Genomic DNA, 71,434 nt, shown 5'->3' on the forward strand with positions numbered 1-71,434 from the left:
GGGCTCAGCCAATTGCGGCCATTGCGGGCATTTACTCAGCGGCGGCGCACCCCGACCCGGCCCGGGACATTACGACGCTCAGTGGCTGGGCGGCTTGCCTTGTCCGTTTCGTTTCTGGCAGCACGGAGACAGCAGAGCCCAAGGGTGACATGGCGGAGACAGCAGAGCCCCGGGTGACAGGGCGGAGACAGCAGAGCCCCGGGTGACAGGGCGAACAGCAGAGCCCCGGTGACAGGGCGGAGACCGCAGAGCCCGTGACAGGGCGAGACAGCACAGCTCCGTACGACAGGACGGAGACAGCAGAGATCCCGTATGACAGGGCGGAGACAGCAGCTCCGTACGACAGGGCGGAGACAACAGAGATCCGTATGACAGGGCGGAGACAGCGAGCTCCGTATGACAGGGCGGACAGACAACAGCTCCGTACACGGCGGAGACCGCAGCTCCGTACGACAGGCGGAGACAGCAGAGCTCCGTATGACAGGGCGGAGACAGCAGAGCTCCGTGCGACAGGGCGGAAACAACAGAGCTCCGTACGACAGGGCGGAGACAGTAGAGCTCCGTATGACAGGGCGGAGACAGCAGAGCTCCGTACGACAGGGCGGAGACAGCAGAGCTCCATATGGCAGGGCGGAGACAGCAGAGCTCCGTATGACAGGGCGGAGACAGCAGAGCTCTTGGTGACAGGGCGCTGCATCGGATAGCGTCACGGAAACGTGCTGCTCCGTCGTCTCACCGGACTGCCATCTGTCCAAGGTCTGCAGATGTGCCTCAGCCCACCCGCGCTGAGTGCAACGCGGCGGTGGTTATGACTATATTGATTTTGCAGCGAGGGGTCAATCTGCCTGGACCCAATCGCATTTGACAGTGATGCCGGCGACTGAGAGTATTTGACATCATTTGTTCAATAAGCTGTTAGTTATTGGGACCATCCGATATTACAGGAACCTTCCATAATTTTGACCAAATTCGTACAGACAGTTCGTCGAGACCGAACATACGCGAATCAAACATCTTATTGCGACACTCATGCAAGGTTACGTGAGGTAGTAAGAAGCGACCGCAACCTGTTACGTTTGCACGCACGGCGATAGGCCAGAGCTGCCATCCTGTTGTGACGCGCCAAGTAGAGTAGCACACTAATGCTAGCAGCACACGCACGCGGCTACGCCTCCCTGGGCTGCGCAGCGGCCGGTCCGGACAGACCGCTGCAAGGCCACGCTTTGCGGCGCTGGCTGCTGCGCCAGTAAGCGATGGCGTCAGTTTGGGGGGGGGGGGGGCACCAAACATCTGCCAGCCGGGCCTCGCGGCCCCCGGCGGCCAACGAGGCGAGGAGGCGAGGTTTTGCTTACGGCTTGTACGACAGTTGGGTACACTGGGCGGCCTCGGACGCACTAATGCCCGACAGGCCCGGACGGCGCCGGAGAGCATCGACCGCTTGAGCACGCTGTCCTTGTCGGCATCAGCGGGCACACAGTGGGCTGCCGGCCCACCTCGCCAGTCCTTTAAAAACGTTCACAGTCGGCCAGTCGTTCACTCAGCCGTCCAACCGCGCATCGTTTCACACTGCAGGCGCGGCGTCACGCTGGTCGTTTGACGACTGTCGCACAAAGACGAAGCGCCACAGTCCGGTTGGTTGCCATCCACACTGCAGTCCTCCTGAGACAGTCATGTGAGGTACGGGCTGGGCCTGGGTGTGGCTGCACCTTGCTGCACCACTCCACGCCATCGCCTGCCGTTTTGGAGGCACGAGCGGACACACACTGGACCCTCAGTCGGGTGTTTCCGTTGTGACGAAACACCTGACCATTACGGCCGAGCCGCCCCGAACTGCGGGTCATCAGATACACATCGGACAGCGACAATGGTGTGCTATCACTGACAGCTCACCGGTCGCGGCATCGAGCAGCTCTTCGACAAGTCCGCTGGAGTCTGGGGTGAGGCCCATCGTCAGAGCCGTGGTGACCTGCTGCCCCGCCCCGTCTGTCCGGCTGCGCACCGATCGCTGGCTCCAGCTCCGCACATGATGCATGACACCGGATGTCACCAGAGTAGGAAGAAGCGCGGGTTGAGCCGGCGCGGGATTCGCACATTGCTATGACATCCAGCCGCTGCTCATGCACCCATGACCTGGTTTGATGCAACCTACCGTACATCGCATATTGCAATCCACTGCGTCTAAAAAAAAGACATGACCAAGCGCGCTCTTTACTTGGTCAAACCTGCAAGCGAAAGGCACACCTTACTGCCAAGAACAGATACGCCGTAGAGCTCGGCGTGTCGTTTACATCATGACCGCGGGCGTCGAAGGAGCGCTGCTGGCGACCGATCGTGTCGTGCGGCCCGCCGTCGTTTTTATCGCGTGGCGGACCGAGGCCCTACCGCTATCAGTCCATCAGCGTCGCCCGACCAATGTGACTTACGTGCATACCGCAATGGTGCAAGCGCCGCGACGACCGGCCCGCGGCTGAAGCGCCGCCGCGAGCGTTACACACTCAAGGAGGTTGTGATGACGCATGAGGTTAATCACCACCTGATTGGGTGAGCGGCGCTCGCGGAGGACCCGGGCGGGAGGACGGCCGCCGTCCCGCCGGAGGAGGCGGGCCGTCGGACGGCCGGCGGCGGCGCGCGCCGCCCCCGACTGACCCGGCTGCGGCCCGACGGTTTGCAGAGCGCCGTCGCTGCACCCCGGCGCCACTCGGTCCGTGTTTATATGGCGTGGAACTCGGCCGCGGCTGCTCCCCTCGGCGGCGCCAGGGGACGGGTCCCAGCCCTGCACGCGTGCGTCCGCGTGTCGCGCGAGCGGTGGGCACGGCGGGGGCGCGAGGGGGTCCGCGGAAGGGTCAGGAGTCGCACGCGCAGACCTGGGAGACAGCAGTGACTACAACTACCGGACGATTTTGAGGTCGGAGGAAATGACACCTCTGAAGTGCGTCATAGGCTCCAGTTCGTGCCCGACCCTCTCATTCAGGGCTCTCCGTCCGACCGCCGTCAGCTGGCCTCGCCCGTGTGCGGCCGCGGTGAGTTTGACCAGGCCCGTCACCCGATCCCGTGGCGTCGACAGCGCCGTACCGCAGCCGTTCCCCTTTCAGCCGCAGCGCTCATGTTTCTGCTAGATATCGAAGGAGCCTTCGACACCTGCCGGCGTGCGACGACCGACGCCACCGCGGCCGCAGGCAGCGCGGTCTTGCGCGGCCGGTCGCGTTACCTGTTATGGGGAACGGAGGCGTGGCGGCGGGTCACGCTCGTCGTGTCACTCTGACGCAGAGCGGTTGGGTCCGGGGCGCTGGTTAAGGCTGGGTGTCGCAAATGTTCGCCGCGAGCCGTGGGCTTTTCGCGTGCGATGTGTGAATCCCTTGCATCTTCCTTTCCGTTGAATCAAGAATCCGTGGAGTCTGGATATTTGACTGCGTAACCCGGCCGGGCCAGCCCGCCTGATCGGGGTTTCTTGAGGGCAACGAAATAGATCAAACAGGTGTGTCCGGCAGTTTCGTGCAGGAAACATTTACTTGCTTCACGGAAATTCGAGTAGCTGTTTGCAGCAAATACAACAATGTGCGACAGACGAACACGACTACACCCTCAAATACCAACATTTCCGGTGAGGCCATTCAAAGAAACAGACGAATCGGGCCTAGGGGGTGGCTTGCAATGCACTGTAGTCGAGTTAAGTCTGGGTTGACCGTAACGAATGTGACCTCGTGATTTGATGAACCCGCAGGATTCCATTAGTGACCTTGCGGCTGCTGATAGGACGTCGTGTCCCGCACGTGTGGCACGTGCAGAGGCTGAAACGTTCATATGCAGCGTTGGTAGTGCACACGGCATGTTAAGGCACGCCCTACCAGCTCGGGTGCAACGACCCCGCAGGTTTCTCTGGAGGCACCCGCCTTCCAGCGAAATATTCCGTGTATTCTTTCAACTAATGCAAGAGGTTCGTGTAACCCAGGAACAGAATGTTTAGATTGCGACCAAGAAACGTCGCGTCTGAGAAGAGCTACGTGCTGACCGTGGCTTCTTTCGCTTTGTCTGATACCCGAGGAAGGATATATGACGACGTGTAAGAGTTGGATATGATTACAGCAGTTGCACACCTTGTTGAGCGTTGAAAGACTGGTGTTTCCGGAAACCATTCTTGCAAGCGTTGTGCCACCTATACTGACCCAAAGGGCGGAAACCGGTGCCCGCTCGCTCCAATTTTATTGTCGGTTTTCTCCGACATTTTCCATAAGCGGGCATTTAAGATCATACCGCTTTGCATTGAACGGCATAACCTATAGACAGTTTAAACATACTAATACTCAAAGCACTTGTTTCACGCGAATGAAGGCTACAACAGCAACAGTACAAGTGGCCAGTTTGCAGTAAGCGGAGTAGCGTAACTATCGCTCCATGTGATGCCGGGCAGTGGTAGGGCCATGGGATGGGCTTTCGCTCGACGGGAGAGAAGACCTGGAAATTTGAGGTGGTCCCTCGAAGGCGGTGATGCGTCGAGCACGTCCCGATGGACGTCGTCAAATGGTCAGCAGCCATGATGTCCCTAGATGGCCAGACCATGACCAACAAGTCATGCGATGATTCAGAGGAGGCCACAGCTGCGAAAGGATCGGGGAAAGTTCGAGAGTGGTTGTCCTGCAGGAGGCCCTGCTTATGAGAGGAAGCCTCAGAAAGGTAAGGATCTTGAGGTTGACAACCAAAGTAGCGCAGGAGGCCCATGCTAGGTCCGGGAGGGCGCCCCAACCCATTACAGTAGACAGCATTGCCGTACGAATCAGTCGGATGGTTTCGAGTCACTGCAAGACAGGAGGCCACTGGTACGACTGAGAGGAAGCCTCACCGTCTTCCAAAGGAAGGCCCGGTCGTGAACGAGAGGAAGTCCCAGCGACGCACGGATCTGGTGTGATGGAAAACCAAGATGCGACAGAAAGCCTCTGTCAAGACTCGTAGAAGGCCTTGCTCAGGGCTGCAGAGCTTGAATGGTGGAGATTTGTGGTCGGTGAAAGGTCCTCGCCGTGACAGGTGTGATCATGGTGTGGTAAGACTAAGAGGACGTTCCTTCGGGGACTAGGAGCAGACCTATGGGCAGCTGGGAGGAGGCCTCAGTAATATAGGGGTAATGTTGCAGACGTGCTGGTTGACTTGAATGGAACTATATCGACAGCGGAATTGCATGAAAATCGCGGGATTTGTTGCATACGTCGCTATTTCTACGTTTATTTCACATAAGTCGTTCATATGTTTGTTTAGTGTAGCACAGTATATTGCATTCGAGTAAACGTACTTAACTTTCCCATCGTAGGCGTTCCAAGGATATATATATATATATATATATATATATATATATATATATAGCATTAGCAAGCATGTCATCAAAAACAATTACAGGAATACCAAGACCGTCATGCACTAGGAGGTCCCCGGTAGCCCGGGGAAGCCCTCTTACAGTGACCGTCCATACTGAATGTTGGGCTGCCCACCCCTCAAGAGCTGGTGGCGTAGCTGACGATACCGGTAAGCAGCCATCTGTCTCAGTATGATGGAGCCGTTAAGCGGAACGAGGTTGTAGTTTGCACTGTCCAACTGTGTGTTCTCACATAAGTTTACTGGACACAAATGAAAATATACGCTGGCTCATCCATGTTTGCTTAAATTTTGTGTGACGAGTGCTTCCGGTAAAAGCTCACGAGCCAGTATAAGACGAGAAAGAGAGGAAAGAAAGTCCCCAAATAGGCTTCAAATCACATAGTATAGGCACGTAGTCTGTGTCTCGGCTCCAAACGGCTGTCAATACGATCGCAAATGTAATCCAATCGGGGTATTTACCAAATTTATTTCGCTCGGTAACGGGAACACAAAATTGAACGTGCGTATAAACAGCTTTTAAAGAATGTAAAGACGATCTCTGGAAAAATGTAGCACCTCCAAATCAATCTAACGATGTGTCATCCGAGCCTTACTGCTCTGCGTTGAACATCTATACACAAAAAAACATGCGCTCCATGTGGACAGAAGTCTTATTGGTTGCCGGTATTGCTAGCTCCCTCCCATTAAATGCTGCCCCGCTCTCTGGTTCGAAGGAAGCCTGTGCCAAAATCATTGAGAAGTCGGCCAGCTGTCAGATCACCTACGCCGGCTGGCAGCTGCTGACCGACTGTTCCCGCGGCGAAGAGGTCAGTCTCTCGGACATCCAGCGGGCGGTGAACTGCGGGAATAGCCACCACGACTGTCCCGTGCGACAGGCGGTGGCGGTGCCGCCCTCCGGACCGGTGGTGGCGCCCGTCCCACCCCCGGGCCATACCTTCTCCGTCGTCCAGGCGCGGGTTGAACACTCTCTGGCCGAAGCCGACAGCGATTCCGATGCCGGCGCTGATGTCGGCAACGATGACCACCCAGACGTCGAGCCGGCCACCGTCCAGCCCCCGCCCGCTGCTGCCGAGGACAGTGGCAACAGTGACCAGATGGATGGCGGCGACTGGGGCAAGAAGCGACGTCGGGTTCCGGGCGCCCTGATCGCCGGCGTCGTCCTTCTCGCCATGCTTGGCGTTATCTTGGTGTGTATCGTGTGTCTGGTGTGCTACTGCCGCGGACGCTGCCGCAGCGGCAAAGGCAAGAGACACGCCAAGAAGAACGCAGGCCACGCCGCGGAGAACGATGACCAGGAGGGCACGGCGGTGAACGGGGCGGTGATGACCGAGTCAGCTGAAGGTAACTAGCTGCCATGGTGATGGCCATCGCTCACCACCACTAAACCTTCCTTGGCCGCCCGGGGGAACCTTTGTGTTACCGGAACCACGCTGCAGGGATCTGTCTTGGTGAAGTCTGGTCTGTCGGTGCATTGAAGCGTTGCAGGCCGCTCCCTGGATGGGAGAGTACATGGTTGTCCGAGTGAGATCAGGCCGTCAGACTGTGACTTGGGACGTGGTAATGAAGATAACGATGTCTCAGAGTCGCCAGAGGGCGCCATTGTCTGGTTACGGCTGGCATGGAGAGGCTGAATGAGCTGGCGCTCCTGGCGCCGCCTCCAACACAGAGAAAATCGAGGGGAAAACTACACCGGCTTGCAAGCTGTGACGAGGAGCCAAACGCAGTTGATAGCGGCGGGCAGACGTGGCATGGTGCTACAGTCCATATATCCGATGATACAATCGCGAATGGTGGCGTTGTGTGCAATCCATACGATTGGCTACGGCGTTTCGGACCTGGGCATATGGTTCTTGACTTCAGTTATTTTCGCCTTTCCGAAAGAATCGTCGCATCGATAGGGTAACTTGAGTAAATCCAGGACTATCTTAATCAGACTGATGGCACGATAGCTGATATGCACAACTATTTTGAAAGGCATCGGCAGAAAAATAGTAGTTTACTCCACATAAATACAAGTGCATACAAGTACTGCGCGTTGGAACTGACAGATGGAACGCTAAGAGCGCAACCCGAAATCATTGCCGTCACATCGCTCTAAAACAGAATCGTGGCTTTGCTTGCTTAAGCGAAAGGATTCCACAGAGGTAAAAAGGCTGGCTAAGGGCCATAGATGTCTACGGAACAGCGGGCGTATTTTTTTCCCGGATTTAGTTGCGGATAATATCCGCAGTTTAGAAGCCGTGCGAAGGTATCTTGCATCCCATATATTTGCCTACGGCCTTTGCAGATGCAGCTGCGGGAATCTGTTGCACACTTCCTTCGCCAATTATTTCGCGACGATATTGTCATACCACGCCTGTAAAGCTCATAAAATATTCGGCACCGTCAAAGCCGCCAACATTCGGAGCGTTCCTGGCTGCAATCCAAAAGCGCCACTAATCGTCATCGTCACCCACTGACTCCCAACACCGATCCCTTTGAACACAAGCCGTCCAACAAAGTTCGGAGATAGGCCACAACACGACTCCCCGGGGTCGTCTATCTCCAGCGCCAGCACGGCCAGCAAACTTGGCAGCCCCCCACCACCGATTGTGCTTCCATGCGGTTTGCAAGTCGGCGCTAGCTCCGACAGTGTGATGAACTGGTCATCTCTCCTCCGTATCCAGGACGCGGGAGTTCGTCCGTCCAAGGCTATCCTTCTTCCGCACCCAGGGCGTGGAGGTTCGCCCGTCCAGGGTCAGTTCGCCGGCGATTCAGCTTCAGCCTCAGTTTTAGCCTCAGCCTCGTCCTGTTTCGCCCCGTCCTCCGCTGCTTCCTCCCCACCCTCTGTCGCGCCGCCCTCGTCCTCCTCCGCTCCGTTCTCCGCTCCCGCCTCCTCCTCCTGCTCGCCCTCGGCAGCGGCGGCGCGGCGCGAGCGCCACATCCAGAACACCACCGCCAGGAGTCCAAGCACGAGCACAGCGAGCACGACGGCGGCCGCGGGCGCGGTGCTGCCCGGTGGCGCCGCGCCGTGGCTCGCCATCGCCACGCTGCCGTCCGGCGCTTCGTAGTCCGTGCTGAGGCCGCGGCCGGCTGGCTCGACATCCGGGTGGTCGTCGTACCCCACGTCAGAGGAGGAAAGGTCGCCTCGCCCTCGGACGGCGGGGAAGATGCGGCCTGGGGGTGAGACCTGCGCCACCACCGGTCCGGAGGGTGGTACCATCACCACCTGCTGCACGGGACAGGCGCCGCGGCCTCTCCCACAGTCCACCGCCCGCTGGATGTCCGAGAGACTGACCTCTTCGCCGCGGGAGCAGTCGTTGAGCAGCTGCCAGCCGGCGTAGGTGATCTGACAGCTGGCCGACTTCTCGATGATTCTGTCACAGGCCCGCTTTGTGGCCAAAATTGAAGATGCGCATCCCAAGATGTTGATTGTGGTGCAAGCAACGAAGAGCAAATGCATCCACATGACGGACATTGGTCACGGTTTCTAGTGGTTATGTTTTAGATACTTTGTTATGAACGCCTTGAGGGTTACGTCGCCTCCATACGAAGGCTCCAGTCGCTTTGGATGACTGGTTCAGGTCGTTTTTAGTGCACGCATCCCGCACAACTAATCTTCGAGTAATGTAGAACAATCTTAGCGATCAGTTTCCGGCTTTCCTGGGAATCCTCATGGTTGGTTTCCGAGAGCAAACACAATCTTTTCAAATCCCATGTTGATTTGCTACGCATGTCACTTCATTTGACCTGTCTGCGCCTATATTCTTGTTTTGCATGCTGGTAGTGCTCTTTGGTCCTAGGTCTTCCACTCCTCTACTCCTTCCGCTCTTGGCTCTCGCTCCGTGGCTTGCTCCCACTTTTCAGACGTGCTGGCGTTTTGTCATTGACATGAAGCCTCGTGAGTTTATGGTAGTAATGCTTGTGTTTTGAGAATGCTGAAAACCTGTACCATGCAACTGATCCCACACGAAGACAACACCAGGTGCCCATTCCAACCGGTCTGACAGCGGTTTTGGTTTAGTTGAAGTAGAGGGAGCACAATGCACGTTGTTTTGATCATTTTGTAAGAAACGCCAGCTTCTACGAAAGACATCTTTTCATCCAGAGGCCACGGTCACTTTTCAAATGTGAAGCTGTATGGGCTTAGTTTAGCTGCCAGAACACCATGGACCGATACACATCGATAAGAATTGGAGCACCTGGCACTAGCACTAAATCTGCCCGGAATATTTGGAGGTCAGGACGTCCTGGGTAAGTGCAACAATGGCCTGCTTTATTCTTGTTGTCTGTTGTCCTTAAAAGACGCATCAGTCAGCCTCGACTATTTGAGTAAGGCGCAAAAACATGCGATCAAATATTCAGCCCCCAAAAAAATGAGTCACGGAGCCCCGGCCACGCAGCGCCTTGTACGAAGATACGAGAAGGAATCAACAGTCTCGTAACACGCGCCTCTCAGACTGCTAGTAGCCTACTGGAACGGAAGATTAACAGACCAATGCTCACTCAGGAGCTCAACCTCCTGGAAGGGCATGAGTTATCAGTGATATCACCAAGCTAGTTTTGTCTCTCTCTCTCGTGAGCAATTCTTTGTGACAAGTCCTGGTCGTTTCCGACCCGCCAGTTACTTGTGCTACTACCGGTTAGAGTTGAGCTCATATCGGCACAGCCACCGATATCATGGATTGAATTTAAGATGATAAAGGCGAACTTTTATTGTTGCCAGCCCCGAATGGATCTCGCATTGCTGTCAAAAAACATAGCTGGGGTCAAATATCCGCTGAACTACCTAAAACCGGAAAGACTAGACAAACTCCTTTTTTAGTATTCGAACCCAGGTAGTTGATGTGTGAGGCCGGGGTCCCAACCACTAAACCACTACACTCCCTAGCTAAGTTGCATGGTGCATACGGTGTCCTCGTGATTATAAGCACTACTTAAAACGTCGACTTTTCTTAGCAAATCCAATGGCTGATCGATATCTTCATTAAATCTGGTACCACATGGTGTAATGAATGCCAGTTGCTCTCAACAAAAGAACCCTTACTGCTACAAAAAAGGCAGGAGCTACAGGCCTTTCTTGCTGGCACGAAGCAGTTGACACCTGCCGGCTTACGCAATGATGCGGCACGCAGATGGCGAGTTTGCACTGTTGGTGACGGATGAGCCGTGGGGCAGTGTGCATTGCCGCACAGCGGGCGCTGTGCCGGCAGTCCGGCCCGACCCAGCCGGCACATCGCACGTGACTCATCCGCACACTGTAGGTCGTCCTGCGCATGGCGCAGCGCAACCGTGTGACGGTGCACGTGGACGGGACAACGGACGTACGTGCCCGTGAATGCGCATCCGTACATCGCATACCGAAGCATCGGTGAGTGCACGCTCGGGATGATGCAAGTCACCACATCATGTGTGATGTACATCAGCCACGCAACATATATGAGGTTCGATGATTAGCGTGTCTGTGATCATGCATGTAGTTTACTACCACAAGCCTTCATGCTAAGGCATACGGAATGTCCACAGCAAATAGCAGCCGACAAAAGTAACAACGCGCGCACGAGCCTTTAGAATAATTTGTTATAAACTATCAACAGGTAATCTGCAGCATAAATTAACACCAGTAAATACTTCGCGCTGTGACGGCTGCCATATGAAGTTAAACGTCCAAGTTCAAGATTCAAGACTGCACCACGTCCAAGCTCAAGATTCAAGACTGCACCACGTCCAAGATCAAGTTCAGGACTGCACCACGCACTGCAGAAAACTGCTTCTCTGCATCACGCACAGCAGGGTACAATGGCGGATTAAGGAGGGGCGGGACGGCCTGCTCCAAATAAAGGATGTTCCGTCGCTTTCTTGCAACCACGATTTCCCTGCCTCCGTTCATGTAGGTATGATTCACTCATCTCACTGGTTTGTGAAAGAATCAGGCTGCTACATTAATTTCTTGTTTTTAGAGGCATGCTTGATTCGAAGTCTCGACTGTGGAAAGTGGAAAGACTGTGGAAAGAAAGAAGTCTCCACTCGATTGTGGAAAGTGGCTTGCGTTTGATGATCTTTTACTCCACGTGACGTCCAGTGAATGATTCCAGAGGCCAACGAGCTCATTTTTAAAATCTTCTGGTTTTGCTCAGTAAGGCTGGGGGCTTTGAACGATGGGATGTAAGACCTGATTGCTACACCGGTTATGCTAAAAACTGACGCTCAAACCTGCCGGATTGACTCAGCGTTCCAGGCGTCCTGACACTAAGGTACGAGCCTCGCGCTGATGGGGTATGCATACTCCGCCGCGCAGTGTCCGGCTTGAGGAAATGCAGGCGGTCGCGTGTCGAGTATGGGCGTCGCTCCGTCAACCGTGTCGCTGGGCGGCGATCCTTACCCACGCAGCCGGATCTCGACTTGGGCGGCTGGAGCGTGGCTAGTCAGGCCAGGTCGCTTGCTTTGCGGCGGGGAAAGATGCGGTGCTGCTTCAGAGTATTTCTAAGGGTACAAGCACTAGTATGGCAGCTTCGCTTCTCGTCTAATTCGTCAGACGCTTGCAATGGCTCAGAGAGCTTCGGCAACGTACGAAAGGGTAGCAACGATGCTAGTGTAATGCTCAGCATGCAACAACGTAAATATACGATATCAACTGAGGCAAGGCTGTAACACCTGTCTTTGAGTTACTGGGAGGTGTGTTGTGCCCCCTGCCTCACATGCGTGGTTTGCGAGATGCATAACATGACAAACACAAACCCGTCACATAGATGGGTTTTATTATTTCGGGAACAAAAATCGTTTGAAAAATGTTCGTGAGGCAAAAGATCTTGCGCAAAAGGCCACGACAAAATGACGCGCGGAAAACAGAATGCATTTGTAAGATTGCCTGTTTCAAGCATGGCATCGGCAAATATATTGTGACAACATATCGCGTGGGGTAGATATCGTAAGAGACAAAGATAGCAACGGAAAAAGATGGCAAGGGACAAATAACGCATGGGATGAAGATTGCGTGCTACAATATCGAACGGGATAAAAACCATGCCGGATAAAGGTCGTGATCGAAAAATATCCCAGGTTATAGATATATTCTGGGGCGAAAATATCATTATAAAAGATCGCACGGGATAAAGACCGTATGGAGCAAAGATCGCAGCGACAAAAGTTATTACGGGACCACGATCGTGCGCGTTAAATGCCGAATAAAAGACTATGTTTTGGGTGCGACTATGTGTCACCAAGCCAGCGCTGTGATCATGTGACGAGCATGTTACCCCGCGCACGTTACCCACATGCAGCAAACCCTTTAAGCTGGGTATTGCGGTCTGCCGGTATGTTTCAACACACGCCAATGACACATCGGCACGTGACTGCCCTTCGATGGTCTGACAACGTGAGGCATTATGCATGATAAAGACACGGAACCAAAACACCGACCTATGGGGACCTACAAGAGTAATTGTGGTACGAAGTCGGACAGGTTAATTGCTCTCTAAATATCTCTTGTAATGAATCAAACCCTTGCGTATGGTCAACTTACACCGGCTAGCCAGACAGACGAATGACCTGTTAAGTTGGTACTCAGATCTTAGGTGACCGTTTGTTATTTTGGCATGATCTAGTGTGGCCCCGCGGCCAAATTTAATCATCTGATTCAGATTAAGTGGTACCTGTCTTCAGTCATCACAGGCGTCAAGATTCAGCAGGATGGCACCACTCGCTCCAAACAAATGTGAAAAATCAAGGAAAGGGGCAACACGGTTCCCAGCACTTTGCACATACAGTCTGCTGTCTTGTATGCACTTGTGTGCGTGGGAATGAACATTAGGCATGCAAACCCAAGCCCAACATCAAGACAAATGTTGCAAGCCCAGCATTGTATTACGACAACGCCGGCTCAAGACGTGCAAAATGGAAATGTTTTTATTATTCAACCGAACTCCAGTCCTTCATCCTGTGCAGCACGACCACTTTCAACGCAACGTAACTTCAGAACACAATGAACCAAAAAGCACTGACCGGCCCGCCCCGCGGCGTTGAAGCGCGACTTGTCCACCCGGGCGGCGCGCGCTGAAGCGTGACCTGTCTACCCCGGTCAGCGTTGGAGCGTGACCTGCCTACCCGGATCAGCGTTGGAGCGTGACCTGCCTGCCCGGGTCAGCTTTGGAGCGTGACCTGACTGCCCGGGTCAGCTTTGGAGCATGACCTGACTGCCCGGGTCAGCGTTGGAGCGTGACCTGCCTGCCCGGGTCAGCGCGGGTCGCCGTCGACTGCGTCGCAGCGCGCCGACCGCTGCCGCCTCCCACCCTTCACAGTCCCCTCACGGCCTTACACTACAGGTGCCGAGTGCGAAGCTGAGGCTGGCGATACAGCCCGGGGCCAGATCCGATGGCAGGTGGCGGACAAGTCGGCTCGCCAGGAGCGGGCGGGCCACACAGACATCGTGCGACCCCCGCCAGGACTCTGCGGCAGCCACTGCCGTCTGTGCGAAACATACCTTGTGCGTAACACTTGTGTAAAACGACCACAAGCCACATCGGAACAAGAATGAGAGAGCGCTGGTGCCATGGAGCCGACTAGTGCCCGTATCGGGCATGTCACACAATTAGTGGGGATGGTGCGGGGTGCTGTCTCACCAAGCTCCAGGACGGCCTACCTAATCGATAGATAAAATCATTCGCCTCACTACGCAATGGGTTTTCTCCACACTTCAAAACACGACATACAAGTGTCCACCTCCACGTGATCCAGCACATTTGACATCTGTGCGTAATGTAACACGACGCGTGCTATATTGCTCCAAGTCACAGAGAGCACTCCGGAAGCCAGTGTGCTTAGACTCTGGCAGTGGGAGGCAACGAGCACACAAAACACATGACTAGTTCACTCGAAAGCGGCTCGCAGTGACTAGATGCCGCATGAACAGCATACTGGGGCTGCAAGGCGGTCACAACACAAAACGGTCGTCAGGCGACGAATGACTAGAAACCCTGGAGAGCGACGCGAAGCACAGATCGGGCGTTGTACGTGGTCGATTCCTCAACAAAATCCATCTTCCGTCAACAGCGGTCGATGTAAAGAACGCAGGGGTACCGTAGTGGGTGACCCACAAATAGAACAGCCGATTACCGCGTGCATCGAAGAACGTCCACACAGTGATAAACTCTGGTCACCCACGAGTAGCACCGCGCTAGCGCCGCACTGGCGCGGCAGCCAGCCACACCAGCGCGCGCGCCTGAAGCAGAGAGAGAGCGGAACAAAACCAGGCTAACCCACCACAAGCCGCGGCGGCAACACCGCCGGCGACGGCGGCCGGGCTCCGCCGTCCGCAGCGGGACACCCTCGCAGTGCTGAGACGACAGACGTGAGCTCCACTGAGCGAGTACTGCGGTCGCTGCTGTGCGTGGCCCCTCACAGACACGGCACGACGGCGGCCAGGGCGGCACGACGTGAGCGCGCGGCAGCAGGCGGCTCGCAGCAGTCCCGCGCTCTGGACGCCCCGGTCCGACGGCCGCTCGCAGCGTGGCGTACTTGGCGCGTCGCGGCCCACTAGGCGTCGTACGCGTAATCGGCCTTGTTGTGCATGATCAGCGTGTTGTCGACGAAGTAGAAACTGTCGGAACGCGTCTCGTACGGGCAGCGCACCATCTCGGCCACTGGCGGACGGGGAGAGGGCGTGTCAGCCGCTGTACCGGATCATCTCACGGGTACGGGGCGGCACGGACGGTTGGTGACGTAGGGGGGGGGGGGGGGGGTGGCAGTCGCCGTACCGGGTCATCTCAGGGGCGGTGCGGACGAGTGGTGACCGAGAGGGCGTTTCAGTCCCTGTACCGGGTCATGTCAGGGGCGGTAAGGACCGGTGATGACGTAGAGGGTGTGAGTCGCTGTACCGGGTCATGTCATGGGCGGTACGAACGGGTGATGACGTAGAGGGCGTGAGTCGCTGTACCGGGTCATGTCAAGGGCGGTGAGGACGGTTGGTGACGTAGAGGGCGCGAGTCGCTGTACCGGGTCATGTCAGGGGCGGTAAGGACGGTTGGTGGCGTAGAGGGCGTGGGTCGCTGTACCGGGTCATGTCAGGGGCGGTAAGGACGGTTGGTGACGTAGAGGGGCGTGAGTCGCTGTACCGGGTCATGTCAGGGGCGGTAAGGACGGTTGGTGACGTAGAGGGCGTGAGTCGCTGTACCGGGTCCATGTCAGGGGCGGTAAGGACGGTTGGTGGCGTAGAGGGCATGAGTCGCTGTAACGGGTCATGTCAGGGGCGGTACGGACGGTTGGTGATGCAGAGGACGTGTCAGTCGCTGTACCGGGTCATGTCGGGGACGGTGCGGACCGGTGGTGATGTAGAGGGCGTGTCAGAGCGGCGCCGCAGTTCGTTGCAGGTGGCGGGTCTGGCTTAACGACTTCCACCGGCGATGGCAACCACGCGTGGATGGCATGCAGAGAGGTAAAAGGAAAGAAACCACAGTAATGCAGTGTGTTGTGAACACATAACATCGTACACATAATGGCAAAACATGACGAACAATATCGCATTGCAGCGAGGCAGCCTCGCAGCCTGAGATGACAATGCAATGGTTTCAGATACCCACGATGTCTTGTTTAACGTTTTGAAGTTCAGAACACACCAACGGTCTCCACACAGGTGCTGCATAAACCAAAGGGTCCTATGGCGACGTGGTATAAAAAAATGCTCACTCACCTGTGTCCGGGTGTATGCTGGGGAACTCGTAGATGTGTTCGCAAGTGTTTTTGGAGTTGGGTATGCAGAACCCGAACTCAAAGTCGAACGTCTTCAGGAGCTTGTTGCGGAAGAAGTGGCGCTCGATCATGCGGAAGTTGTTGACAGGTTCGGGTCCGATCGTAAACTCCACACTGCAACGAAACCGGCATTTACTTCACAGATAGACGATGCCAGGCAGACGTTACTAGCACTTCAACTGACATCTGGTACATACCGGACATCAGCATATGTCGTCCAAAAGCAGTTGGTAAGGCGACAACGTCAAGGTTTTACATCCATGTGTCCTACATGACACCACTCTCAAGCACCATGACCACAGACTTACACCGCATTTGGCACCGCAAACCGGTCTCACATCCCCGGTGAGTGGGACGGCGGGCAGTACATCCCAGCCGACAGATAGCGGTGCTCAAGATGCGGCTCCAGCCATTCGAAGCAGCTGACGCCGCGGTAATTCCTGGGAGACCCCGACGACGGTCGACGCCAAATGCATCACGTCGTGACCCCCTGGCGCGACGCCGCCGCAATAACGTGCCCCGGCGCACCAGCGGGATTAAGTGCAAGAACGCCGGGGGCACAGCGCGGTCACCCAAGGTCACAGAAGTGGAAAAGTGTCACGACGCGACCACACCAGCTCACAATGCGCGCAGCGGGTCCCTACAATGCCGGAGTCGAGACCCAAGCCCATTGATGACCTGCCGATTGTACCCGAAGGCGGCGAGCACGAGCAAAACGCAACCGCTGTCACAAAGTTCTCAAAATAAACCCAGTCCAAAGGCTCTAAACATCGTCGTGGGTTCCTCCCATAGCAGCCATTCAGGAGCCGGCGGGCTCACGCCCACATCTCCGCGTGGAGCGCGCGCCGAACACGCCGCCGAGCCGCCGGAGTGTCGGCATTGATCTGTGTGGTGGCGCGGGCCGGCGCGGCCGGTGGCGGCCGTGTTGACAAGACGTCGCCCCGGGGACGGCGGCACCGACCGGCACACGTCCCGGCGCCGGCTGACGGCCGCGGCCCGGCGGCCGCATGCGACACCTCGCACCGGCCGGACGACATGCCGGGTGTTCTCCGTGGACAGGTTATAGCAACGGTGAAGCGGAGGGCAGACGGCTAAAAAGAGCGGACGAATTTTTGCAAGCCACGAGAGTATTGAAATAAGGAGAAGATGAAGGGCAGTAAAAAGCGTGTGAGGGGACGGCAAACAAGCTGGGAGAGCAGGGGAGAATGAAGAGCAAACCATCGAGATGGGACAGAATCAGAGGTGCCAAAAAATGGCGACGCCGACGCCGACTTACGTAGCTCCGACCATCTTCAGCTTGAGGAACTTGGGCGTGAAGTGGTATCTCACCAGCCGCCCGGCGTTTGGGCCGGGGTCCCGCGACTCGGGAGTCTCCTCTGGTCCCTCCTCTGCGGACGAGAACCGCGATGTTACTTCTACTACAGACCCACCACCTCACACTCTGTGAACTGCCTTCAGCGGACGAAAACCGCGATGTTACCTCTACTACAGACCCACCACCTCACACTCTGTAAACTGCCTTCAACGGACGAAAACCGCGATGTTACTTCTACGACATACCCACCACCTCACATTCTGTGAAGTGCGACTGATCGTCGACCTATCACTTCACATGGGCCGTCGTATGTTATCCGAACGGGCACCGCGCGCACATCTCCCCCTCCCCCCACCACCTCATCATTTGCCACCAGGGATGACTAGCTCATCATGAGTCGCGTCCTCTCACATCCTACAAATGCTGCAACACGGCGACCCAGTTCTATGGTCACTAAACAGCAGCCAGCACCATGTTCACGGGCCGCATAACAGCAACACCCCCAATCTTGAACGCTAACACATTTGTTGCGGTATCGTCGACGAAACCTGCTCTTTCAGATAACTAATCAAATACTAAAGGGCGTATATCGCTTCCACATGGTATGTACGACTGAAATCATCACTTCGCGGGCGCGATATTATTCCGTTTCTTTTAGCCAGGCTGATCGCAACATTGAATCAACACCAGGGTACGTCATGTCGTTCAGCAGTTTGTCCTCGCACTCACGCAGCGGGAACAACACGGGGGGGGGGGGCGTCACGGAATCCCAGGTATGGTACCCGCGGACCCTGACGCAGGCTTGGTTACTGACTGGTCACACGTGGTCAAACTCGCCACCCACCTCCTGCCGGCTTCACGATCTCGAACAGCACGGCGCCAGATTCCAGGTCGCGGATCTTGAACCGGGTGAAGTCGATGTTGTACACATTTGCCTCCGGACTGCACAGGTAATCTGGAAATCAGGTGTAGGATTGGAAGCGAGCAGAAAATGAAGCCGGGCTGAACGGCACACTGTGATTCTTGCATCAGACTTGTGCTAGAATGAGGTCAAAACATCAGGCAGTGATTCTGCATGTTGCAAATGTGCATAAATTTAACTACAGCTGTCTATGCCCTAGCCTATTTTAGATGAAGACTCGTCAGTCCAGACACCCTCCTGTTCCAAATGTGGATGCAAAAAGTCTGGGGATGGGTGGGCTCACTTTTTGTTGCCTTCTCCAGGCGAAGGACATCCTCCGGGGTGATGATCGGCTTGCCCAGCAGCGAGTCCTCGCTCACCGCATCTGAACATGGGGAAGAACAAGTCAGAGGCAAAGTTCAGCAGAGAATCTCAGCTGACTCTGAGCATAGCGGTGGGCCAACAAACCTAGAATGTTTAGTACCATTACGCCATCTGCGTGTGTGGCATAATTGGCCAGTCAGCTGTGGACAGCTGCTGTCCACAGCTGGCTCTGGAGCCAGAAGTCAGCTGAGGCTTATTTCCATGAGTCTCATATTGCCTTGCTCAGGACATGTTAAAATTCACAGGCAGCAAAGCACATATCTGACTGGACTGCGTGCAATATGAGGCATGGAAAACTTATTTGGTGAATTAGACATGTTCCAATGACAACAGAAACTTCAGAGAGTGACACAATTTTATGGTAACACTCTGAATTACATCACATCTCATACACAAATGATATCAGCAAGTAGTGTTTGAAGAGGACCCCATCACATTTGTACAGCCAAACATACCTAGTGTCATATGGCTAAGCATTTACAATATCATTTTATGTTAACTATATGAAAACAAAAATAGCCTTTTATTGCTCACAATGCCAAAGGTTTTTCCCTTTGGCATTTCACTGGTGCACACATATTTACTCAATGCTTCTGTTTGAAGAAACATTAAGTACGCTATTGTTGAAGTTGTTGAGCCTACCAAGACAAAGGCAGCATGAATGAGTGAACTGTCTCTCACTTCAGTATGTAACACTTCTCCAGAGATCAGCTGTCTGCTCAGTCCAATGTAAAATATTGTGGCTATTTTGCATCCTTACCTTGAGAAAGCTTTGATGAAGTGGTTTTGCCAGCACCTGAAAGTATTCCAGTTCCTTTTTCTTTTGTGGCTCCACTCTTAACACTCATGCTGATCCCTGGTAAACCTGTGGAAACCACACTGTCAATGCCTATGGAAATACCAATGTCAATGCCCCACAAGCTCAAAAAGTAAGTCTAACTTTGCGGGCCTCAAGGTCTTAGGTAAATATGTTCCTATCATTGCAACAGCATGCATGTGATCGCCAGAGCAGCTACATTGCTTAGTTCAGCTGACAAGGAAATGTTAGCTGGCAACTAGACATGGAGTATTGATCCCCAACACAACCTAATATGCCCGGCCTGGGGCAGACACATCATGGCATGTAAACCTGTCAGCTGGCACTATTCACAAAATGGTTAGAATGACTCAATAAATGAGCAACTGGATCAGTCTGTTCAGTGCATATGCACTATGCTTTGCTAAATAAATGCTCTGCTCCGAGCCCAAAGCTATCTATACATGCCACTTGAGCTAAATTCAAAAAAAGAAGACATGTTCACCGTACTGCGTCATTTGACCTTCTTGGACCCAGCTGGATATGTGGGGGAGGGGGGGGGGGGGGAGGGAGGAAGGGGATAAGCAGAGAGTAATGCCCACACTTGCATGCAACATAGGGGAAGCAGCAAGACAGGGAAAATATCTAAACTTTCTCCCCAATTTACCTCCCAAAATGGTTTCTCCTAATACTTGGCTCACTTTCTCTTCAAAATTGGGACTTGTAGCTCTTACCCCTCCTTACTTAAGAAGTAAACATTACTTCACTGAAGTCCAGTGAATTTAAGGATTTGGGGGTGTAGTTTTACAAAATGAGTTGGAGCAATAAACAGTGTTTATCCCCAGATTCTGCCTACTTTCTTCCCAAGGCTGGGGGGGGGGAGGAGAGTGGGGGGAATGCTCGTAACTCAATAGGAAACTATACACCCCTGCAAAGACTCCTGGATTGTGAGGACTGCCAGAGCTTTTTACCCAAAATCCTCTGACCCAAGGGAGACCTAATAGCACCTCATGGAGATTTGGAACATATCATTAAGCAAAATGTCCCATAAATCAGAATATTTTTGACAACCGGGTTTTGTCTATTTTTGGCCTAGAATCAACAGTTCAATACATAAAGACAGCTCAACAAATATATGTGCTGTGTTTTCAGGTGCTTTGACTTTGGGTTACATGAATCATTTGATTTCAGGATTTTTATCATTTGGTTGGCACACATATTATTTGGGGTGACGGATATACGTAGCCTATACAACTATTAGGAGGAAACATCTACAATGCTCAACACTGGCAACTAAGGGCACAAAGAACTAGTGTTCATAGATACATAGCAGCAATTACACATGAACTGCATTGAAATTAAATATGTATTCAACTTGTTTCATTTGAAAACAGGCATCCATACATGGAAGTAAAACAGATATCCACACATACTTCATACCTCACTGATCATACACAAAACCACTTACCTAGCTTATAAGTGCATATATATATATATATATATATATATATATATATATATATATATATATATATATATATATATATATATATATATATATATATCCATATATGACCTGATTTCTCATCACATAAATATAACAAAGCTTGTTTGTACGAGTACAGGTCCACTAGACTACGTCCATCCATTGTAATCTAGAACCGTGGGGAAAAGACTCCGAAGCAATCCTTACCAAACAGCCGATAAGTACTAAGACGCCTCTTGGGTGCTTCCGTACGCCCTCACACACGCATGGTTACGCTAGCGCATTGATCGTGCAGGGTAATATTGATCCCTATGCACGAGCACCACCTACGTATCGCAACTGTCGCATAGAGCAATAAACGCCGCGCTTGATCAAAACAACATAACTCCGTTCCCACGCAACCGCTTGACGTCATAAAATAATGCTCGGGCCCGGTTCGAAATCTGAAGGCTTCACACTGGCGGAGAGTCGTCCCGTTCTTCCAAAATATTTAGGAGGCTCGTAAGCGCCGGTGATCAGGGGTGTAGCTTCCTTCTCATTTGGGCACCGCAGCCCCCAGCTTGGGCTTCAGTGCTCCAACTTTGGAATGGAAGTGGGCAAAACCCGGGAAGAAACCTGTTTGTTGACAGATTTGGGGGGGAGGTTGGGTCACTTTTACTGCACCCCCCCCCCCCTATCCCCGACTCCCGACCCTTTTCGTGAACTACACCCTTGACAGTGCATACGGGGATCTTTCTGTCTGACAGTGATGCTGGCCTGCTATTTATATAGTAGGCATTTAAAGGGCATGTTGCACATTTAAAGGCATTGAAACAAGCATCAAATATGATTAAATAAGCTAACTTATAACATTGGTATACCTTTTAGTCAAAAAGTGGGAAGTGAAAAATGTTGTTCCAGGCAAGATATATTGCACAGCACTGATTGAGAGCCCCCTGACGACCGTAAAATCTGAAAACCGTGCGGGGCTGTAAACTGCACCAAATGATCTTCAAGATGGCTATTGCAGTTCAACACCCCCACACAAATGTGGAGCGCTCCCTTTAACAGTAAGTTACACCCATAGCCTTACGTGGCTACGAGGACGAATCTCCGGCAATTGTACGTCTGCAATACGTGTTCAGAGCACAACTGGGGAACTGCGGGAACTAAGGGGGATGTTGAGCTGAGTTCTCTTAGCTAGGTCCTCAACTTTCGGGAAATTAACATTGCTGCTGCGGTTGTTGACTGATAAAAAATCAACCAAACTCGTTATGTCCTGGTCTGCCGGCCCCCCCCCCCCCCAACCAACTGTACTGGAAGACTTACAGAAGACTTACTTGCTCGTTACGCGCGCATCTAGGACGGGGGGCCACCGTGGTGGTTGACGTCATGGCTTACGTACTGACGGACTTGCAGCGCTAATAGCAAAGGCCGGGGCCAAATTCCCAGCCAGTTTCAGCAGACAACCGTGCCGTTAAGTCGTGCCCCACGTTATGTCAGAAACTGGACAGAGTTGCCCTAATCAATCACGTTTTGAACCGAGCTTTAACCTGAGTCGCAGATGTTTCCAAAGCAGATCCCAGCTGAACGTTTCATTTCCAAGAGCAGGCACAAGCGAGCTTGCTGTATGATTGCGAGCATTCGTGTAGGCGGTTTTCCACGCCAACTAGACCATCATTTTACCCACCGCGGGTACGAAGGCGTCTCGGGCCGCCATACTTTCTCACAGCGTTGTCTATCAGTCTATCAAAAGACGGGCTAGGAAGCCTCTCTCGTCCAGACGTGTGTGCCAGCGGCCATGAACCGAAGTAACTGGCTGTCTCCTGGCATTATTCGATACAGATTATTCTATGCTGATGAAATACAGGGATGTGTTATGAATAATACATAAAATAAAGGTTAAGAATATGAGCATGGGCATTGGGTGGGCTACATACACTGGGCAACAATTTCGGGGAGGTTGGATTTGCGCACATGACCAATACCCCGCCTCGCAAAATGCACGGAAAACGACACAACGCTGTCCCGGACATCGGACGTGCGCAACCAAATGCGCATTGGCTGTCGACGGCGAACACGGATCTGTCAGTTCTAGATGAGCACGCGTCAGCGCCGCACCGGTCGTTGGGCGTCAGTACTCAGTATCCGCGGTCCACGGTCTTGGAAACGGCCGTACCCTCATCGGCCTGCCCCGGATCCGCCAGTAGTCGACAAATGACTGCTCGCAAGTGAATCCAGCCGTACAAATCCGAAACATACCGCAAGGAAAACGAAAGCATCCAGTCGGTCACTGTATTTACACAAACGACATAACGTAATTCCCGTACGCTTACAAGAGCGCCCCTTGACAATTCCAACCAATCACAGCGAAAAAAAAAACCTTTGGACCTGCATCAGTACCTACGGCTTGCTTGATCCCCGCAAGCGGTTGCTGGTAGCGCTACACCGATGCACTGGTGGTTCAAATACGGTTTAAACACGAACCATCCGATCCTCGCCATCGCGTGAAGTCTGTTTTCACTGTATTTCGTTTCGAGTTGGCAATACCTCACTGAGGTATCTAGAAATGTGTTCGCCTGGCTACCGGCTGCACAATATAGGCGACCAGAAGCCACGCTATAAGAGTGCATGTTTACTCAGACAGCACTGGTCTCACGTACAGCACTGGTCTTGGTTTTCAGCACCCACAGGAAAATATAATTCCAACACGCAGGGGCAGCGACAATGGCTAATGACTAACTCACGGAGCGCCTGGGGAAGAGTCCGCGCCACAAATAGATGAAACATCGGCAGTGTGGGAGCGGTCTCTGCGCAGCGTTCGGCCCCGGCGTACGGCGATTCGAACGATGACTCGGGGTCTGTGGAGCGGGCCAGTGCTGATGCCGGCTCTGCCGATCACTGGAGAACGGCCGGAAGGTCCTCGTCGAACCCAAATCTCTGCAAATATAGACAGGCTGTGTTAACTGCGCGTAAGACACAACATTTTCAAGAAAAAGCAGGAGCGCGAAACTAAATTTCTGCAATGGGTCCTCGTGTCTCTTCACCCCCTCCCCCACTCCACAAACGTAGCATTAACCCCGACCTTTATAAACATGCGAGGATCGCGACATCGACACCGCACACCCCGAGAAACGATCGTCTCTGCTGTACAACACCGCGACATCACGGCACGTGCACCGCGAACGAAACACCGCCACGAGTATCCACCTAGCAGCGTGAGCGCCCACCCCGAACAGACGCTCAAACATCGACCGCAGCCCCACCGTCGCCTTCCAGCTGCTTCTCCCCCTCCCCCTCCCCTCCAGCCCCAACCAGACTTGTCACACATCAGACCTGATCGTCTCACAACACCAGCCTCGGGTTCCGCGTGACGTCACGCACGTTGTATGACGTCACAGTGCCCTGTGCGACGCAGCGCGACGGCACGGCGTACCTTGGCGGCAGCCTTGAGAGCAAACACGGAGGCGACGCCGAAGCTGAACGTCAGCAGGTACTTGAGCGGCGTCAGGCTGGGCATCTTGGGGTTCTTCAGCAGCTGCTTGGCCCGCTGCATCTTGGCCTTGGTGTACGGCGGGTAGCGCACCCTGCCGGCAGCAGCATCGGAGGAAGAAGAGTGAGGATGCCAGGTGCCCGGGCGGAACACGTCGAGGCCACGCGAGATAGGCGCAGGGCTTTGTTATGCAGTGGGTTACACTGCAAGCAGGTCAGGAATACTGAACTGAAAGGCACCGAGCAAGCGACGGTGGTGGAGAGTTCTGCAGAGGGGTGTGTAACCGTTGGCATTTGTTAACATGGGTTAAACCCACAGGCCGTTCGGGCGAGCGATGCTCGGAATCATCCCAGATATTGCCTGGTAGGAGAGCAACGACCCATAAAACTACATCATTTCACGCATAGCATGGGTACTCGGGGGGCAAGTTTGAGATGAAACGTAGAGGATTCCACTTCATGGCATCTCGTACGTGCAGAAATGTGGAAACAAGGCGTTACAGGAACCGGTGGAAACGCGGTCGAAACGAGGCGTTGCTCAAACCAGCTGTGGTAGCAGTTATGCTGGATTACGAGTTCTGAGTCCTTATATAGAGTTCACGTCCTTAATACACCAGGAGGTGCCGATTTAGTGACGTAGTGCTTAATAACGGTTACAATGACGGTGTTCAACGCTTCGAGCTGTGCTTATCTTCCAGACGGACTGTTGACTCTTCGAGGACGAGCGCAGCTCGAAACATTGAGTACCGTCGATATTATCGCTATTTAGCACTACAGCGTCGTTTAACCAGCACTTCCAAGGCCGTTGAAGGTCGTTACCTTTACACAAGAACTTTTAACTCGTAATGCCAAGAAAATAGTATCTGTAAGCCTTCCTTTCTTATATAACGCTATGCTGGGTATGTACATTGTACTTGCACTATGAGAAAGCATCTCCCTTCCGCCAAATTGCACCCCTTCCATACCCCGCACAATCCATTCCTGCGTATTTGGATCCTGAACAGAAGGGTGCCTGTTTTCGGCCCATACGGCGCACGGTATCAACTCACGAGCACAGCTTCTCCACCAGCGGGTTGTAGTTGCGCTCCAGCACCGGCTTGTAGTGGGTGAAGGTGTCGAACGAGAACTTGCCGTGGTAGGCGCCCATGCCGCTTGTCCCTACACCGCCGAACGGCAGCTCCTCAACTGCTCGACACGGCAGGGGAGAACACACAGACGGTTAACGGCAGCTCCTCGACTGCTCAGTACGTTACGGAATGGAACACAAACGGTTAACAGCAGCTCAACTGCTCGCCACGTCGGGGAACAACACACAGACGGTTGACGGCAGGTTGAGGCAAACAGGACTAGACAAAATGTGGGACCAAAAAGCATGAGATGCCAATCAAAATACACAAGCACCCTTAAGCCACCAGTTTTCAGCATTTTCAATAACACGCATGATCTATGGAGACGCAGCGCGGCCGAGGGGCGGGGTTGAGTTACTGGTTAATCTGCCAGATATACAAAGCATCACGGTAAAAATATACATTCAAATCGGAGATTATCACCGGGCACCACGCGTGGAAACTTCAAGGGTTTGAACTTTTTGTACATTGCATGTCTACCAGCACCATCTGGTCCACTGAAGCCACCGTCAATGCGTCTGTATGATGGTGTATTATTACTGAAAATGTCTCACATACACATACGCATCCATTCCATTCAAAGACAGAGTATCTTTGAATTGAAATGCAGTGCTAGTTTCATGTGACACGAAGCGCCATTGGGGGCCACACGCAAGCTTGCCGGGTACAACCCATTACCTGCCGTGAAGGTGAGCACTTACCTCTCGCGTTGAAGCCAGTGCTAGGTACACATATGCGGACACGCGGCTAAGGCAACTACCGCGATACCTTACAGCATCTAGTGCGACTTGCTACCCGTTTCCCACCTCTGCCGTGTTGACTACCTTCCCGTGCACGTCAAAGCAGACGTCCACGAGAATCCTCCGTTGCACAAAGCCCCGTGACGTCACAGATGCCATAACGTCACACGAATGACGTCACAGATCCCATGAGGACGCTACCATCCAGCAATCACCCAAGTTCACACTGTTCATATGCATCCCCACAAACTGCGGGATGACACCGCAGCCAGCAGTGGCCGCCTCTTCTTATCTCCAAGGCCGAGGTCGACCGGAAGCGACGCCCCTCATGGGACTGACGGACGTGCATTCCAGAGCGCTCGATCGCTCAGTGTATCGGTGCTCGCCGGTATCATTTCGGGTGTAAATAGTGAAATTTGAACTTTAAATGCAACACAGAAGAACGTCAGTGTTCACTAACTTTAATATCGGCCCCCAGCCCGACACAACAATAGCAATTACGATCCAGAACTCAAAAGAAACATTCTTCAAACTTGCACCGCGACGCCATGTGGCTTAAGGCAGGGTAGCGAAACTTTAAATGAAACGATCGGCTGGCAGAGCCTCGAGCGCCCGACTTTCCACGCGCGGCCGCAGGCGAACGCTCCGCCAGCTGAGCGAAGCCGCGTCGGGCCGGCACCGGCGAGCGCTGGCGCCACCGCCGGCCGCCGTACCTGCCATGTGCACGAGCACGTCATTGGTGGTGACGCCGCCGGATGACGTCTGGCGGATGAACTGGTCCGTCACAGCCGCGTCGCGCGTGAACACGTACAGCGCCAGCGGCGCCGGCCTAGAACAGACCGTCCGGCCGGCGCCGCGCGTCCGTCACCGCCCGCTGGCCAGCAGCCCGACACGCCCGCGCGGGGATCCTCGCAGGGATAGACCCTTGTCGCGGGACGTGGAGGCGGACGGCGGAGGCGTGCCATCTTCTGGACCGGAGTGCGGCTGCGGAGCCATGTGACTGGGTGGGTCACAAAGGAGAGGAAGGTGGAGGTGGAGGGCGCGGGGCGGCAGGCAGCAGGACGTGGGGGGGGGGGGGGGGAGGGGGGAGGGAGGGCTGGCTTAAACACAGTGAGGAAGCACCAGGAAGGATTCAGGACGAGCCATGCGAAACAAACGACTGAGAGGACTCAATGCGGAGAGGCAGAGGAATGACTGACACGGAAATTCAGGCCTCGTGTATGCAATGAGGAAAGGTAGAAGATGTATGTCGAACGCGTAGGATGATAGGCGGTACTAGTAGCCCAGTTGACGCGGATTTAAGCGCTTTTAAAGGTCTGGGTGTCGAGATGAGATTCACGCAGCTGGAAGAGAGGCTTGCAGCTAACAACCCAAGCCATTGACATAGAAGACCGTTAAAACGAAGGTGATTGCATCGTGTTGTACAGGTAAGCGGTGGATTTGACAGGTTGGTCCATCAGTGCGACTCCCGGGTTTGGAGCCGCGCGTCTGGAACAGGTCCGGGCGGGGCGGCGGATGTCAGGGTGGCTGAGTGAGTCTACTGGATGGGCCGCTAACTGACCAGACATCGGCCGGGCCCGGCCGTCTGACGCCGCACCTTTCCCGCACGCCCGACACCGCCGTCACCGCAGCGTCGGCCACCAGAGCCGCGACATCGCGGCATCCCCGCCGAGCGGGCTCCCTCGAGTGGAGCCAGCCCCGTGGGCTCTCGAGTGGAGCCTGCCCGGCGGGCTCCCTCGAGTGGAGCCAACCCAACGGGCTCCCTCGAGTGGGGCTAGTTCGACGGCCTGCCCGGTGAAGCATATGTAAAGTGTAGGGTGTGCGAGGTGGACTACGTGAGTGTATCAGCCACCTTCCCCAGACCGAACCGTGGCGCAGAAGGAGAGGATGGACGGTCGTAGTGTCAGCCTCCACCTGCCGCGCTGAGCCAAGCTTTGGCACAGCGAGTGATAAGGCATGTGAACGTGTGGTAGCTGTAATCACCATCCACCAGGCGCACTCTCAGGCGCGGGGTATGGTAAGCGACAGTGGGCGAATGAGGATGTCCTGCATCTGAGCGGTTCCTCGGAAGACTTCTTGACCAAGCTTCTCGCAGCGGACGTACTTTCTTGACCACGCCTCTCACAGCGAGCGTAATTTCTGGCCCAGGCTTCTCACAGTGAGCGTAGTTGGTGAGAAACCTACACTGCCGCTCTTCTGTTCTACGGTATGGGCTACACCTGACGCGGTATACACCATCACGTCTTTGTTCAGGGACGCCGCCGCCGTTCTAACGTCTGCCTGCTACCAGCTCCTCCTCCTGCTCCGACTTCCCGCTGCTGACTGCATGCTCGCGGGCCGCACCTCCTCAGAAGAAGTGCAAGGCCTCTCACGACTGAGACCCCCCCCCCCCCACCCACGGAGGGCGGGATGTTACCTCCGTAGTGGATGAGCGTCTCATTGAAGGAGACGCTGCCCGTGGAGGTGCGCTGCAGGAACTGCTGCTGCGTCGGCACGTCGCTGGTGAAAAAGTACGCCGCCAGAGGCCGCTCTCTGCAGGCACGCGGCGGCCCCATCAGCCCGGCCCGAGCCGGGTAGACCCCACCGCCCCTCCTCCTCGTCGCCGGGGACCGCCGCACCATAGGCACACCCACACGCCTGGGCCGGGCGCCCCACACCGGCGGATCGCGCCGGGGTCATACCCACGCCCTCAGGCCGCGGTCACACCAGGCGGGCGACGTCCGCGGCACCGAGCCAGGTCTGCCGGCAGATGGTGGTCGCGACACCGAGCCAGGTCTGTCGGCAGCAGGTGGCCGCGACACCGGCCAGTCTGCCGGCCGCCGGCGGCCGCGACACTGAGCCAGGTCTGCCGGCCGCCGGTGGCCGCGACACCGGGCCATGTCTACCGGCCGCCGGTGACCGCGCGAGCTTCGCCTCCCCCGGCAGAGTCCGAGTGACGCCGTGCAGCGACACCGATCCATTAGAGGCGCGTTTGTACACGCCGTGCTACTCGGGCGGAGGTTACATTTCGATGTGACCGTTCACCCATGTTCTGCTCAGGGGAACGATATTACAGTCCACAACAATGCGTGACGGCGTCAGCAGACCGCCACAGACAGTGACCATCACGAGCTATCATTGCCTCAAAATTTATCGGCATCACGACGGCGCGCCAACCAACCCAGGCCGTCGCCGAAGGCAGTGCAGCTGCTCAGCTGCACGTGCGACCTCTGACCCCTCCGCCGGGTGACGCGTGCCCGACGGCCGTGACCTCTGCGGCTCGGGGTGATCTGCCCCGCCCCAGTGACGGCCGACCTCGCTCGGAGCGCGGACGTCGCTTCCCCGACGCCAGCCGGGCAGCGGCACCACCCCAGCCCCTGCGGGTCCCGGACACACTGATGGACGCAGGGACGGACGCGCAGGCAAGCAGGCAGGCAGACAGGCAGCAGGCAGGCAGGCAGGGAAGCAGGCGGGCAGGCAGGCGGGCGGAGCTGCGGCGCATTGAGTGCTGCGAGGCGGACGGAGAAGTGCGCAGCATGCAGAGTGCAGTGCGAGCGGCGCGCGTGCGAGGCAAGCGGCGGGCCGGGCGGCGCACATACCTCCGATGTGGAACAGGGTATCGTTGACGGTGACGCCGCCGGCGGTGGTGTTCTCGAGCAGGAAGGTTTCCGTGGCCTTTTGGCGCGTGAAAATGTAGAATGCTAGGGGCTTTTCTCTGCAAGGTTACGCGGCGGATGTGAGCGGGCGGGCGGCGGGTCACGGACGGCCGGCGGTCCGGGGAGCGAGAGATGTCTGCCACCGATGCTACGAATGCTCAGAGCCCGGGCGGAAGGCCGTCACCTTGTTTTGAGCGGTCAGAAGTATTGTGGGGCTGTTGAGAGGTCAAAGCGGGGGAAGCCAACACCAGGGACGGTTCCCGAGGGCGTCAAGGCGATGGTGCTGGTGTTGGGATGACGCTGAGAGGAGTAAAGAGGAACGCTGCGTGCGACGCTGTCTAGTGAGCGACTCTCACAGGCATGACGTCATAACATTCATTCAAACAAAACGTCTCAATGGACATCAGCACGTGAACTGAGCGTAAGAGCACGCAAAATAGGAAAAACTATGGATACGACATTCAGCAAAGCCAGAGTGCCGCCAAGCCACATAACCAGTCGTGCTTAGCGCCTGACTAAATGCATCATGTATACCCCCGAACCATCCACCCTTGGTCTCTCCCTCTCCCTACACTGCCGAACACACCCTCATCCTCCCAGCCGTCGCATGACTCTGGCACTGTTCTGATACAAACACTACGCTCCCACCACCCACACACGCCAGCGCTTGGAGCGCTAGGTCGTCCCAGCATCCTTCCCAACCACGACATCGTTGGGGTAATTTCACAACGCACGTGACCGCTGGGGCCCTCAGCATCGCACACGTATGACCGACCACAGCGGGGACACCAAAGCACAGCCGGTCCCCTCTCACACGTAATGCTCCTCCAACATCCCCGCCCCCGCCCCATCCCGCCCATGGACGTAACCACGCCTTAAATTTTACTGCGACACACTTCTGTTCGGCGCCATTTTACACGCCCAAAACACGAAAAGTCTAATCCGCCAAACAGGAACTGGGGTCCAGAGGCCGGCGACGGCAGCGGTGGTGACACCCTCCCCCGCCGAGTCTACCCACCGACTGTTGATGAAGTCGATGGCCTCTGCAGGCGTCTGCACGGTGACGATGGGCAGCAGCGGGCCGAAGATCTCCTCCTGCATCACCGGCTCGTCGGCCTTTACGTCCGTCAGCACCGTCGGCTCGATGAAGTTGTCGCCGGCGAAGCAGCGGCCGCCCAGCGCCACCGTGCCGCTGCTCTCCATCAGCTTCTTGATCCGCCTGCCGTCCCGGGCCGGGTCCGGTCACCGCCCCACACGGAGACACGCGGCCACCGAAAGTGGTCCTGCGCGCGCCGCCCGAGTGCGCGTCGCCCTGCACGTTGTCACGACCAGCCCAAACCAGCGCTGGGCGCAAAACGGGGCAGAACCTCTGCCTCATGCCCGCCGCGTGGCGATGGATAACCAACAACCACCAGCCGACGGTGACGGTGACAAAGCGGGCCACTCCGAGACAGCAGCAGCCACCAAGACCCTCTGTGAAGACCATCGTCATCCGTCCCGAACACGACAAATACCTCCCTCCACCAAACCAGGATGGGCAGTCATGACCTTAGCCAACCAGCGCACGCTGCCCTCCAACCCCCTCTCCTGCTCCTTCCGCTTATGGGTGGGTTCACGTCCCATATTCCGTAATTAACCATCACCCCCCACCCCCACCCCCCTTGTCCGCCCAAGCGTCGCCTCTCACTCGAAGTGTCGTTTGTTGACGATGCGGCCGAGCTCCGAGGCGTCCTCGGGCTTGCCGCCGAACCACTCGTGCAGCACCTGCTTGGCCTGGCGCAGGAAGCGCGCCTCGGTCGCCTTGTTACAGAGCAGGTAGTCGGGCGCGATGCATGTCTGGCCCAGGTTGATCACCTTGCCCCAGAGGATGCGCCGCACCGCGTAGTCCATGTTGACCGAGTCGTCCAGATACACCGGGCTGCGGAGGCAGACCATCAGGTAAGGTCAGGTCTGGCCGGGTCCAGCCGGGTCCGATCAGGTCAGGCCAGCGCTGGCACCGGGGAGAACCAGTCGCCAGCACATGGATGGCCACAGTCGTAACTCGTAACCACCGCTACGAGGACCAAGCGAAGCGCCCCTAGACGTGGAGAGCACGGTCGAAGCAGGCATTATGACTGCCGGAGCGTGGCGTGGCGGGTAGGTGGCAACAAGAGAGACCACGCCCAGGCGTCACCAGCACATCGAGACGACCCCCCCCCCCCCCCCCCCCACCCACCGGAGCTCCCCGCGCCATGCCTACCTCTTGCCGCCCAGCTCCAGCGTGACGGGCGTCAGGTGCCGGTTGGACGCCTCGCGCACGATCTTGCCCACGGCCGAGCTGCCCGTGTAGAAGATGTAGTCAAAGCGCTCCTGCAGCAGCTGCTGGCTCTCTGGGATGCCGCCGCACACCACCGGGAAGCAGCGGCGGTCCAGGTAGCGCGGCAGCGCCTCGGCCAGGAAGGCGGACGTGGCCGGCGACAGGTCGGACGGCTTGATGACCACGCAGTTGCCGGCGGCGATTGCGCCGCTGACCGGCACCAGGGACAGCTGCAGCGGGTAATTCCAGGCGCCCATCACCAGCACCACGCCGTACGGCTCGGGCAGCACGTACGGCCGGTCCAGCATGGTGGCCAGGCTGCGCTGCACCTGACGACGGCGGACAGCGCGGCGTCAGCGGCGCGGCGTTAGTGGCGCCCGCCACCGTCGGAACGGACGGGCGCCGGCGCGTCACCCGTGCGGACGGCTGGCGCGGCGGCAAGAACGTCGTGCCACGGCCAGGAGGGAGTCATCAGTCAATCACTATCATCAGCGAATGCCGAGACGGATTGCTGAGCCGGCTAACGGAACGACAGGTCAGGCAGTGCCCAGCCGGGTCGCTAAGCCTGCCCGATGTCTGGTTAGTTAATATAAAGACCGGCTCGGCCTGAGGCCTTACTCGTGGCTGGCCCCGCAGCGAAATGTGACATCGAGAAGGCTGACCCCATCAACAAAACACGGCAGTTGAGACAATTCTGCAAGAATTACTAGCCTACACAAGAATGATGCTTTCTGAAACATTAGGTGTCATTTCAACTCAAGCGTATACTTTAATCGGCGTCCTTTAAACGTCCTTTACGACGGATGGGAAGTCCATGCAACAATCACGGCTTAGTTCGCTGCAGCGCGTGAAGTCTGCTAAGACGCGTCGCGCGACCAAATACTGCGCGATATCCTACAGGCAGTAGCAAAGCCAGCCGACTCTTGGGCCCCGACAACGTATCACAACAAAACTGTGCGGTAGGAAACATACACAATGGCCAACTCACGGCTTTCGGTTTTGACCACTCGTCCACGTTGTTGAGCATCGTCTTGACATCATTGACGAGGTAGTTGACTTCTGTGAGCATCGCCTCGAATGCATGCTGTGCAAAAACCGCCGGCGTCAGCACGTTCGCGATACCATAGCGGATCAGAACACATCCCACAAGGCCATTGTACGAATCCCACACGAGTATTGCACAAACGCGGGCGCATGTAAGGCAAAAGCGCAAGCGCAAGTCGCAGAAATGCGCCCAAATGTTGAGCACGTGTTCCTGCATATTCCAGAGCACGTGAGACACCAGGGAGTAGAAGGCAGAACTAGCTGCTGGCGAAATATGCAGCAACGTGCTGGTTACAACGAACGACGCCGGCCCAGCATGCGTCCGTGTGGACAATTTCGACTACAGAACGCCGCCAGCTGCAACAAGGGTAACAATATCGATGTAATTTTCATTTAGCTCCTACAAATGGATTGCAAATTTCTTCTGAAAGGCCAGTAACACCAAAGCGATCTCGCAAACCATAAGAGCCAAAGTGTCCTCCCCTTCTCTTCGCAGCTTAGACACCCGACAGCATGGACATCGTCCCCCGTTTTGATCCTCAGGCAAAAACGGCTTGCACCAGGGCTCGCTCTACACCCGATAGCACCCCCACGATCCGTACAACCACAACCGCTGGCCAAATGTCGGCGGCATCTGACCACAGCTGCCCCGGTCACGCGCACACCGGGCGTCGGCGGTCCCCTCCCCACCTTCCTGAGGTCCTTGTGGAGCACTTCGATGAGCTGCTCCTTGTTCTCGTCGTAGAAGCGCAGCAGGCCGCGCAGGTTCTGCTTGCGGAACTCCACGTCCCGCGTCAGCCCCGAGTTGTAGGCCTCGCGGGTCTCACGCACCAGCTGCGACAGGGACGGCGCTGTGAGATGGGTATGGACCCCACGGAGTGACACAGGGACGCCACTGTGACACGGGCCTGATCCGCAAGGAGTGGCACAGGGACGCCGCTGTGACACGGAGCTGACCGACACGGAGTGACACAGGGACGCCGCTGTGGCACGGAGCTGACACACACGGAGTGGCACAGGGACGCCGCTGTGGCACGGAGCTGACACACACGGAGTGGCACAGGGACGCCGCCGTGACACGGAGCTGACCGAGATGGAGTGGCGCAGGGACGCCGCTGTGACACGGAGCTGACCGACACGGAGTGACACAGGGACGCCGCTGTGGCACGGAGCTGACACACACGGAGTGACACAGGGACGCCGCTGTGGCACGGGCCTGACCCACGCGAAGCGATAAGTAAAGTAAACCAAATCGAGCAAACGAGTACACCAAATTGTGCTGACCGCTGACCGGCACTGTGCTAATCATGAACCTTGCATTTTATGTGCGTCCACAAAAAAGGCAAGGTAAGGTTAACACGTGACTTAAAACTGTGCTGAGTCGACTGTAAAACCCTACACAGTCGCGGCCCACCAGAAGCCTGTCCAATGCCGCGAAGCCTACCCATACGCGCGGCGCCAACTGAACCTATCCCACAAAATCTCCCGCATGCGTCACAGAACAGACTTGATTACGCTTCACGCAGAAGATTACGGCGAAGTTCCCCGTGACCATAGCAGGTTCCACAAGCCGCGGGCGTACGCCAGGACCCGAATGGAAGCCGCCTGCCCTCCGTTACGGCAGTCAACAAGCACAATCTGTCGACTGAACTCAGTCCCCCCAGATCCCTATAACCAGCACCACCTGTCGACAGTCTAAACTTAGTCCCCCGGTCCTTACAACCAGCAGTCTGTCGACTGACTGAACTCAGACCCCAGATCCATTCAGTTCGTCCGGCAGAAGTACGTGCAGTGGCAGCACCACGTACGTGCAGTGGCGCCCATGGGGTGGAAGCCACACGCACCTTCCCGGCGGCGAGCGGAAAGGGAGTCCTACTGGAATGGCTTAGGCCAAACGAGACGGACGCCGTCCTTAACAGCGGATACGCCTGGTAGTTGACTGGGCCGAGACGGCCACAGGCCCTGACCGCCCATCACACATGCCGAGCCCAGCTCAGGCTAGCTAACACGCGTCACCTGTTGTCCGCGCCCCGACGTCGGGACCCGTCTTCTCGAGGCGGTCGCCGGCCGGGGGCAAAGGGCAGCACGGCTCATGACCTCGGAGGCAGGTCCGGCCATCGACAGCCGTTATCGATGCCCCGGATCCGAGAGACGCCGGGGCGACGCGAACGTGAGCTTGCGCCGACGCCGTCAATAGCGCAGGCGACGCGGGCGACCGAGCCCCACGCGCTGGCGGACGGCAGACGCGTGCGCGCAGCGCTTGGGCCTGAACGTCAGCGTCCAGCAGGGGCGGCCGCCACACCAAAACGATGACAAAACAAAAAATATAAAGCAAAATGTCTAGCGAAAGTCTTAAACGAAGGGTAAAAACCGGAGGAAAACGCGGCGGAAAACAAATCTGGTGCTGACATTCCTGCCATAACTTTGACTGCAGAACATCAAATTAGCTGCAACAAGCGGCACCTAATTGCTTCGCCGCGAAAAGACAGCGCCGTTGGCACCGGTCACACATTCTCTTGGAATTGCGGTCTAAAAAACAAGGCAGTGCCTGTCAAACATCAGCTGTACTGGCTGCGCACGATGCGACGCAGGAGACAAGCGCTCCAACAGAAACAGGTCAGCGAGACCCGGCCCGCCAGCTTTCATCGCCATCGGTATGGCAGACCGCTGCCGCAGCCGGGCTGGAAAGCATTGAAAGGGCCCGCTCACGTCTCAGACGCGTTCAGGGACAATTTCAACAGCATCCGCCTGCGCAGTACTTCCAGATGATGCATGGAAGAGAGTCCTACAGCCACTGGTTTTTCAACATTTTACGACCAAAACCCTTGCGCTGAATTAACGACCTTCCAATATAACAGGAGGTACTGGGAAAGCGACGTTGCGGTGCTAAATAAGCATTGCGTGAGTGTCGTCAATGTAATTGTTATTCAGCACAATCCCATCGTTTGACAACTATTTTCTGGCATGTTGAAGGTCGTCGGTTCAACACAAGAACTATGAAATCAAGATGCAGTACTTCTGGGTAAATTTTCCTCCCTTTTGAACACCATAGTGATGTTCCGAAAGATGCGCCCGACACACTAAACGCCATCCCCACGCGTGCGGCGCCGGCTCTCCGGCGTCGTCGCCCGTCAGCGGCCGCCGTGCGTCTTCCACCATGTCCACTGTCCGGTCCACAATCGTCTTCCACTGCGTCCACTGTCCGGTCCACAGTCGTCTTCCACCATGCCCACTGTCCGGTCCACGATCGTCTTCCACCGCGTCCACTGTCCGGTCCACAATCGTCTTCCACCGCGTCCACTGTCCGGTCCACAATCGTCTTCCACCGCGTCCACTGTCCGGTCCACAATCGTCTTCCACCATGCCCACTGTCCGGTCCGCAATCGTCTTCCACCGCGTCCACTGTCTGGTCCACAACCGTCTTCCACCGCGTCCACTATCCGGCCCGCTCCGAGATTGGCGTGCTGCCGCGCCGGGGCTTGCCGATCTCTCGCAGCGTCCCGTTCCGGACCTTGAGTATCAAACCCCTGGGTGCACACGGAGATGGTGTTGTTGATTGGTTTGTGGGCACGCCATCTGGACCGGCCTCTGTACCCCCTGACGTTAATGCCGCTGGTGGACAGGGCAACGTGAATGCTAGCCGTACTGCTGCGCCCGCGCTTATCCGAAACACCGTGCTTATCCGACACCGCTACCATGCTTATCCGAAACAGTCAGCTGAATACGGCCCTTCTCGAAGTTTTCGTGGTCTTTCAGGAGAAATCAAAAGCCTCAGGCCGCATCAGGGACCTGACGCGCTCTGTCCAACTCCTTCCCAAACGTGTCTGTGTTCATCATGTAACCTTTTAAAGCCCGGACGGCTCTCTCTTTCACCAGCCTTGGCACCCACGCTCAGAACCCGTTAAACAAATCTGCAACCACCAACCTAGATAAAAACAGGTTTTAAGCAAATCTCAAGGCGTTTGAGCTCACAATCAGTTAAAAGTGCTGGGCCGAGCACGTCATGTGAGTTTAGTGTCTCAACACAAGCAAATCGCTGGAAGACTTGCTTCTCAAGATCATACGGTTCCCCACTGTCACCACAATCCCTTTTTCGTCCGATGACATGCCATGAATGATTGTTTCATATACATACACACCCAAATATATATATATATATATATATATATATATATATATATATATATATATGGCATGTGCGTGTGTGCATCGTGCCAGCTTATACTGCGGCCCATACCTATTACGAAAAACGTTGCCTCATCATTATCTGCACTATTTTGCAGAACGCGAGTATCTTTCTCCCCCGCATACCATTCCGAAGAGACCTAATACCACTTCCGGCACGGAACGGGGACTGCGATTCTTGTCCATTCCTAAAACGATGGGGTCGCACCACATGCCCGTGGCGTGCAGGTCATCCGGCATCCCTACCACGCGCCGCTAAGTGAGCCCCCTTTAAAGGGAGTGTTCCACATTCGAACGAGGCTTTGAACTGAAATAGCCATTCTGAACATCACTCGGTGTAATTCACAACCCCGCCCTTCTCAAGACCTAAAACGTCTCAGTTTCCCCGCAAAATGCCCGCGAATATGTCCATACTTGCTCATGCAGTCTTTTTCAGGGCAATTCAAGCATGCATAGCGCCATAGCAACGCTATGCAATGCCTGCCACGTCACAACCCAGGAAGAACATTATTGCCCAGCTGATTGGACCTGGGTCCGCGCGCCCGATTACCACGTGAAATGAATGTGACTTATCTCGCAAACCATGTAGAACAGCCTGCGCAAACCTTAAACACGAACCGCGTAAACTTGGACGTGGTTTCTTCACTTGCTAGTTATTTCGGAAAAAGACTTGTCATCGAATAAGTAAAGAAAAACGCCATAACCCAGTATGTGAATGCTAGTACATTTCTTAAAGTAACGGATAAATATGCAAGAACGCCACGAGAAAGAGCCCAAAACACACGCACGTAACGATGTTTATACTGCAAGTCAGTGGCAATTTCGCACGGCCGGTTTGGCAGTACATCAACGTAATGCAAACGATCCATGACGCAATCAAATAATGACGTATTGAAGAACATATTTACTAAACGTAGAAATTAAAAAAGACAACAGTTATAAATGAGTCTACTTGATCATACCTGAAGCCTGCTTCAATATCTTCAAATTGAGGCATTCATTCCCTTTAAACATCGAAACATGTTCTCCGAGCATGCTCAGCCGGCCGGCGGCGGAGCGTGCTGCCCCACTGACCAGCGCCGGGCGGCCGCGCGCCCGCCTGGCTCGTCAGGTGAGCCCGCCCGGCCGGAGGAGACGAGGAAGCCCGAGGAGCGGCCCATCGCTCCCACCCGTCCCCACCGGACCGAACGGCACACCAGCCGCACATAACTCGCGTGGCAGCCGGGCCGGCCGCTTCATAGCCGCAGGGCAGCGGACGCGGGCCGGCGGCCGCGCGCCGATGCCCGCCGCTCCGTGTCGGCCGATGGGAGGCAGCCGGCGCGGAGGCCACGCGGGCCACGCCGACGGGCCGGACGGCGTCCGGCGACGAGCCGGGCCAGTGCCCCGGGACCCCACGCGGCACCCCTCGGTGCATGGTGAGCGATGCCATGGAACAGGTAACAGTGCGCTTGCCACGATTCTGCTATTCGTTTTAAGCGGGGATAGGCAAGTGTCAGATTTCAGTCAGTCATGAAACTTTCATGTCCCATGTCATGCACAGGGTACACTCACGACTAAGTGCTTGGGCCAGCGGCCTCCTGCCGAACTGCACCCTTACCAGCCATCACGTGACATCACCATCGTCATCATGACCACGCGGCAAATCATGGGCACATCAGCGCTCACTGTGCTGCTCTCGAGCGGCGCGACGTCTATCAGAGCTGAGTGCAAACCCTGCCCGATGTCAGGGGGGGGGGGGGGCTACATGTCGCAACGGTATGACCCGGGCGGCGAGGACCGACCACGAGCCGGAACCTCAAGCCACCAGCAATGCTCCGCTTGACCTTGCGTGTGCGCTGACGAGGCCAAATACTTGCCGAATGTACCAAGGCAAAAAAGAACGATGGTGCCGGCGCAGACCGCTGGTGTCGCCGTGCGGGCATCAAGCACCTCACGTGTCAATATCAGCGACACTTGACTGGGCACGAAAGCGTGCACCGCGTAATCAGAGCCTCGGAGCGGGCGTCCTCGAGTGACGCCGAATCGCAACCGCTGTATCACACCGGCCCGTCGCTCTGGCCGGGGGCCGGGCTCCTTGGTCGGCCGCCGCGCAGCCGGCGTTGGACGGCCGGGGCGCACAGCGGGCGCATTCGTGAACATTCAACGGTGCGGCCGTGTCGGGCGGGAGGGGGGGGGGGGGGGCGTCGTCGGCCGCACGTGCGCTAACTCGGCGAGAGCGCTGCAGGAAGTGACATCGCCAGCGACTGTGGCGATCGGTCAGATTGGTCAGCTCTGCTGTTGGGACCTTAACCCTGGCCGTCCAGACTCGTCAGCGTCTGCTGTTGGGAGCTCAAGCCCGGTTCTTCAGACCCGTCAGCGTCTGCTGTTGGGAGCTAAGTCCGGCCGTTCAGATTGGCCAGCGTCTGCTGTTCTGCGTTCGTCTGCGCTGTAAATCTATGCATTATCTTTCCATCTTGTACACCATACACCACACCTTTCGCCACGCCCACTTATAAGTGCAGTGTCCTGGAATCGCTAACTTTGGGTGTAAAGCAACACCCTACAGGGAGGAATTTTTCACTCCTTTTCCTCATATTTTATGTGAATTTTTCACTCCTGCCTAATATCGTCTAATCGCACATGCCAAACCCATATTTCCGTTTCTGAGGTTTTCAGATGTCATCCAAAACCGAGCTCACTTGAAACCACCACGCATAAACAGGCTCGACAGAACCTGGACACCTATGGCCATGTCCTGCCTCACCTACATCTTAATTATGCCTGTGGATGCACAGAACAAGGGCGCCAGGCACCTCAAGCCTAATAACCCCAGCGACTCCAGCCGCTTGCACGCATCAAGTTTGGCTTGTTTACAACATATATCACAATCGGCAGCTGTGTGCCAAATACAAGGTTCTAACGCATCCCCAATGTTTTGGTCTCACCACCACACCACGAAAGCAGAGCCTGGTGCAAACACAGCAAGGCCTGGAAGAGAGTTTAACTCAACGTATTTCTTTACCCTAAGAAACTTGACCACTAAATTGCATCACTCCCGAAACGCAGGAGTGCAAAATTCAAGAAGTGTCTTCTAAATGAAATTTACAAGATGAATATCACCATTTGAGCAAAGTCAAATCAGTTGATTACAAAACTTTTCCAAAAAGTATCAGTCTTTATACCTATTTGACTACTTTCGTTTTTCTTGGTATCTAAGACTGTGATACCACTTTATTCTTCCTTCCTTTCCAATCGCCTTTAAAGGTACCAGCTGTTGCTTAAAATGCTGACCAATTTCTCTGTAACAAGCTCCAGCTGCAACCTTGCACGTATTTTATACGTAAATTGGATCAATTCGCCAGAAGCCCAAACATGTTTTAATATGCACCCAAGAGTGGACAATTCACAGGGAATGAAGGAGACAATTCGAAGCACGGAACTTATCTTTAACGCCATTTTACCCTGTTAAACCGTCGGTTAGCTGTTTTGTAAAGCGGAGTATAATACCGATAAATCTAAACCTTTTGAGCGTCTAACTCACCAGGCTACCTGACGAGGCTATGCCTATGCTGTCATAGAGAGCTTTGGGACAGACTTGACACAGCTAATACATAAGTACTTGATGGCGAAATTCTGCCCTCTGGAAATGTTTATCACGCACACCTCTTACTTGTTTCGCATTTTTATCTCGTAGGTTGGCGGACATTATTTATTTTTAAGTTGGGGGGGGGGGGGGAAGTGGGATGACTGTCTGTCAGCAAACCATGCGAAAGGTACTGACTTTTTCTTTTGAGGAGCAGGAAGAAGTGTGCCCTGAAAGAGCCAGTAGGTCTTCTGTGGACCAAGTGCTCACCTTATCTGCTTTCAGCACATGATTTGCAACCAGAGTTAGCCATTTTCTGTTTTAATCCATCTAGTTTTGCCATAGGGCAAATTACGATGCTACAAGGCACGCAATGGGTTTATTTTGTCCTATATCGATCATTTGCCCCAAATTTCTTGAAGTGGTCCCTCATGGTTGCTTCAACCAGATGTTTTCCATAGTTGTCATGGTTTGCTGACTGGCAAAGGGCTGTACTGTATATATGCATTATATTTTTAATATACGCATACTCTGAGCTGCATAGCGATTATAATATGAGGTAAATATCAGTATCTGCCAAAAAGTCAAGCCATCCCATTTAAAATGTGAATCAAACACCTCAAACTTTGTCATTAAATGGGAATAAACACGCCTAAATAGATGCCTTTGCTGTGGCTGAAAAGGCAAGCAGCAAAACGGGCATGGCCATCTAAAAGTTGTTACTTTTGGGGAAGGGATTGTTTCATGTAGCATACCCATTATTGCCCTTGACAGAGGTTAACCATGGCAATCAGAATAAGTTGTCCAAAAAGAATTAAAGCGTTTTGATTTGTATGTTGTCAACTTTGTCTGATGTTAACAAGAATACGCAAATGAACTTAACAAAAATGCAAGTTGAAATCAGCCAAAATGAGCTTTATCATGTTTCTATCGCAAGTGCTACTGTCAACAGATACGTGAGTTGAGATCATGTTCAACTTACGGGCTACGCTAAGTTAGGTTAAGTTAGGTAAGTGCATGGCAAGTGGCAATAGGAATTGTGCAAGAATCAGTAACTTACAACTGCTGCTTTGATACAAACAGATTAGACAGGATGACATGAAGTGAGGCCTCTTTAGGTTAGGCATAGTTGGGCTACTTTCATGGAAATAAGCATTGGTATTTTGTCAGAAGCAGTGACAAAATGCTTCTTTTCCCTGATCCCATCTTAACAGGAGCCATAGGTACGTCTGTTGTGTTTGATTTGGTAATGGGCTGATGTGTAGGAGTCCAAGGTTGTTGTTTTTGTTTTTGTTTTTTTGTGCTTCATGCTTGTTGGATTTTCTGTTATCATTTTGTTGTTGAATTCCTTTGCTTTGTTTTGCATTAAAAAATGCTGTGGAAGGGAAGTGCAAAGTGCAGCATCAAATTATAAATGTTACGTAATTTTTATGCTTGTTACACTGTCATGACATTACTATGCTTTAATGTATTCTGTTTCACTGTAATGGCCTAATATGTTTAAAAACAAAACAGTTTTGTCAGGTTGATGATACTACGTCCATGCCAACTTTAAATAGACGCCTTTGTTTGCTGAAGCATCAGTCACTAGCACATAACTTCCACCTTTTATGAATTTATTTTTTTACTCCCCCACGATCTTTTTGCAATGGAATTTTTAACTCCCACCCTAGTTCAAATGCGATTCTAGCTCACTGTATAAGAGGCAATACCACGCCAGTGTCACGGGGTAAGATAAAACATGGTAAATGACAATAACACGCTCACAAAAAATCACAACCCATAGAAAAACAAGAGAATCAGCCTTAGCCACTCGCATCGAGAAGCATCCGCTTCAGCGTCCGCTTCAGCTTCAGCGTCCGCTTACAAGGCGTCGCTGGCAAGGTTGGCATCTCGACTAGCAGCGTGCTGTACAGCGCCGCTTCGCCATAATGGTATCAGCTGTCGCCATGAATTGACTACGCTGATCTCGCGAAAAATATCCTTCATTGTTTCTATACAGAGGGTGTTATACCTTCCGCACCCTCTATACAGAGCGTACAAACGGCATTTCTATGCAGAGTGCATACCTGCAGGATAAATCCTACCAGGTAAAGAGATAGAAAATCACGAAATCGATCTCTTGAGATCTGGCCGTACGGTTTCGTCTGTTTTGAAGGCGTCTCATCCATTTAAGACAAGTAATGTTGTAATGACATTCCGCCTTGAGCCTAAACCGACCGGCCAGCCGTCTCCTTTCAGTAGGCCGACTCAAGGTCCTGACGTGCACGAACCGGCCATACCAGGAATTCTGCGTTGTAGGCATCATGCATGGAGCTTTTGTCACAGGCGAAATGAACAATGGGCTTAAAGGGATATTATATTTCCCATATTTGAATAAGTAAAAGCAAGCATCAAGGTGATGAAAAAGCTCACTTGCAACTATTGATATACTTCAAAATAGAAAAGGCTGCTCTAGAAAACACAATTACTCCGCTAAATAAATATGCTCCTCAATACGGCCTTGCTTGATTGCGTCATCGTACCCTGCACCACCTTGATTGGGAACCAATTCAAGACCGTTACGTCCGGAAATCGTACTTCCGAATGACAAATATAAACGACTCCACAATTTTATTTTCCTTGACCATGATTGTTGCATGCATTGTGCTGTGCTTAAAGGGAATGTTCCACATTTGTATGGAATTTAACTAAAATAGCCATATTTTCATCAAAACACGACAGGGCTGTGCAGTTCACAGCCCTGTCATTTTTCAGACCTAACCTCTTCTAGTTTCTGAGCCACACGCCGACGAAGATGTGCAGATTACGAAGACTATTTCAAGGTCACTAAGGTTGGCCATGCGGTGATCAAGGCCAAGAAAATATAGTTGTTGAAGTCGTTCATATTTGGCGTTTGTGAAAAGGATTTTTAGACATAACGGTCTTCCACTGACTCTCAATCAATGCTGTGCACGCTACGATGACGTATTGAGGAGCATATTTACTACACAAAGAAATTGTGTCGTCTAGAGCAGCTTCATCACTTAAAACTATACCCAGAGTTATAGAGTTTATTTTATCACATCTGATGACTGCTTCAATATCTTCAATTGTGGAGCATTCCCTTTAACCCTGCCGAAGACGTCAAGACACCTCAGATAAACCCCCGCCCCATGTTGGCCGCAAGTTGACGGAGCGTGAGCTGTTTGGCGGACGGCCTGCGAGACAGGGTATTTTTACGGACGACGGCCGTCTTGCGTCCCTGGCCCACGTTGTTTACACAGAACGCCGGGCGGCCATGACGACGGCTCAGCCGCTGAGAGGCGCGCGCAGCGACTGCCGCGTCTACCGAGTGGGCCTCCCACGGCAGGCTGGGCGGGGCAGGCTGGGAGGCGTAGACCGCAGCCGCTGAGACGCGCGCGCAGCGACAGCCGCGTCTACCGAGGGGGCCTCCCACGGCAGGCTGGGCGGGGCAGGCTGGGAGGCGCAGACCGCAGCTGCTGAGACGCGCGCGCAGCGACAGCCGCGTTTACCAAGGGGGCCTCCCAGGGCAGGCTGGGCGGGGCAGGCTGGGAGGCGCAGACCGCAGCTGCTGAGACGTGCACGCAGCGACAGCCGCGTCTACCGAGGGGGCCTCTCCGGACGGGCTGGACGGTGCAGGCTGGGAGGCGCAGACCGCAGCTGCTGAGACGCGCGCACGGTGGCGGCTGAGTCCACCGAGGGGCGTCTCGGTGCAGGCTGGGCGGCGCGGGCTGGAAGGCGCCGACCGCAGCCGCCGTGCTCACGCCGCGCACCAGGCCGTGTCGGCAGACATGGATCGGCGCCACACTACACACCGTATTGGCGGTTCATGATTCGCAGTGTCAGCTGTTCATGATGGTGGAAAAGGTCACAGAAGTTGCTTGCCGAGTTTCACAGACAGCGTTTGGAGCTGGAAGCCTTGATCAAAGTGGAAAAATGACCAGGGATAGTGTGCTGTACCCGTCTGCCCGACATCCCGCATGCTAACAGCAGCTCTGCAGCAAATGACCCCAGGCCCTGGCGGCCCGGACCGGCTCTGCACGACCAAGCGCTGTCTCTTCGAACACCGACGCTGGCGAGCAAGAGGACTGGACATGGGGACACACCCACTGCGAACAGTCCGCGGACTTATCTAACATGGCGTTAGTAGAACAGATAAGCTGTCCCCAAAACGCTTCTGAAATATTCCAACGGTGAGCGCTGACAGTACATCACATTCCAACGCGCTCCTCAAGGGTACTATTTCAACGGTACAAGTTATATATATATATATATATATATATATATATAAATTGTATACACACACACACATATATATATATATATATACATATATATATATATATATATATATATATATATATATAAGTTCAAAAAGAGGGTGGACTTTGAGTGACCGGGATTGCCTTGACTCCGAGGTGCACCCAACGACTGCCGCTGTCGGCACCCAGATAACGTGGGAGGTCACGGACCACATCGCAGTGTCACTGGCAATTCGAGTGTGCCCTTTGAGATTAAGAGATTGTGATAGCCGTCTCGTCGTAGCCTGCTCCCTCGACCCCACCACCCAGCCGCGCTGTGTGCTCCATCACCGCGCGACAGACACCGGACCTCACTGTCTCCTGCCGCTCACCGTTCGGCACGCCTGCTCGCCTGACCCAAAATCTTCTGACTGGCGGTACCCACCAAAGCCCCGTGTTAAAGCCTAAAATCCTTTTCTTTCGTGCAAGCTTTGCTACGATCCCAGCAGGTCCCGGATTCCCCGACTTCTCCCCGATCGCAGCCACGCGGCTGCCGCCAAACAGCGATGTCCTCGCGCGGCAGACAGCCGTAACGAGCGACCGAGGCCGCCCCACGCCGGCGGCGGCCGGCGCGTCACGGCGCCGGCGCACGCTCCTCATTTGCGCCCGTCAAAGAGGACGGGGAGTACCGCGAATCGCCGGCGCACGCTCCTCACCTGCGCCGTTCAAAGAGGACGGGGAGTACCGCGAATCGCAAGCTCGCTCCGCCTGCGCGTGTAGCGATGAAGCTTGTTTAAGCACATGTCGTTTATCGAAGATGTTGCTATTAGGGCTTAGAGGCGCATCGGCAGCAGCGGTCATTATGAGCCCGAACTACGGTTGTGTAAACTACGTTGTATCATATATATATATAATAATATATATATATATATATATATATATATATCAAGTCTTATTGCAGGTCATCCGAATCGTGCCCAAAAAGTACCAGTTAAGCACAGTCAAAAACGGCCACAACAAGCAAAGTTGTAAAGCATCTACCACGTAGTGTCCAATCACATGGTTGGAACTGCTGCTGGCATCATTCATGTAAGTGATCTATGCATGCCAGGATGCCGACCACAGCCGCCAATCCGTCGGTGAGTGTTGAATAACGAAGCGGTAGTGGCAGCTGGTGGGGGTCGCATTTGGTCGTCTCGACCATTTGCTTGATAACAAAAAACAACGGATATTAAACATAACGGATAACGGATATTTCACAGTCACCCATCAAGGTTGGCCTAATTATGTCATGCCAGGACTTAAATGCGATCTAACATCACATCTAATAAAGCACCCCACTCCACCGCCAATCAAAACTTCAGTCCTCCCCTGCGCCACGCAGGAGCATCCCTCCGCTCCCCATGGCGGCGCCCCGGCCCTGCGAACGTCCCTGCGCCCGCCGGCCGACCGGCTGTGTGTGCTGCGCCACAGCGGAGGCGACAGCAGAGACGAGCGAGGCTCTCCCAGCATTCGTGGGGTTTACCACCACTCCACGGCGCCGCACAAAAACGCGCCCCTCACAAAGCCGCCGACAGCTCCACAGCATCGCCCGGCAGAGGGCCGGCGCCTCGTCTTCGCCGGCTTACCGCGGGTATGTCGTACGTCGGGGCGGTCATGGTGCGGTGCGGCGCGCGGCTCCGGCAGTTCAGCGGCCTCACGCGGCTCACTCCCCACACAGCTACCGTCCGCGGAGCGTCTCCCAGCCCGACTCGCCCGCCGCCGCGGCCGGACCGTACGGACCCCGGCCGGGCCCGCCCTTCGCACCGGATGACGTCAGCTGCCAAGGTCGAACCCCCCCCCCCCCCCCCCCCCACCGGCGGGAGCCGCACGGCGTCGACGCACGCACCAACTGCACCAACACGCCATGGGCAGGGGGAGGACAGCCAGACCTGGTCTAACGAGAGGAGACAAAGGCACGGCGCAGCGCGAGCGCGAGGTGGGCGGGCGGCGCAGTTCGCCGTGTGGTGCCGGGTATCGACAGGAAGTTATCGACCGAAGGAATGCTGTATGATTGCGATAGGTAATGATCCACAGCTGCCGCGCACAGCCGATCTGGCTACGCCGCTCTCCAACATGCTGCAGATTTCCGGATAATACCTCGAGCGGCACATCTCATACGCCGCAAATCGACTCGGATGGCGCCACAGGAATATCAAACAGCGCATCTGATCGAACGGCTGGCAAGCGGGCGGTAGTGCGCGATCTCGACTGGAGCACCGCTACAGACCCCGTCCGTGACCTCCGGGACTAGCCCACTACCCGCCCAGTCCGCTCCTACGCAAACCCATGCGCAACACTGCCGTCGCGTCGGCGTGTCGTCGACTCAGCGTCGCCGGCGCCGCGTTCTCCCTTCCTCATCGTGCGAGCGACATGGAGCCGCGCAACTGGACGGCTCGTGCGGTCGGACGGGTTCCCGTCAGTTCGTGGCCGCCGGCCGGCCGGGGTCGCCGACGGAGCCGCGCCGCCGCACACAGCAGACACGGGTCTGGTACGGGTCAGACAGGCCACTCCGGCTCCTGAGACAAGCACCGGACCTTCCAGACCTGCCCGCCGTCCGGCGCTGAGGAGTGTTCCCCGCTCGCTCCGGTCCAGGCTGGGATGGGCGGCCCAAAAGAGAGGAGGCGGCCCTGTCAGGCCATTCCAAGTCGGGTCAGATCAGATCAGGTCGTGTCCCGTCAGGTCCGCCAGCTCAGCTCAGCTCAGCTCCGCCTGGGTCAGGCCTGCACAAAGCTCCGCACTGCCGGTCTGCGCCCATCGGCGGCACACACCGGCCGGCGACAGCCACGCTGGCCTGACCAGCCGGGCTCACCTCTCAGGGTCGTGTCACAGCGCCCCACGACGCGGCGCAGCGTCAAGACACCGCCCGTCACGGGGGCCGCCAACGGCGCCTGCCCGGCGCTCGAGGACACAGCCGAATACGCCAGTCACAGCATGACGGCTCCTCATTGTTCGCGAGCGACGCGCGGCGCTTCATTGACGTGAGCTCATTGCATCACTCCACGCGATGGAGTATTCGAAACTTGGCGTGGTCTTATCAAGAAAGTCAAGTTTTGCGTACAATGCGGCCGCATTGTTTGCGTGCGGACGTTTTCCAGACGATGAGGTGCCAAGTCACCCGGCTTATCCCAGTCGGCCACGGCTTCGTCTCAGGCGAAATGAACCACGCAGCACTATTATGGCCGCGTTCTCCACCACGTGGAAATGGCCGAGAAAACAGATGGTAAAACGTCCACGGTAAGGGTGACGCTTGTTTTCCACATGCCTACTTAATTGAGTGTCCGACCTTTTTGCCTTATTTCAGAAGCATACTGGTGAAACCTGAGGATCATTTGGTTTGATAAAAGAATCCGTTGTTTCTCACGATGGAGTTATGTCATGAATTGGAGTCATGAATTTTTATTATTTTGGAGTTAAAATTAACCTGGTAACGCTTTGGGACAGCACCACACTTCTTCCTTTCTTGGTTGCCCCGGAGCGTATCTTGAGTACGCGACAACTGCCGTTGTCCCAGTCGCCATGACAACGGCCGTCATCACGACGATAGAACCTGCTGAGAGCCGTTGTCAGATGTTACGGGTTGGAGGTGCGACTTTTGAGCTGTTTTCACCGACGGCATTAGAAACCGGGCAGAACAAAGTTTAGTACAAAGAGACTCCAGTATTTAACTAGAAAAAGGCTGTGCGTGCAAGGTAAGCAAGATTTCCAGTTAGTGCTGAACATTTGGTGTGCAAATAACCTCACATAACTAAAATGAGCAGCGTCATAAGAATGGGAAGTGCATTGTCTGATACGTTTCAGCCAGCCCTTTTCCAATATTCCAGACAATAAAAGAGGCCAATATTTTGCAAACAAGCTTACAATTACACAACTGATTTGAAACGAAACGGTACTTTCTAGAAACCACACAGTGCTTTGTTAATGGAAGTGTGATGGTCGCAAATAATGATCCAACCTTGTACTCGGTACCTAATCGGCCACATAGTTTAGAGCCGGCTAGTGAATACTTAAACCCTATCCAAGCTTAAAGCACCTTGTGAAAAACCTGCCAATATTTGTAGACTGATCTAATATATGAATGACATTGTATGAAGGAGTCGTATTAAGTACCTACGGGACACGTCGTATCAAATTATTTCTGATAAAAAATAGTTGAGCAACACCCTGTGTAGCGGGGCGATCGCACTAGCGCACCGGTGCACGATAGTCTTACCACAGCCAGCACAGCGTCCAGCCTGGCCAAAGCCAAAACAGAGGTCGGCCAACTAGACTGTTACCGGCCAATCCCATCAAACTAGGGAAGGGCCGACGACACCTTCAGAGATGCTAGTAAAGGTAATTTGTCTGAAAGATAAGTTCATTTTTCAACGTTTTCAGCTGTTATGATTTCAAAGAACAAATTCGATAATCTGGGCTAAATCCACGAAGACCCGGCACAAAATCTGGGGCGGTCACCTCAACATGGGGGCGGGGGGGGGGGGGCACAGCTGGCCACAAGAGATGCAAAGTTCCAACCCAGCAGAATAACAGCTGAGAGGTGCGAGAAAAGCGTTGGACAATCGAAGAGGCGAACGCGCATTCTGATGTTTGCAGTGTGAGGAGCTTGCAAACTGAAGGGGCTCACACATAGCGTGTTTGGTGCTGTCTTTCCACGGAATTTTACGAGCAATATGGAGAACATACGTTCCAAAAAAACGCACTGATCACAGACGCGCGGGAATCAGGCAACCGGGGGGCCAGGTGGAGAGGGGCTGGGTCTCCAACTTTCTGAAAAGTTGCGAATAGCGCTAAGGGTGGGGACTGAAAAAAAATCATGCAACAATGGACACTGGCACGCAACTTGGGAGAACCCCCAGTGCCCGTCGTCGTGGGAAGTACAGGAAGTAAGGAAGTGGCCTTCTGTGCGAAATTTTGCACTTTTAACCCGCTTTGCCGGAACGTGTGTATGCGTTTGACGATTTTGAGTCTCTAAGGTTGTGAAGGAAAGTCCTCAACGTTTGGCAGCATGACCTGTTTGCTTTTGAATTATTTGATTTCAACATGTGATAAACGTTATAAGCATAAACCAAGGATTGATGCAGTAAGCCAAAGACTTACATCTAGGTATCTCTCCCAAAACAAGAAACAAAAGAGCAGACAGAAGTCACTTGAGAGTGACGAGTCGCTCATGCCCCTTCCCCCCCCCCCCCCCCCCCAAGGTGTCGCCGCCCCCGCACAGGAGCCAAACGGATTACGTAGGAATTTGGTCCAAACTCGCAAGGGTTCGGGAAACATTGGCTTCGCACCTCCCGTCTGAGGAAAATTATGGCCTTTTGCCTGTATTGTGGCACCAAATATTTAGCCCGGAGTCGACCCGCGACCCGTGTGCAGCAATGCCACAAGGCGTCCACAGGCTAGTAAAAACACGGAAAAGGTGAATGTGGTGGACGCCAAGACGGCCACCTCGGTCCCGAAAGACGGCCACCTCAGCCCCCTTGATCCCTTCGTCGCTCCTGTGGGGCACAACGGGGCACGGAAATTCTAATACACTTAGAGCTGGGGTCAAGGGTCTCAGTTCTAAGGGACCTAGCATAAAAATAATTAAACTACCCAATGGGAATGAAGAATTGAAACATACTTCCGGGTTACGGATACTATCACTGTCATGTCTGCTCACATTGCGTTTAGTTGGGACACTCAAATATTTACATGGCTGTACATTATTTGTTATACCTAGATGGCACCCATGTAAAGTGAGCCTGGTCATCCCGTTCGAAACGATGTGGATAAGGAAAAGCTACGGGGACAGTATCCGGATTTTGCAACACCATGCAGGCTTATGACAGTGATACAGAAGACCTCCTGCCGTACAACACCGGCAGGATGTCATTAATGACAGCAATCCTTCATGTGGTTTCGACACGAATGCCGAGTCTACGCTCATCCGAGCGCGTATTCCCACACCTTCAACCGTGGTCATTCATGAACCCGCCTCAGCAAGCGCGAGAAAACGACAGCGGTCCAGCCCCAGCCCGGTCTTACGTCACAGCGTTTCCAAAACAACACCGGTACGGGCCTAAACCCGACGCGGTGAGCGGGATTTCCAGGCCGCGGCCGGACCGGCCTGTCGCCCCCGCCCGGGACGGCGCGCCCGCTGGACGGCGCCGGCCCACCCGCCTCGAGCTCGCTCGGCCGGCCGTGACCGCCACCGCATCGACAGCTCGAGCCCGGCCGCCGCCGGACCACTGCACTGCCGGGCCGCCACACCGCCGGACCGCCGCACCGCCACACCGCCGGAACGCCACACCGCCATAACCGGCAGGATACGCTGCCGTATAGACAACCGCGCACCGGGCACACATGCGGCGCACAACAGAACAGGCGATATGACCATCGGCCAGTGATTCGTGCGCTTGTGCCCAGCCGAGTGCGGGGGGGGGGGGCAGCCGTCGGCTGTTGAGATGGTCAGCTTGTTCCCTCCCCACCGCCTCCAACCGCGCCTTCCACCACACAGCAGCAAGAGGTCGCGCCAGCGCTCGCAACCGAGGCGGCATCCCAACCACCTCTACATCAGTGTCCGGTCGTCGACGTCAACCTGTCTCCGCCAGTGGTCGCCACCGACGGCTTTCCGCATCTTTGGCCCAGTACTCCAGGGGTGCACGCGTCGCAAGAGCTGGCCGCAGCAGCTGTACTGAAGTGACCAGTATAAGCTCCCGAGCGCGGGTGAATGACATCCTAACGCAAGGGTCTGCTCGCGATAAGCCAGCGGCTGATCACCCGGTCGGGTATCCGCTGACATTGACGCCACCACAACCGTGGACCACCAACACGGAATCGGAACGGAGCCTGCCCGTTTGCGAAGCTGCGGCGCGTACCTACGACGTGATTGGTCAGAAGACTTACCACTGGGATCGGGACCATCTTGGATGAGCCGCCGGAGCTGCTGCCAGTGCCAGGTCTCTCACCTAGAGGCCACAGGTCACGGGTCAGAGGTGATATGGCTGTGTTGCAGAGGGCACAGCTGACACACGACGCAGCTAAATCAGACAGCGCTTAGCCCACACTGGGAGCATTATGATCCTGGACGAACGGCGTCGAAGGGCATTATGCCCCACAGTATGGGGCACAGCACCCTCATAAGGCGAAGCAAAGTCATCAGGCAGCAATGGTGGTGACAACCATTCTAATAAATGTCATATGAGGTATGACAGTACGAAATTCAGTGGCAGAGCTGGGCAATAGGACTCTGCCAGTCACCACAGTTCATCACCTGCCAGCACCATCCCGAACACCAGAGCACCATACACACCAGCACCGTCCAGATCACCAGAGCACCACACCCACATCCACCAGCACCACCATGATCACCAGAGCACTACACCCACCAGCACCATCTTGACCACCAGAGGACCACACAAACCAGCACAGTCCTGATCACCACGGCACTACACCCACCAGCACCGTCGCGCGCACCCCTTCCTTCACGAGCATCAGCCACAGCGAGCGGGCCCGCGCCGAAGTCAGGATGGCGCCGCTCACTCACCAGGCCCGTCGCCGGTGGGCTCGGTCACCAGGGGGTCCGTCTCCGACGTCATGGCGGGCGTCACGCGGGCCGTGGCGGCGGCGGCGGCGCGGCGGAGGCCGCGGGTCGGCTGCAGGCTAACGTCGGACTGGTCCGAGTCAGTAGTGATCCTGCACCTGCAGCAGGGTTGTGGTGCTGGTGAGGCTGAGCCAACACACATGTCTGGGAGGAGATGGTGACAGGCAGTATTAAGTGGCTCCATACCCAAGACAGAAACATCTTAATTTCTCCCCATGTAATTGCAAACTTCCTGGCCCCCAGCAGGATGGTATGTTATATAGCATTTTGATGTTTTCTTCCATGCCCACTGACAGAAAATCCACTAGTGATTTTCTAGCATAATGTAGCTGCTAAGCATCAATTTAAATTGTCACCTCTTCTAGGTTGAGTCATCTGTATTCTTAAGCACCCACAAAATGAAATTTTGGGGAACTATACATACAGGCAGACCAGCACCTGGTGACTAGCACAAATTGCTATGCTTGGTAGGTATGAACTGGGTATTATGCTATTTTTTAGAATTAATGGAACCAGATAACCTAAACTGCATTGTTAATAAGAGCAAAAATCATTGAAACAATCATTTCAAGGGATTCATTTACCCTAAATCAATGAATCTAATGTTAAAAAACAGCAAAATCAGGCAATGCATGTTTAAGTGTAAGCTCTCATACACCTTCATTTGTATTCACATGCATGTATCCTTACCCACCAGTTGTAAATAACTAAACCTATCAAAGTTTATTTATTTGTTCTCAAATGCACAGAAGATGTTAATCATATAATGTTTTCTTAGCCACAACATGCCAGAAACAATCATACTATAACAATCTTGAACTCTTTCTGAAGACACCAAATGAACACAAATAATATGCCACAACTTTCATTTACCTAACTTAGGGGCCATTTTTGATTCACCTCTCGAACTCAGAAAAAACATTTTTGGTAGGTCTAGTTCTTTGCAACACAGAAAATATGTATTTCTTATTCACTGAATCAGTCACTCCAGCATGTATAGGACGGGGTATAAAAATAATACCTGCTATCACGCCAGAGGCGTGATTATGATCTTCTCATCAGTCATTGTAGCAGAAGAGGAAAGTTGCATCCATCCAGGCACACACCACCAAATACCCAAGTATCTATTGCATTGAATGCACAGGATGCTAACAAACTTCTGTTCCTTACTACATGCTGCCTCATTTTGTATTTCACCACTAACAGAAGGGGTCAGAAATTTTGGTACCAAACATGTTTGGAGACACTGGAAAGTTTGCTTTCAAACACCCAAAAGTATTTTCTTTTTGACTTGATAAAAAGTTACAAAATTCCATGTCAGACTTATAGCAAAAACTGAACCAACTTCACAAATTTTGAGTCATTGTTTGATGGACATTAGACACAGTGAGTAGCAAAGTGTACAGTCCATGTTCTTAGTATTTATCACAGGTACCATCATATTTCCTAGGTCTGAGCCTAGAATGTGAAGATATTGCTCAATGTTTTAAGGCCAATCTACAAAAATCCATCCACTGCAAAGGAAGTCTACATAACATGTGCATACTGGACTTCATGCCTCATTGCACCAAATTCAGTGCAAACCAATCTCTGCTTAATTTTAAAATGAATACGCATAACAAATTTAAGGCTATTTTTCATTGGTTTTACCTATAAAACATTACAATTCCTTGAAACACTGGCTCACTGCACGCTGAAATTAGTGGCAGCCCTGCACTGAACTCAGAGCTGTCAGATTTACAGCATTAATAAAGTTTTTATCACACTGTTGCTACTATGCAAGATGCCAGTCACCAGGCATGATCTGCATATGTTTTATAGCAGGGTTTGCTAAAGGCTCACAAAATTACTTTTAAAATATAATATGCTGTGCATGCAAAAAAATTGGCACTATACCCATAAGTGCCCAGGTAAGGCGATGGTAAGAGGTGTTTAAGACAGAATTACTCTCATGTGAAGCACAAGTCTGGGTGTGCGCGCTCATTTTTTTAAAAGATAATCCAAACACACACCTCCAAAAACAACTAACCGGAATTTATGCTGAGTGTGACGACGTTCATGAATACCCACCTACCTGGAAACAGCTTAAAAGGCTGTTTTCAAGAAATCATAACTTATCACCCACAAGGCACGTCAACCTACCTATATTTTATGGCTCAGTAAAATGCACACACCAACCGAAATACCAACAATGATCCGCCCACACAACGCAGCACGTTCGCTGCATCTCAGCGCGCACGGGACAAAATAAAGCTGCTGCAAGGTTAATGCTATTTGTCCCGTTTCTGATATTCTTACAATCATCAATTTCCATTTTTTGTCTCTTTCTGCAGTCCGAGTGGGATCAACGCGCTCATCGCCACCTGCATCCAACCAAATCCATAACTCAGCACTGGCCGACAATTAATCAAGATAATCGCCTCAAGGAAGTGTTGCTTGCCAGACTCCGTATCAGTAACACCAAAATCACCCACTACCACCTTTGCGAGCGCACTCGTCCTCCGCTGTGTCATCGCTGCGACATCCCATTCACAATAAATCACTTCCTCCTCGTGTGTCCAGTATATCAACGATCAAGACAACTGCTCATCAATTGCACCAAAGCTTATCGGCTTCCGTTCATCCTCCATTCTCTCGTCGGCGATTCTTATCCTGATTTGCTCGTTCTCCTCATTAAGTTTTTACACAGCGCAGGATTATGTATTTTTGAATAAAGGGTTTTGCCTGCATAATTTGGCAAATATTGCAGGTTTTTTATCTTGGCTAAGAGTCCTGGTTTTTCTTAGTTAGGACCTTCCACGACTCAATAACATCACACGACACTACAAGGTCGTGCCGGGCAGCGGACCCCGGGACTGATCTCCTCGTTGCTGCTATGAAGCGGCCCGGCATCCATCCATCGCACAGGTCGCCCACAAGTCAGCTGAGCCAAGGCCATCAATGACACGGACACCACACCCAGGACTCACGACATCCTAGGAGTCTGGTGGAAGGGCCGGTGGGGAGGCTCACTTGTCGTTCAAGCATACTGAATGCGGGTTGTGTCGTGATGAAATAAATGTATTGCTGCGGTCTGCTTTACCTGCTGTAATCTTGCTGGACAAAAATGAGCCAGATTAACGTAATGTCACTTCAAGATACTCTCTCCCCTGCTTGGCGCCGGACAGCATAAGCCGGCTAAACGTAACCGTTGCATGGCCTCAGGCCGGAAGTAAATTTCCGCGCTCGGGGGAAATTTACCCCCTCGGAAGTGACGTGAGGTCCGTCGAGGAAAAAAGAGACCTTGCATTGGCTCTCTCGAAAAATAAAAGTTAATGCTATTTGAATTATGTTTGTCCTTAAGCCCTACGGTATTTAGGCGTCAACAGACAGGTTTTTCTTGCAGTTCTCCGCGCACCGCTTGTTAAAGAAGTGTGCTTTTCATCCGCGATTATTTATGTACTCAGGTTGTCGTAAGATAGAATCTTACATGCGATCCAGAGGTCATCACTCAGGAGCGTCAATTTTTGTAAATGATCGCCGGGGACAGCGGCAGTCAAGGGCTCGATAACTCGTCATGCTCAGCCGACGCGCACTCACCACAAGACAGGTCTGTTTCGGCTGTGCGGTTTCGTGCCACCGATACGCTGGCACTGGAAACTGCGCATGAGGTCGGAAAGCTACACTCGAACTTTGACGATGGCGTAGCCAACACGGATGTTTGAGGATAGATCTGGTCGGTTGAACGTGACGATTATGTTGGTGAGCCTCTGGTCGCCACCCCTCCTAACCGTGATCCGTGGTGCGGCAATTCGTGATCGTGAAGTGGCGATCGGGGGCTCTGGCGCGCACAGTGCGGGACCTTCCTATTGGGAGGATTTATACGGAGTGTGTTCGCTTCGTTATTACTAAGGCATTGTCATAATCGTGTTAATGTAGTGTTCTGTGTGAGATTTTACGCTTTTAATCGCCTTGCGAGAACACGCGCACGTGCACCTGGCAACAGCGAGGAATACGATTTAAAGGGATTGCTCCACGGGGGGGGGGGGGGGGCAGGGGACAGGTGTCCCCTCCCCCCTGCTTAGGTTCCGAGTCTACGATTAAAGGTCCGATGTAAGCGCCCGAGAGGCTCAAAAGGTCGACCGGATGTCGAATTCTGGGGCCCGGCTGGTAGGGACAGGCACTCCAATGCCAGCCAGAGGGTATTGCCTGCTGATCAGGGGCCCCCGAGTCGATAAGGGCCTATATATCGGTCAGACGTGATACCAATAACGTATCCAATAGACCACCAATAACGTGAAGCCGGCTCCATGACGGCATGGGCCTGCGGGCACATTTCCCAAGAAGGAACAAAGTCGGAGACAGCGATATACATTGGTCAGGCTCCAGCGTCTATCAGGGCCCCAGAGCGCCTAACGGGTGCCCTGTGCTGGCAAGTGGCCCCAAGTCAGCCAGAGACAGGTGTTCGAGGAGCCCGGAGTTCCTGGAGGGCCCTCTGTGTCCGGCGATCAAGGGCTCAGTTGCGGGGTTTCAGGGCACGAAGAGTTGGTCGGAGTCTTATTTAATGACCCCGGCATGCGGGAACGGACCCTCAAATGATCAAACGACCCGCAAATTGAATGTCAGACAATGACAGTGAGAAAGCCCGTTGCGCCGATCAGGGACACGCCCGAGTCGATATGGGTCGACTATTATGGTCAGGCGCCACCAGTACCGCCCAGTCCGCTCAGTATCGGTATGGGCCTGAGGGTTCACTTCCCAATCAGCTACAAAACCGGGACCAGTGATTTATACGATGGTCGGGGCCTCTGTTCCTGTCAAAAGCCTACAGCGTCTAATAGAGGGTCCTGCTTTGCCTATGAGGGGCTCGAGCCGACCAAGGGTAGTGTTTAATGAGGCCCGAAGAGGGACCCGGGCGGCCCAACGGAACCGGCTATCAAAGGCCCCGCTGTAGGGCATAAGGGCCTGAAGGCCTAGTTGCAAGGCCATACAAAGAATCGCGGTCCGTAGAGACGTGACCTGAAAAATCAGTTAGAGGTCCTCTTGGACCGTTGGAGGACTCCCTCCCCCCTAAGACAATGTGGGTGTCTTAGTTGGTCAGAAACTACGAATACCGAACAGCTGACTGCCTGTCAGTCTGAACCCTGGGGCCCATTTCCCAAGCAGGAGCAAGACCGGGGGCCACGATTTGCATTGGCGTGACTCCCTGAAGCAGTGGTTGGGGCCGCTGTGTCGGTCAGGGGCCCACAGTGCATACAGGGGGCCATGTCTCGGCTAGTGGTCCCAGGTCGGTCACGGGCTTTGTTTCAGGAGGTCCGAAGAGACCAAATATCAAGGGCCCGATAGACTCGGGACCCGCCCCTACCTGTAGTACCGTCCCCTGAAATGTCAGCCAGAGGGCTTCTGTTAGGGCCCTCTTATTGGGCCCTTTATTCCTACTATATAAGGCCTCGACACGGATCCAAATAATCGCACCATGTCCGTCTCAGCCCTCGAGACCGATTTCTGAAGTAGAAACGAGGTCGAGGCCAGCGATTTGCAATGTGCACAGTTTCTGACACAATAAGGGGCTCGTGTGTCGGCCAGGGGCCACGGTGCCTAACAGGGGTGGTGTGGCGGCAAGTGGCCCGAGTTGGCCAGAAGTCGTGTTTGAGGGGGCCCGAAGAAAGGCCGACAGGTCTCTCGAAAGAAACGTCAGGAGCCCGGTTGGAAGACTGAACGGCCCAAGGGGCTTGTTGCCGGTCACATAAAGGGGGCCCGTAGTTCACGGCCCCACGGGCCGTGATCTCAAATGTCAGTTAGATAGCTTCTTGCACAGATTGGGGACCCCTTAGACAGAGCATTTCTTTGTTTCAGCCAGATATTACCAACACCGAACAGAAGGCTCCGTGTCGGTCTGAGCTCTGGGGTCCATTTCCCAAGCAGGGACACGACCGGGATCCCCGATTTACATTGGTCCGGGACCTGCAACAATACGGGGCTCCTGTATCGCTCAGGGGCCCGCAGCGCCTAACAAGGTATTATTGCCAACGAAGGGCCTCGGGTCGGTCAGGGGAAGATTTGTTCAACAGGGACAGGGACAGGTCCGCGAATGACAGATGACACCTCGCGTTGGTCGGGGCCTTCTAACAATGAAAGGAAACATGAGAGCTTATGATGATCGTTGACATTAAGACACTGGAAAGGTCCTACGCCAGTCATGACCTCCAGAACCGAATGATGGGCCCCCAACTCAATTCCAGCATGGGCCCGTTGAATCGAATTGGAGTCTATGTGCCAATTTTCGGAAGACCTATGGTGACCAGGGGGAGGGGGACGGCACGGTCTTCACAAAATAATCCAGATCGTCACCCGTGGCATCAATGGAAGCGGTACGTTAGGCTGCTGATGAATTTCGTCTTACCGCCTGTCCTGCAACGATCGCAGGAAAAATATACCATTCGACACGCCATGGCTGAGTTACATGGCTTGCCAGCTTGCTGACACAGGTGATGAGTGACTTAAAGGGATCTTCTTTCGGTAACTCTTCAGCAACCGCAGATGTCCGTGCTTCATGGCCGACTATGGTGGGGAACGATGGTAGCTGAGGTATGAGCATTTAGAGTGAAGTCCTGAGGATAGCTTTATGTCTAAAGCCTGATTTCTTCATTGACGGAACTCCGATGACATACAACGTTAGCTGTGGTTTAGCACGCGCTCATGTAGGGATCAATTCCCCCCAATGGTTTTTCCGTAATGATTTCCGAATTGCGTGGCGTAACCGCGCCAACATTTTTATACCTATGGATAATTCAAAGCGGATCTTTTCGTACCCAAAAACAAATTATACCTTGTGAGGTCGCTGACCTGTGATAGGTCAAAGTCAGATTATGATTTCAGCGAAGGCAATTTCCAGGGAACCGTTCAATCTGATGCACCACAGTAGTGTTGGGCGAAGCCATGCATCTGAGATGTTTTTTCAGGCAACACATCGCTTAGATAAACAAATTTTATTGACCTGCGGTCAGTTATGAAGGTCAGACCAAGTTCAAAAGCAGTCTGTCCTTTTTCTCGAGAGCTTACTGCAAGGAGCAGTTTCTAGTGCTCATCTTGAATTTATTAATGAAAGTAACCGCATCACACATCTTTCATAGGCTTCTTAAGAGTTGGAACAGGTCGCTGCCCTAAAATGGCCCACGTGAACATTCTGGTTTTTTTGGAACATACCACCTAGCGCCTTCCTTGACACTTACCAAAATGTAAAAAATCAAAAGAGTATTGGATGACTTTAGTCGCATGGCTTTCTTAAGTTCATACAAGGTAACTGACCTTAAATGAGCACCATTGACCTTTTGCTTAGAATAGGTATCTAGCCTCATGGCGGTGGTATAAGAAAGTCTGGGGGCACTCAGGACACCAGTCTGGAGTTTAACCTTGTTTGACCTTATTTGGACCCAAAGGCCATGACCAAGGAAACTCAAATTTTGACAGAGTATGGAACAATACTGGTGAGATGTACGGGATGATAAGCATTAAAGTGAATTAAGATGACTTCCTTACCATAACTACACACGTGATATTAGTAAGGTAAGTTGTATTTTTTAAAGAAAAATAAATTTGATCACACCCCTTGATCACAAAATAAAAAGTCACACATACAAGGGACAACAGATGCTAGCCAGTGTTGACAGCACTTTTGTTTGCGCCAGCCCACACGGGGTCGAATAACACACATTTCCCACATTTTCGCCGAACAAATGACAATAAATCACACGCGATAAAATACGCTGGCTTTGTACATATTAAGACTACATTATTCTCCAGGAACAATGAAGTCTTAATGTAGTCGTTTTTGGCAAAATGGTAATAGCCAAAGGGCACACACTGCAGCCTCATTTCAGAGCTTCGGTGTGCAGAAAGAAAGCGATCCCCAGTGGGAGCTTCAGGAGCTGTATTTTCGTCACAGACATGCTCGTGTAGCCGTAGCCGAATGGGTCTTTTTAACTCGCCAACATGCAATAAACATCCAGCCATACGGTCTCAAATCGAACATGTTACACAACGCATCACCAGGCGTCAGGCATTTACCTCTCAAACCCTACATGCACGCATCACACATTCGCCCCCCAGATGGACATGCAGGTTGTGAGAAAGTCGACCGAACTAGATTGTGTTTCAAGGTATTCTGGTTTCTCCATGCTATACGACCATTAGGATTATACTTTCTCATAGCTTATTTTGTCTTCACACACAAAGTTTCATCCACATAAGGTAACCTAAGATAACTGCCCAGATCTTGACCTCGTTAGTGTTAATGGTGCTCCTGCTGATGTTTGACGTTGATGTTCTGATTGATGACGTTGGTCTTCCTACCGCTGTTGTTTTTTTCGGCGCTGTTTTCCCAGCCGCTGTTTGCGTGGTCGCTTGATGAAGGCGGCGGTATAAGTTATCTGGAGTAGCCGTTTGCTTCAAACAGGTTTTGGATTTTTCAACATGAGCGATCATTTGCAGCAACATGTTAGGATATACTCATGGCACGTGGAAATTCTGGACGGATTGCGGTCTTTTTGTCGAAATGGATTGGGGGATGTGTCATGGATGATGATCGCGAAATGACTCGGTTTGGCGAAGAATTTTGTTGAAATTTTGAAGTTTGTATGTACCGTCACGAGTGTTCCCAGGAATGCAAGCTACTCAGACGTATGGGTGTCTTCTGATGCACACTTGATGCTGTTATGAATCGAATTACGGTATCTGATGAATTTCACAGGCTCGCGTTGTTAATGAAAGCTTATTCAATTTGTGCATAAAGATTGTTGGAACAGGAGGTGCCACCTTGTTGCCTAAGGCGATGCCGAGTGCTGTTTATAAGTGGTCATTCTCATTTTTAATTCATTTCGATGTCCATCGTTCATGATTCGTCACACTTAGTCGGCTCGTGCCCAGGAATTTGCTGCGTGATCCAGTTTTTCAGACGAATAGCCTGTTATGTCCCCTAAATGTATTTCCAGATCTGCACCCCTGTCGGGTGACCCCAATTTGGAGGTTTGGGTGTCGCGCAGCCCCGCCCCGTCCGATGAAGGTGGAAAATACAAAATTCAGGGCTCAGTGGAGATTTGAAAGCCTTAAAGCCATTCCATGACCTGTCTGTTTGGAATTAACATTTAAGTGTTCCGCCCGCTAAATATTAATTGCAATAACAATGCTCACAACCAGCACATCACATCGAAAAACCATGCCGATTAGCATGATCGTGGCCATCGAACGATCACATGTCGAAAAGACATTAAACAGCGCCTCATTTCCCGGTTTTGCTCAAGTGTGAATTGTGTGCGCTAGCGTGCGGTCGAGGCGTAAAGCGCACCCAATACTAACGTAAATTGCAGATAGACAGTTTAAATTCATTGAACAGTCGGACCGCCCTGTTATCATCGATCCTCTATGTTGATAGACCTGACGGCAAATGATAAGTTTCACTCCTGTTTATCCTAGCTTTCAGCAGTTCTCATAATGCTGGTATGAAAAACTAGTGTGATGCTTCTGAGCTAGCTAAGCTTAAAAGCATGACAGCTAGCTTTGCTAAGCTGAAGCTAGCTAGCTTTTGTAGCCCTAGCCTTTCCATCCTTTCACCGTGAATTGAGCCTTGAAGATCACTGAAGTTGGGGTTTTCCTGATTCAAAGTAGAATTTGATACGGGACATCTCATGGCATGATTATGATGGCGCTAAAGTTTGGGTTTCATTGGAAGCATCTACCTCTGTTTGACCTTAAATTAGACACTGAATATTCACTTCTGCGATCCGTTTCGATAAATGCGTGTTGCCAAAATGTAAACGCCTCTATATCTCCATTCTCCTGTTTTTTTTTTCTACGAGGAACAGGGCTATTAGTCCGTTTTATCTATAAACACTGAATAAATCATTCCAAGTTGGCAATATTCCCAGATTTACACTTCATTTTGACGCGTATTATCTAAGATCACATTGTAATGCTTCCGAGTTGCCAGCTATTTAGTTCTAGCGTTCCACCAAGTTCGACATTCAGCTGGATCTGAAAGATTAAGGAAGAAGGAGGAGGAAAGATAAATGGGGAATCTCCTGGGTGATTATCGGAGAGATAATTATCCTTTAAATTATTTTTTCTCGGCCGAAAGTGTCCTAAGAAGGGTTGGCAATTTTCGCAGGTGTTGGCTTGGTTCAAACAACATTTAAAGTCATTGCCTTTTTCGGCAGTTTTTTAGTGTATTGCTGTGCATATTGCGCTTTTTATATGCATTTGGAACCTTCAAGTCACGCGGTTCAACCTTTGAATAACTAGATTGCAAATTCGTGATTATTGTAATTGGAATAGCACTGCGAAACATTTTTTATGAGATCCAGGTACCCTTGAGTAACACACCAAACTCAATAACTTAATGAGTTTGCTGATATAACTTGACATTGAAAGCGTGTCCGTCAGCCTATGTGCGTAGGTAAAGCACAGACAACAAAGGCCGTCTCAATGCAGTCTGTACGGGCCACAGCCACTGTCAGCACATCCAAGGCATCGACCGCCCGCGCCACCGGCCGTCGGCTATTTCGGACCTGATCCTCCACCAGCTGGGCAGGCGGCGCCAAAAGGTCGCGCGAGGCGAGAGCCCCGCCGTACAGGACCCCGCAGCGCTCTGGCTCCGGCGCGGCGGGAAGCAGCGGCGCCAGCGCCAGGCGTGCGAAGCGACCTGGCACCCCGCGATGCGAGGTGGCCGCCATTCGCGGCTAGCCGCACCGTCGCGGCCCGGGTGCGGCGTCGGCCCGCGCGGGACAGCCCGGACTCGCGGCTCGAGTCGCCCCGAGTCGACGCCGCTCGAGTTACGCTGAGTCGGCGCCGCGCGCTCCGTCATCTCGCCGCTGCCGCGGCGCGACGGCGTGCCTTCTGTTCGACCCTCCGGCGCGAAAGTGCCCTAGCTAGCCGATCGATGGCCATAGCGCTCGCCGCTACGTACCTGTAACGCCGGACACGCCAGCTGGGGGTGTAACGAAGGCCGCGGACGGGCGGTTCTGCACGGACTTGCTGCGCCTGGTCGGTCCCAGCCGTGAGCAAATGTCTGTCTTCTGGAATGAGCCGTGGGCTTTGGCATCGCTGGTCGTTCAGCTTACGGACTGAATAATGAAGATTTGCTTGGGTTCAGAACTAGGTTTGGGGGAGGGCTATCGCGGCAGATATTAACTAAAATGTCTTTGGCGGGGATTTGGAGCGAGCGACCATGGAAACGGTGCTATTGTTGTCATGACTCGCGAGTCAAAGATATAGCTTCAAGTTTCGAAAATAAATGATTTTTGACAGCTCCTCGCTCGATTACTCTCACCGATACTCACTCAACACAGCAACGTCTACACGCACAACGAACAGCAGCCTAGCCTGCCCTGCGAGTCCTCGGACCAGCAGCAACGTAACTGCCCTGCGAGTGTTGGGACCAGCAGCAACGTAACTGCCCTGCGAGTCCTGGAACCAGCAGCAGCCTAGCTGCCCTGCGAGTCCCGGGACCAGCAGCAACGTAACTACCCTGCGAGTCCTGGAACCAGCAGCAACGTAACTGCCTTGCGAGCCCTGGAACCAGCAGCAGCCTAGCTGCCCCGCGAGTCCTGGAACCAGCAGCAGCCAAGCTGGCCTGTGGGTCTTGAAGCTCTCTGAATCTCCTCGCTAATAGAAAGCTCACTTCAGATATGCTTTCAAATGGAAAGTCAACGAATAAGAGACGCACACGACATGGTGCGAGGGGCGAGACTAATAAGCTAATCCATTCCGGCATGATCTCCGGAACTGGCTGACGCTGATGATCTCCAGAAGGGCCGCATTGTTCAGGCGCTGGGAACGACTTCTCCGACGAAAGTATTGAATCCCATTACTGATAGCAGCCCATTCATGGAACTGAGACGCCTTTATGCTAACGCCGCGCGACACTCATTGGCGCTTGGATTCAGGAGTTCCGATACGACAGACGCCTTTGATTGAGCCGAGTGATTTCAGGCGTCTTTGAGCAGCTGTTTTAAATTTGGCGTGGCCGTATAATGCGGCGCTTCTCCCTTGACTGGCGTGACAGTGACGGCGACCAGCGGCAGGGAGGAGGGAGGGGGGGGGGGGGGGGGGGGAGCTAGTAGCCGGCAACCGCCCGTTATAAGTCTTAATGTCTCAAAGTGGACTTTTGTTACGTGTGTCTATTACTGGAAATAGAAGCCTAATAACGCTGACAATTGTTCTGTCGCTGTTTGTGGGGCCACAGCTCTGTTATCTCTCCCCGCTCCATGCTTGATTATGCGTCATCTGCTGATGGAGCTAGGCCCCATCCCGGATGACATCGAGACATAAGCAAAGAAAGGGTCTGGTTTCAGTAAGCTATTAAGTGTATTTGCGAGGAACATTATGCACATAGATAAGACTGCAGTTATAGCCTTAATCTTCGTAGAGAAACCAGGAGGATGGAAATGTAGATGCGTTGATATTTCGGCCACATGCCTTTATCGAAACGCATAGCAAAGGTCTAAATAAAAAAGAAAGGTTGAAGAACCACATCTGTATCTCCATTCTCCTGGTCTTTCTACGGCTAAGGCTAATAACTATAATATATATATATATATATATATATATATATATATATATACATATGATAATAATAGTAATAATAATAATAATAATAATGCTATAGACTATGAGTCTGGATGCAGCTCGTCTTTTCCAACCGCGTAAATTCGGTGTTTCTGAAAACTCTGAGCTTTGTGAGTTTGAGTAAAATTTAAACACTATAAGCGTATGCAGCCGCACGCCAGGTTTTCGACTTCTGGACTTCAAGAGGCCCACGACGGTAGGTCTCACTGGGTCCTCTAGGGAACAGCAGCTACAGGCCCTCGCAATGCATTTTACCATGGTACGTAAGAGGCTCGATTGGAGGGGGGAGGGGAGAGGGGAGCTGAGCAGTGGGCAATGAAAGATGACAACCGACCCCCCCCCCCCAAAAAAAAAGCCAACAAACGGATTTCACCCCGGGTGCAGTCCACCTTCTTCTCAAAGTTGGAAGGAGGGGGTAAAGCTCTCTCTCTCTCTCCCTCCCTCTCTCTCTCTCTCTCTCTCTCTCTCTCTCTCTCTCTCTCTCTCTCTCTCTCTCTCTCTCTCTCTCTCTCTCTCTCTCTCTCTCTCTCTCTCTCTCTCTCTCTCTCTCTCTCTCTCTCTCTCTCTCTCTCTCTCTCTCTCTCTCTCTCTCTCTCTCTCTCTCTCTCTTTCTACATATATATATATATATATATATATATATATATAATAAATGTAGTTTTAGGCTACATGGACTAAACTGGTTGCTAGTGCATGCGGAAGACGCCTAGGTGGAAAAAGATATCCCAACTGAATACAGAAGTACACCCCTCTGCGTAGGTACATCATAATGTGTATTTCGTCTTGACATCACATGATGTCACGTCATAACGGAGCGTCCCCACCTGCGGGACATAATTCAGAAACATACGTAAGTGAAACCTTAGGACTAGGTGGTCTAATTATGACTCTGGGTGGTGCCACCGTAGCACCGTTAATACATAATAGGGACATCAGTTTTAATTATTTTCAGCTCCTAATGACACTGCCGACGCTCTGTAACAACACTTCACTTTTTCCATTCAGTCGCGACCACCGTCGTCATGACAACCCCTAGCGCATCTTTACTGGTGTGAATGCGGGAAAGTTTGTGATTGATCCAGCGGGCAAAGGCCGTTACCGAGGAGCGCACTGGTTGAAGTCTGAACCAGTGCGTCGCATGGATCATGTGATACTCCCACAGCCAAAGCTAAAGTGAACATCGAAAGGAGCCACTGCGGTAAACGTCATAGAGGAGGAATCGAAGCCATAACATACCTTTTCATTGAATTCGCGAGATAAAAGCTTAATGTTTGCATATCTTTTTACGGAGCGTTTCAGTCTTTCGTAGCATTCACTGCGCAAACATTTTGACACATTAGTGTGCTGCAAACATCACAGAATCCACACGTTGGAAAAAGCAAGGCAATGCAATATCTTGCTTTGATAGTGATGAGCAGGGAGCCAAATTAAGTTTCTCCGGCAGGGTTGGCTACTTCGAACAAAAATTCTGAGCTATGCGGAAATATTTCGACAAAACCGGTATTACTGATAAAATGGTAGGCGTCTGATGCAACAATAAGTGCAAACGAACATGAATGTGGGATACTCCTCTAAATGTGCTGTAATGAGCAACGTGAAATCAGGTGCGCTTCAAGTGTACTTACCTCATCTCGTGTTGTATATACATATATATATATATATACATATATATATATATATACAAACACACACACACACACACACATATATATATATATATATATATATATATATATATATATATATATATATATACTTTTTGGTAAGGGAGAGCACGGGTTCACTGTCCCCGACCTCTGCATCCGCCGCTACACCTTCACATATAATTCACGCGTTACAACACGCAGTCATTGGTATGCAAATGAAGTTGTGTATGACACACGTACATTGGCTAACGTCATCTTATGTGGAAAAAAACATAGATTCACAGCAATCAACACAGGTGTCGGTAACTAAATGGAGTCAGTTGTTTATTAACGTCGTTTTTTCTAAGGACAGACAGCCTATGAAAGCGCGTATAGATTATTTCCTATAGCAAATTGTAATCTAAGCGGCTACCTTCGAAACCGGGGACTTACGGGTAACACTAGGAAAAGTGTAGCTAACCTTTTTGAAATTATTTATTTACCTGACCTCCCATCGGGCTCATGTCAGATTTACACAGGGAAGTGTTGTCACCTACCTTTACATATCGTATAGGACGGGAGTCAACTCTGCCAGGAATTAAGGCCGGTCTAGGGCTGGACATTTCTCAGATTGGGTCGTGGCATGATATTTAATCCCCTGATATATGCTATGAGCCGCATTAACCAGTTTAGATCGTGAATTTCAGAACCATCAAATAGGTCGTGAATCGAAACAAACTTACGTTAAAAATTACACACCTGCAGTCACTGCAAGCTGTTAGGTTGTGACAAAGAAGCCAGGTAAAAGTATGTAAAAAGTAAGATCAAAAGTGTGATCGGTGATGGCTTTGCGATTTCAGTTTCCTACCGCTGATACTATCTAATGTTTGGATACCCAGCATAAGAGTGTGTGATCTGAATGCCTAACCAGACGCAACTCTCGTGAAGCCGTATCAAACCGCAGGAAGCTATACCGAGTCGGTTTTCCTGTGTGCAGGTGCTGCCGGACGCAAAAAAGACACATTGCATTCAGCCATTCACAGAAGTCAGGTGTGGCCCAAAGCTGCACCAGGATATCGACGGTTCTTTCCCGCACGCGCTCGATGCGACCGTCGCCTACGTTGTTCAACGCGCGCAGTCACGCATATACGCAGTCACGCACTCCGTCGTACCGATCGGTCTCGGGGGGGGGGGGAAGAGAATGGGATGTGGAGTGCGGGTGCGGGTGCGGGGGGGGGGGAGGGGGAGGATCGCGTCAGCCAGCCGGGGTGCGCTGCGGCAAGGAACAGTTTGGATTGAACAACCCCTATCCACGGGTTTAGCTACCGCAACGGTGAAGCAGCGGTGTGTCAGTGTATGCAATTTAAGTGGTTAAAGGCCTCGCTAGACGCAAAAGTGCGACATCTAAAATGGAAGCGTTTGGAGATGAAGATGGCAACGTGCTGACGTGGCCAGCCACGGCCTGACTGCCCTGGGTTACGCTGCAATAGAAAACCGCCCGCTACCCCCCCCCCCCCCCCCCCTCTTGTGATGATCGTACCAGGGGCGAGGCCAAGGTCATAATCCAGAACACGCCGGCAGACATGTGAGTTTCAGCCTTTCACATGCCGTTTTTGTTCTATGTGGGGCTTATTACATGAATGCAAACATTGGGAGAAGATGATGATCAAACGCAAGGCAATTGGTGTTGAGAGAAGGACGTGCAAGATGGCTGATCATGACTGGAAATGAATATGTCGCAAAGGGCGGTTACGCAAGATAAACGAATTGTTAGTAAACGAAGTGTGTGCTTGACTGAAATCTGGCTCCCAGCCAAGATTTCGTCACCCCTCGGCATCGGCGGGAGGTATAGACGCTGTATGAACAGTTGACTCAATGTGCCGTTGAGAAACACTAAATTATTGCCGCGATAACATGGTAGTGCTGCGGGATATTGGTACTGGGTATCTTACAAATGTTTTGAAAGTGTTCCTTTGAATTTGTTCGTTCAGCATATCATTTATCATGTCACAATCATTGTCAATATTTCACAATTACGTGAATTGAAATCATTTACCACATATTGCGTATTATGTATGATATGTGTAATAAGATGCGCTCATTTTGTAAGTTTCTACTACGTGTGACAGCCTTATTGAACTCCTCCCAATACTGACGTTCAGGTCGGCACCAGGTCAATGAATGGCCATCTCAAAAACCGCATGCACGCCTCGCAGCTGTTGGCGCGGTGCATGCCGACGCGCTGGGCTCAGGAGTCGTTGCACCCGTGCCAGACTCCCAAACAGAGGTGTTTATAGTGGGACGTGTGGTGGCCCGAGCGCATCACGCCAGAATACTGTGTCACGCCGTATAGCTTATAAATGCAGATTACCGATACGACAGAGCATGGCGGCAGGTCCAGACCACTGGCGGAGAAGTCCATTGTGGTGTTGAGCCTGTGCCTGCTCTGATCCAGCTGCAGCAAGAACCGTGTCAAGCGTACTATGCGTGGGAATCTCTGAATCTTGAAGTTTTTGAAGCACTTTTGGCGCTTCTGGCACATGGAGCACGTGGGCTTGTCTTCTCCGTCAAGCACCTCTTCCTTGGTAAAAACGTCAAAGCAGCCTTGCAAGCGCACATGACCCGTCATGAATGGGATCGGCAGGCTTAGGTCCCAGAAATGGTCAAACATCACGAACGCATGGCCGCACACCGTGCGCCGCAACGTGGACTTAGCTGTCCGACAAACAGGTCAACGAACTTCGAGATCTTCTGGAGCAGAAACGATTCCAGACCTCCAGCGGTTTCTGGCTAGCACTGCCCCTGTCATCGGTGTGCATCGGCTTGGGTTCGGGATGGTTGTCGACACGGCTCACGTCCTCATGCAAGCCCTCCAGCAAGTATCTGAGGAACTCTTGCGCGTCCTGCTGCGGATAGCCCGTGCATTGGGCCGCAAAGCGCTGGAATTATACCTTTAATGGGGAGGTGGCCAGCGCCCGGTCCGCCTCATCTGGGCTCTTCCACAGGTCTCACATCAGCGTAGCCCTTTGAATTGCCCTTGAGAAGAGACGCGACAAGAAAAACGCGCGTTGGAAGAGATGCGATACGAAGGCTTGCGTGCCCGTAGCAGAGCTAGGTTTCTAATAAAGTTTCTGGCAGTCACCTGATACCTGTTCGCAATTTTGCAGGATTTGCCCGCACCAACCCTGGCACTTATTGAGTTCAGCTATGCAAATATTTGGTTGAGTGCCGTCCGTAAATTACGGCACGCATTTCGACCATTTTCGACCTCTTCCCCTCTAGTTACGCACTGGTTACATTGAGTCACGGTTGTAATCCCTATTTGGGATGGCGGAGGGTGACGTGCCTCGCAATTTTCACAAAGTGTCCTTGGTCTCTCATCCAACTCTTCCCACAGCGTGAACACTTTTCATGCATCCCATTCAAAATGCCGCTTTCAGTTCGGGTTATTCCCTCGAGATCTCAGTTTGACCAAGCCCGATTTGCTCTCCCCTATCTGCGTTGGGTAAACCGCTCCGTCTCTGGTTACGCTATGTTAAGCATAACGTCACAGAAAGGTACCGTCTGTTTGGCGCTTCAAAAACAGGCACACTGGTTGTCATGACAGAAAGCCGACAGCATCCAGCTTAAGAATTAAAACATAAACAAAACACCAAAGCTTTGGTCGACCCCTTGGGAAGAGCTGCCACATAAAACTATACGATGAGACTTGCTCGAAATCATGCGCTGTAGATGAGCGCAATACAGAGTTTTGTCTCGAAGCCGCCCGACCATGTTGTATTTACCAGCTCCTTCGCTGGTTCTGAGCATGCAACTGAACGTCCGGTGACCAAGTGGGGAGCCACGCGGAGAGCAATGATCCGAACGGACCCACAGGTCGAGCACGTCAGAACCGGTCTGACCGTCCGCCGGTGACTGTCGGCCTGGAGCGCATAGCTCCGCCAAACGTGCCGCTTGCCCCGCGCCGCGGTGCGGACGCCGCCGGGACGGGGAGCATGACAACGCGACAGGCGCGTGACGGGAGTCCGTCACGTGCGACCGGCCCCCTCGGCGTGGTGGCCGGGTGTCTGGGCTGTCATAGCAAGGCGGGGGGTTTTTGTTGGGTCATAGGTCAGCGATCCCAGGTCAGTTTCATGTTGAGAGGCGAGAGACAAGGATGAACTTTCAGTGAAACTGCCAATGCTGGTTGTGGTGGTGGTGCAAGGCACATGCAAATAAAAACAATTAACCGGAGAAAGCGTCTAGCAACTGCTAAAGGTACCGTTCAACATGTCTGGAGCATGCAAAGCTCGTGTGCAGGAATATAAATAGCTCTATCC

The 71,434-nt window shown here is 53.2% G+C and overlaps 2 protein-coding genes across 5 annotated transcripts; both read right to left on the bottom strand.

Moving 5' to 3' along the window:
- Window positions 1-13,187: 13,187 nt before the first annotated feature.
- On the bottom strand, window positions 13,188-21,302 carry LOC119090354 (protein unc-119 homolog). The gene is made up of 7 exons (XM_037213153.1): window positions 21,176-21,302; window positions 19,447-19,551; window positions 18,607-18,687; window positions 18,246-18,356; window positions 17,363-17,474; window positions 16,028-16,200; window positions 13,188-14,981 (listed from the first exon to the last, which is right to left on the bottom strand). Exons 2-7 carry the CDS (start codon window positions 19,532-19,534, stop codon window positions 14,875-14,877), a joined length of 672 nt encoding a protein of 223 aa, XP_037069048.1. The 5' UTR covers window positions 19,535-19,551; window positions 21,176-21,302; the 3' UTR covers window positions 13,188-14,874.
- A 1,926-nt stretch (window positions 21,303-23,228) lies between these two features.
- On the bottom strand, window positions 23,229-52,950 carry LOC119090352 (aldehyde dehydrogenase family 3 member B1). 4 transcript variants are annotated; one of them, XM_037213151.1, is made up of 11 exons: window positions 52,834-52,950; window positions 52,194-52,255; window positions 33,972-34,115; window positions 33,226-33,321; window positions 32,181-32,566; window positions 31,629-31,859; window positions 30,960-31,160; window positions 27,020-27,135; window positions 25,489-25,624; window positions 24,384-24,534; window positions 23,229-23,887 (listed from the first exon to the last, which is right to left on the bottom strand). In XM_037213151.1, the coding sequence occupies exons 1-11, from the start codon at window positions 52,883-52,885 to the stop codon at window positions 23,846-23,848; spliced, it is 1,617 nt and encodes a 538-aa protein (XP_037069046.1). In that variant the 5' UTR covers window positions 52,886-52,950; the 3' UTR covers window positions 23,229-23,845. The 4 variants fall into 4 exon arrangements, with proteins under 4 accessions (XP_037069046.1, XP_037069045.1, XP_037069044.1 ...); XM_037213150.1 differs by lacking the exon at window positions 27,020-27,135 and adding an exon at window positions 28,723-28,838; XM_037213149.1 differs by lacking the exon at window positions 27,020-27,135 and adding an exon at window positions 29,885-30,000 and having other exon boundaries at window positions 52,834-52,948.
- Between the last annotated feature and the right edge of the window lie 18,484 nt (window positions 52,951-71,434).

The sequence above is a fragment of the Pollicipes pollicipes genome, unplaced genomic scaffold, assembly GCF_011947565.3.
Source record: "Pollicipes pollicipes isolate AB1234 unplaced genomic scaffold, Ppol_2.1 Scaffold_3087;HRSCAF=3621_pilon_pilon_pilon, whole genome shotgun sequence".
NCBI lineage: Eukaryota > Metazoa > Arthropoda > Thecostraca > Pollicipedomorpha > Pollicipedidae > Pollicipes > Pollicipes pollicipes.

Excerpts from the sequence above, each read along its gene's own strand:
- LOC119090354 (XM_037213153.1), bottom strand. The coding sequence starts at position 19,534 with ATGAGTGTTAAGAGTGGAGCCACAAAAGAAAAAGGAACTGGAATACTT. Across the intron at positions 18,688-19,446 it reads TTCATCAAAGCTTTCTCAAG|ATGCGGTGAGCGAGGACTCG; the intron begins GTAAGGATGCAA and ends CCCCATGTTCAG. Across the intron at positions 18,357-18,606 it reads CCTGGAGAAGGCAACAAAAA|ATTACCTGTGCAGTCCGGAG; the intron begins GTGAGCCCACCC and ends CCTGATTTCCAG.
- LOC119090352 (XM_037213151.1), bottom strand. The coding sequence starts at position 52,885 with ATGACGTCGGAGACGGACCCCCTGGTGACCGAGCCCACCGGCGACGGG. Across the intron at positions 33,322-33,971 it reads TCCACAAGGACCTCAGGAAG|CATGCATTCGAGGCGATGCT; the intron begins GTGGGGAGGGGA and ends GTTTTTGCACAG. Across the intron at positions 32,567-33,225 it reads AGTGGTCAAAACCGAAAGCC|GTGCAGCGCAGCCTGGCCAC; the intron begins GTGAGTTGGCCA and ends CGCCGTCGTCAG.